At 39.8% G+C, this 58415-nt stretch overlaps 3 protein-coding genes across 4 annotated transcripts; 1 reads left to right on the top strand and 2 right to left on the bottom strand.

The window, feature by feature from the left end:
• Positions 1-14903: 14903 nt before the first annotated feature.
• gnat2 (guanine nucleotide binding protein (G protein), alpha transducing activity polypeptide 2) lies at positions 14904-19597 on the top strand. Of its 2 annotated transcripts, XM_034144828.1 has the most exons (7): positions 14907-16077; positions 16210-16367; positions 16502-16630; positions 17125-17254; positions 17345-17498; positions 17953-18164; positions 18796-19597. In XM_034144828.1, the coding sequence occupies exons 1-6, from the start codon at positions 15898-15900 to the stop codon at positions 18141-18143; spliced, it is 942 nt and encodes a 313-aa protein (XP_034000719.1). In that variant the 5' UTR covers positions 14907-15897; the 3' UTR covers positions 18144-18164; positions 18796-19597. The 2 variants fall into 2 exon arrangements, with proteins under 2 accessions (XP_034000718.1, XP_034000719.1); XM_034144827.1 differs by having other exon boundaries at positions 14904-16077; positions 17953-19597.
• A 1368-nt stretch (positions 19598-20965) lies between these two features.
• gnai3 (guanine nucleotide binding protein (G protein), alpha inhibiting activity polypeptide 3) lies at positions 20966-37166 on the bottom strand. Its single transcript, XM_034144826.1, has 10 exons — positions 36993-37166; positions 36574-36905; positions 31121-31163; positions 29504-29645; positions 29254-29411; positions 27208-27336; positions 25902-26031; positions 24697-24850; positions 23509-23716; positions 20966-21975 (listed from the first exon to the last, which is right to left on the bottom strand). Exons 2-9 carry the CDS (start codon positions 36689-36691, stop codon positions 23526-23528), a joined length of 1065 nt encoding a protein of 354 aa, XP_034000717.1. The 5' UTR covers positions 36692-36905; positions 36993-37166; the 3' UTR covers positions 20966-21975; positions 23509-23525.
• Positions 37167-39355: 2189 nt separating this feature from the next.
• On the bottom strand, positions 39356-45722 carry gpr61 (G protein-coupled receptor 61). The gene is made up of 2 exons (XM_034145428.1): positions 45517-45722; positions 39356-43445 (listed from the first exon to the last, which is right to left on the bottom strand). Exon 2 carries the CDS (start codon positions 43198-43200, stop codon positions 41782-41784), a length of 1419 nt encoding a protein of 472 aa, XP_034001319.1. The 5' UTR covers positions 43201-43445; positions 45517-45722; the 3' UTR covers positions 39356-41781.
• Positions 45723-58415: the final 12693 nt, after the last annotated feature.

Below are 58415 nucleotides of genomic sequence, written 5' to 3'. Positions count from 1 at the left end.
AATACCACAGAATGATTGGAACCTCATGTCTATTCAGTCCTGTATTAATCACAGGAAACATCCTCCTGGATAAAACAACAAAGACAATGAAAAACATGGAACAGTTATTTGAAATGTAAAACAAGACACTGGCAGCATACTGATGGATAATAATGCGGGTAATAAACAGGCTGGCCCCTGATTGGATCACTGCAGCAGAGGGGTCTGCACTGTGGAGCCAGCGCCCTCTTCTGGTACTGATGAGGAAATCACTGCAGCACAGCTCCATCCTGCAGTCTGTAGACCTGAGGGTGAAGCTGCCCAGTGACATCATTAAACAGCTGGGACATGTTTTCATCACCACGTTTAGTACTTCTATATGGATGATTATAAAAGAGCTTGAGCTGTGGTTTCTGAAGGGAACCATTTTGTCAGACAAACCTATTAAAGGACTTGGTGTCTTCTCTATTATTAGAAATCACAATGGAAAAGCTACCATATGTTGTACAAGAGGTTTGACCTGTCTCCCTAGTAGGTCTGTTTCCTATCCAGGAAGCAGAACTATTCAATATCCCCTTGCTTGTTTTGGGTTATTTTGTTTGAAAATGTACAGTCAGACTATTACATAAAAAGTCAAAGTTAAATTCTTGCTTTGTGTAATCAAATCGAATCAAATCAAATCAAGTTTTATTTATAAAGCACATTTAAAAGCGATTTTTGGTCGAGCCAAAGTGCTGTACATGTAATAAAAACACATTACTACAATCACAATAAAAGACAATAAATTACAACAGATATATAAAAAACACAGGGAAAAGTCAGGAGTCATGCTCCGCTCTGACTAGAAGGCCAGGGAGAAGAAGTGTGTCTTAAGAGTAGATTTAAAAACCCCTAGGGTCTGGGCCGACCTCACATGGAGGGCCAGAGTGTTCCAGAGCCTCGGGCCAGCTGCTGCGAAGGCTCGGTGCCCTCGGGTTTTGAGCCTGGTCTTGGGCACTATCAGCAGCAGCTGGTCAGCAGACCTTAAAGCTCTGGTTGGGGTGTAGCGATGGAGGAGTTCAGCTATATAGGCCGGAGCCAGCCCATTTAGTGCTTTCAAAACAAATAAAAGGAGTTTAAAATCAATTCGGAACCGAACTGGAAGCCAGTGCAGTGAGGCCAGAATTGGGGTGATGTGGTCACGCTTTTTGTGGCCAGTCAGCAAAATGTCATCTCATACCATTTTTGTATGAATTAGAAACGAGTCGTGTTTTTTTTGCAGCTGACATAAAATGTGTTGATCCAGATGTTATCATTGTCTTTAATGTTTAACCATCTTTTCTTTCTTTTTTTAAGATGGTGAACATTAAACATCAAGGTGTCAAATTAAAAAGGGCAATACTAATATACAGTAATACTGTATATTGACAAGTGGATGCACCAGTCTTATGTTTGTTAAAATGAGGATTATGGTCCGTGAGAGTTGAGGAATCCAGATATTTGGGTGTTTTGTAGACGAGGTGAAGCTGATGAGAAGACAGGTGTTTCTTTAATGTGAAAACATCTCCTCCTCAGAGGACATTTAGAGAGCAGACAAAGATGGATGGCTGTGTGAAAAGGTTTCATGCAGTGACTGTCAGTGATAGACCATTTAACCCTGTGCATCGCCTTTAAAAGGTTGCTCTGATTTACTTTAGGGAAAACATAGTATGCGTTAAGAAAACAGATATACAATTATATAATAACATATTTCACTCTCAGTTCTCATCACAACTACCGAATATTAATTTCACTGAATTGTAACCCATTGAAACCAGTTTGTTTACACATTGCTGCTAGTGTTTTGATTGAAAAACAAATACATTTAACTGTTTTCTGTATAATAAATACGTAATGCTTTTTTTCACAGTCCATGAAATGTCAATAATTAGCAATAACATTGATGGTGATGCACTAACTGCGTTTTTTATTACATAGCAGCAGCAACCAAGTTTTGTGGAAACCAGAGTCATATCAGGCATAGGGCAAACATCAAAAATGGCTTAATCTGGTGTAAAATAAACACTATTAAAAGACTGCTGATCTATTTGTAATGATTTATGCTTTAATGGCTATGAAATCAATGTTGTGGTTGTCCTTTTTTTTGTGGCTACAATTGATTATGTGTTTATTGAGCTGAGGTTAAAATTCCCAAATAGCAGAAAACATTACGAGAGGAGTAAATGTATTATAGGCGCTTTCACACCAAGTACTTTGCCGTACTTAGTTCCCAGTACTTAGTTCATCAGAACTCTTTAGTTCTCATGAACTAAAAAGCAGATCGCGTTCACACCGGAATAAGTCCCTGAGGGAGGATTAGGCAAATGAAGCCGCTGACGTCACTTCTTCTTCTCCTGCTTTGGGTTTACTGGCAGGCCGCAAACAACTTCACGGCGTATACTGCCACCCGAAGTCCCCGGCCGGAAGTCCCCGGAGTTGGAGCTGAAGCCTTCCGAGTAAATCGCCAGAAGCGCCGACACCTCCTCATCATCTCCACCGCTCCCATGTTTTTTTTTGTGTTGCCATAAGTTAGTCTCTCTCTGTTGGTGCGCTGGGCTAATGCTAATGCTAATAATGCTAATGCCAGCAAATACAATGGCGGCTTCACAAAACTTTTCCGAGTTTTACGGGGCGTGGTTTGCAATCCGCCCAGCCAATCGGAAATTGGAACTTTTTTGTCCCAGGAAAGTCCCTGCTCTCTAGCAGGGACTAAAAAGGGGTGAAAAGGTTCGCAAAAAAAAGTTCTAGTTCCAGATCTTTTTGGTGTGAACGCAAAATCCCAGGAACTATCGGAACTATTCCTGGGAAAAGTACTCCGGTGTGAAAGCGCCTAATGTCTATATCCATGAACCAAATAATCTTCACTCTTGTGCACTCTGACTTCTCGTTAATCTGTCTGGGGGGTTAATCCCTCTTCAGCTGCAGGAAAATATACGTTGACCTTGGACACACGCTCACAGCTTGCTCCAAAGGCAAAGGTATTTATACATGCAGCCAATCACAAGAATACAGAACTTTTTCACAGCAGACCTTTGACTTGTCATAGTAAGGAAAATATAATAATGTGCACCAAGTGAGCCAGCATGTACAACACCAGCCCCTGCCAAATGGCTGGAATGCAGATATCATTGATTTTAATAAACACAGCTGAGCTTCCCCGTCTTCAGAAGGACAATCTCTGAAGTAAAAAGAGGTCTGTTAGGAGGAAAACTGTTTATGTGTAACGATTGACGGAGGACGTATTGTCCCTTGATCTTTCATTCCCAAATGTCATTATCTTTCTTACATTTACAATCTTTCACTCAGAGATGCAGTCAAACAAAAACTACAAACATAAAGGAGGTCAAAAATAAATAAATGTATGTGTATAATGCGTATCAGAGAACTAAATTCTTTAAAACGCTCAAAATCAATAGTTTTTTGCTATAAATGAGCATTGATGATCATTGTTTTATTTATTTACAATTGTTCAAGATGAGATACTTTATTGATCCCAAATTGACAATGTATTTACCATGAAATACTGCTCAAAACTAATTCTGCATGATTACCAAAAAAAAGAGTGGCCAATTAATCTTTGTAATGCATCATTGAAAGTTATAGAAGAATATGAATTAAAATGCTTTTCTGTTTAAACACAATGCAAAGCAATACATTCGGAAAATATAAAGGAAAAAAAATACATTGTTGTATTTTTTCAAACCTGAGTGGAAATAGGCATGCTTCATCACATCCGTTGTAATTGGTCAGCTATATGATGGAGTTACACGCGTTTTGTGAAAGAGGATTAACTGCGAGTATCACAACATTTTCCCACAGCACTGTGTCTCCAAGCTCCCACTACACGTCGTCAGAGGAAGTACACTTGATTTGACGACTTGTAGAAAAGCTTGCAGAGTAAAACCACATAAGCTCATCAGTGGTTGGGAACCTACTTCCAAGGAGTCGAGTATTTACAACGTTACATCACCACCATTCACACATTTAGGAAAGTAAAGCGGATTCATCTGTCATTCATCTGCCATTCATCTGCCAAACACAAGTCACCTATTTGATCCATCATGGGCATGATTGAATTTCACCAACGTTTTGGAGGAATATCATTTATCTAACAGAAACTTTGATCATCTATCTGCTTAGTTATATGCCTATTCAAATGTTTATCAAAAGGGGCTAAATAGTGCAACACCTCAGAAGTCTCAAGCAGGAGAAGCAGCTCTTTCTTGTGTTTTTATGAAATATCAGGTTTGAAGGTCACTTTGATTGTAAGAAGTAAATGTAAGTGTTTTACTGCAAATGTACATCAAGTATAAGCAAGCCTCCAGGTTGACCTACTTTGACAAATGAATGTGACAGAAAGCTTTATACATCTTTATCCTATCTGCACCGTGATGTTTAGTGGTACTGTACTCTACGTTGCTAAAAACATATATCCTACATGTTCAGTTTCCCTGCACCCATTCCCCAAACCATGATGTGTTAAGCCCCTTCCTCTTGGATGATCTAGGGCTCTGTGGGTAATCTTGTCAACAGATCAGAGATGCTCGGACTGAGCACAAAGTGGGGCTGCGCCATCCACCTCCTAATGGGATTGGCCGCCATCACTAGATGTGCTGCTGCGATTAGCCTGCTTTGAAGCGTTCGGGGATTTAGGCCTGAAAAACCCTGCCCCGGGCAATTAGCACTACATGCTTAGGCAGAATGACGTGAGTTTATGCTCGATATCTCTGCACAGAACTGGTGACAAGTGAGGCAGGGAAATTGGGTTTTTCTTTCTTGATGTATGAATTGAACAATATGTGCGCCTAAAGATTCTCCGTCTGAGATCGGGGTTGTTTTTAAAGGCTGGTTGGGCTGTTCAAATATTCCAACTGATTCTGGACTGAAATGATACACAAGCATATTTTAACGCACTAAAAAGAGGAGACAAAGATTGTATGAGGACAATCTCTTAAAGCCAATTTGTAACTTTGCAATATGATTGTTTTCACCTTCAGTAACGTTTCACACTTTTCCTTGTTCAGGGATCCCAGTCAGTCCTTTACCTGAGCCTATTTGACCCTTACGTCACTTTACTGGCTCCCTGACTGTCCGACCAAAGTTAGACTTAAACATGTTCGACACACATTTATAAAAACATAAATTTGAAAAATATATTGTAGGGCCATACCTATACAAAACATGTCTGTGAAGTTCTTTGCTTAAAATACCAAACAGATCACCCATTGTAGCCAGGCTGATTCTGCTTTAAATGGAACGGCTGCTGCTAGCCACGCCCCTTTGTAGCGTCACGCAGCTTTCCCCTGCTTGAGAGATTTCTACCGGGAGAAGCTCAGCTAAACGCTGCGGTGATTAAATGCCATATTATGCTCCCAACCACTTCAAGCTTTATTTCTCAAACAGTATGGAGATCAAACCTCTCTAGCAGGGTTTACCACAAGGACATTACGTTACACATAGGGTGTTTCTCAATGTCGAGGACTAGAGATGTCCCGATCCGATCACGTGATCGGGGATCGGAGCCGATCACGTGATTTTCAAAAGATCGGAATCGGGAGAAAAAAATCGGGGATCGGGAATCTTTTTTTTTTTTTTTTTTTATAACATTTTTTTTTTAATTTAATGTTACAAAACAAAAATGACCATGTTCACGTCTTGAAGTCATCCTGAGGCCTTAGTTTTGGTTTAAAATTACACAACATCATGTATGTGTTGCTTCTTTTGGGCTTGTTTTCATAGACCTGGTTGCTTATTTCTCTCAAATCTGGCAACAGAGTGGGCAGGGCGCAGTGTCTAATAGTAGCAGTAAGCTAACAAGAGGCTACGTTCAGCTGGTGACTCGGGAGTCGGGACAGAGAAAATGTCAGGAGTTTGGAAGTATTATAAAATTGAAAGCGAAGGCAGTGTAACAGCCAGATGCAATGTTTGCAAGGCGGAGGTTCCGCGTGGTGGAAAGAACAGAGCTACGTTCAACACGACCAATCTAATACGCCAACTGAGAAACAAACACCAACAACAACACGACGAGTACACAGCGGCCACTCAGGTAACGGCACTGAAACAACCGACACTTTCAGAGACTTTTAAAAGGAAAGAGAAACTGCCCCAGAACAGTGAAAAGGCCAAGATAGCTGAATTCATCGCGTTGGATGACCAGCCGTTATCTGTTACCTTTTTTTTCTCTTAATGCATTGCATAAAGATCGGATCGGGAAAAATCGGTATCGGCAGATTGTCAAAATCAAATGATCGGAATCGGATCGGGAGCAAAAAAAGGTGATCGGGACATCCCTATCGAGGACGCTTCCTTGGTAGGACATGTCCCTCCAAGTCAGGTCCTTCAGAGTCAGGCAAGAATCCTTCCTTTCATTCAGAGAACGAAGAATGGAACAGGCTAGCAAGTGTGCAGGTGTGCGTCATATGAGAGGCCCCGCCTTACATTTTCCTCCAAAGATTTTGGAAATTGGTCCGTGCGCAAAGCATTGTGGGGATCTTAAGACACTGGTGCATCCTCGAAATTTCCCGCAACGAAGGATTCAGTCCTCGGTAGAATTCCAAGGATCAAAGAGCACATGTTCAATGTGAAAAGTGACAGTAGATATAGATTAGTTGCAATTTGGTGCTATATATATATATATATTATATATAAAATAAAAATAATAATAAATTAAAACAATTTAAACACCTTGAATTTCAGGGGGGGCGCGGGGCTCCGTTGGCGGGGCGCAGCGCCCCTCCAAGACAATGGTAGGGGAAACACTGATATATATAACAACTTTACTCTAAGTGCCTCCTGCAGACATCCTGCTGAATAAACAGACACAGAGCTGCGACTGTATACGGAGACGATAGGTTGGGACGTGTCACGTGTGCCGGAGACGAGCCGGAAATACTTTTTCCCATTGTCTAACATTGGGAAAGAGATATCTGTAAATCGTTGGATAATTTTTTTAAACTAAATAAACTACCCAGTATGAACGTTTGTATAGCCCTTATTAAAAACATTCGGTCCTCAAGTTGTAAAATGTGCTAATAACGTTATTCTGAGAGTTATTTTCCTCGGCATTATGAACGCGGATCTAACCCACGGGACCGCGCCGCCCGGCACGTTCATGTGACGTGTTCAGTACTACATGAGTTTTACCTTTACCCATGCATGCACAATAAGAACTATTTATATGATAATAGCCGCGTTCACACCAAGTACTTTGCCGTACTCAGTGCCGGCACTCAGTGCCCCGGCACTTATTACCCCAGGGCACTTAGTACAGATCGCGTTCACACCGGAATAAATTCCCTGAGGGAAGATTACGCAAATGAGCCGCTGACGTCACTTCGTCTTCTTCTGCTTTGGGTTTACTGGCAGGCCGCAAACAACTTCACGGAGTCCCCGGCCGGAAGTCCCCAGAGTTGGGTTCAGTAGACGCTGCTGGGACTCCCAGCAGCGTCTACTGAAGCCTTCCGAGTAAATCGCCAGAACGCCGACACCTCCTCATCTCCACCGCTCCCATGTTTTATTTTGTGTTGCCATAAATTAGTCTCTCTGCGTTTGTGTGCTGGGCGAATGCTATTGCTAATAATGCTAATGCGAGGATAATAAAATGGCGGCTCTACAAAACATTTCAGAGTTTTACGGGGCATGGTTCGCAATTCGCCCAGCCAATCAGAACTGGGGCACTTTTTTCCCCCAGGAAAGTACCATCTCTCAGCAGGCACTAAAAATGGTAAAAGTTCCCGGGATTAAGTGCTCTTTTTGGTGTGAACGCGACATAAGGGGTACTAACGGAACTAAACGCGAAAAGTACGGTGAAAAGTGTGAACGCGGCTTATATGAATACTTTCGTATTTTTTGTTATTCTTAATGCTTGTCATTCACACGTTAATAAAATAAAATAAGTACCGATACATGGCAGAACAATTGTGTCGATGTTCGGCTTAATAAGCCTTGTTCAACATAATTTATTTAGCTAATATTACAGCGGGCTGCAGGAGAACCAAGTCCGCATTTCGCTGCATTCCTTGATCTCCAGTTATAACGCCGGACTCCGCCGCCGGGACGCCGGCCGGAGCTAGCCCCCTGCGGCTCCGTTAGCTCCGGCGGCGGACTCCGGCGGCCACCACTGGGATAATTGGGTCCCCTTTTAACATTTGCTCCCGTTTAGCATTATGGGCGTCATAGCCATAGAATATGAAGGTCTTACCCAAGGCTGAATCATAAACTAAACTGTATATATATTAGGGCTGCACGATATTGAAAAAAACTGAATTTCTTTCCCCCCTGCGATATATATTGCTTTATGAAAAAATACAGGAATGAAGAAAATACTTTTTCTTTTGTCCGCAAACCATCCTTTCTTTAACTTTAATGCTATACAATTGGTATTTTTCTAACTATATTTAACCGGATGAAGGATTTTAGTCACGGACGTCTGGATCTTAAGTTATCAGAGCAACAAGCTGAGCTAGCTCAGTTAGCAGCGTCGAACTGCCTTGGAGAAACACATGAAACTACTTTATTCAGTGTTTTTACCTTTAATCACCGGGTCCGTTTGCTTTGGAGATTTGATTATGATTGGTGGTTTGCTGTGCATGCACAGCCTGCATGTCACTCACTCAAGTACCCCTGACATGAGAGCAGCGCAAGTTTTCCTTTTGTAGCAAGCAGCAAAAGAATTGTAACATGACGTGTTTGAGTTAATTTGCCTACTTAATATCGCATGTCCTAAAAAAATTAATTAAATAAAAAAAGAAAAGATGTGAATATCGCGCATGCGCATATCGCGATTATCGTCACGACACCATATATCGTGCAGCCCTAATATATATATATATATATGTATAAAGGGTTACGTCCTTGGCTGGCTAATAAGCTATATAACAAGTTAAGCTAACAAGCACACAAACACCTGCTAACGGGGTTAACATGTATAATATTATAATTTTACTCACCGAAAATAGTTGAGAGTAGACGTCTTGGAAGTTCTGTTAGTACATTCAAGCGCACAGCACGACATTTTAATTGTCTGGTATTTGTAACAATATTCCCTAAAAGGCACAATCACCACGAACACGGCTAAAGGGTCAAGTACAGTAACTACAACTAGCTAACGTTGTAGCCTAGCAGAGTGGACAAGTTGCTGTTAGCTGACAGTGAGGCATCAAAGTGACCACGCCCTAATTTATGCAAAAACGTTAAGACCTAATACAACTAAAAGGGTTGCGTTATAAAACAATTCACTCACCAATCCATAGTCATGAAGGTGGAATCGAACTATATCCAGAATAAGTTGTATTGCATCCAGGGGTAGAAACATGTTTATTTCTGCTGTAAAGTTGGGCATTTTAACATGGGGGTCTATGGAAATTCCTCCTTTCTGCAGCCTGCTTCTACCGGCCACTAGATGAACTGCAGTTTGAGGCACTTCCTTTTTTTAAATTTTTTAGAGATGTGGGTACGGTGGAAAAGAGAGAGGGTTTTGTTTTCTGACACTTTGTGAGTTCCCTGACACACCGGGGACACATATTTATGTAAAAGACATAAAGAAGTGCATTTTACATAATAGGTCCCCTTAATTAATAACAAACAGAGATTTCTCTCTCAACATTGTTGTAGTCACATAAACCCAGGTTTAATCTCCATATGGTGAGATAGCTGTAAAATACTTTTATATCAAATCACATGTTGCTGATTCATATGCAAGTTTATGCAGAATCATGTCAAAGAGAAATGAAGAGCCGCAATGTATCTACCAAGTTTTGACAGATTATCCACACAATATTACTTGAACAAAAACAACTTTAAACACACGTTCAAAAGTTCCTTCTGAACTAAAGCAAAGTTGTGAAAATGATTTGTAAAGTTCTGCCAGTCTAAATATTCATATTTCGTTCATTCACATTGTTGAATAAATGTGTTGCTTTCCACACTTTAAATTAGCTGATTTTACATGTTAACTTGACTAAGGTTTTCCCTTACATTGGAAGTGATTAAGGAAGAGATCATTTCAGTGACCAATAAACCCATTTAATGTTCTGCACATCATGTTTTAAGATACATCCTTCATATCACACAATCAATCCAAATGTATTTATATGCAGATGGAAATGAGCTTTTAGCTATAATCATAGCATCTCTTCTCTTTATGAGATTAGTGTATTTTTATGCATGGTCCTTGTTCAACAAAGACATATAATAATAAAAAAGGCTATTAATATAGCCCAATATCACACATTTGTCTCAGGGGCTTCACAGTTTGTACAGAAGACGACACCCTCTGTGCTTAGACCCTCACATCACACAAGGACAAAATGGAACATCGAGGAGAGCAACAGAGGAGGGATCCCTCTCCCAGTATGGACAGAGTGCAATAGTTGTCATGTGTATCCATTTCAAAGATAATACATTTACAACATAAAAGCGTCAGTACATCAATAATAATCACCTCTACTTTCTCCATTTCAGAAGTTTTAAACATTCATTAACCAAAAGATGAGTTTATGGTATGATCAAACCTCCAAATTCAACGTCCAAAGTTTATATGGTAAAATAAAACGTACAGAGCTTAACTAAAAAGCTGGAGACACCAACGTTTTCAATCCAAACTAAGCAACACTCTTATCCCGTTGTTTCTGATGCACTTTGTCAGGAAAACTATACAATAGTTTCTGTTTTCTGACCTAATTAACAACCTTAGATCTCAGTGTAATTCCTCTAACACACAGAGCGGGGACAGCCCTGAACACCAGCCCCATGACCTCCACAGATCAATGCCACAGCGCTCACACGCTTAATGTGCTTAATGCACGTAACATCCCAACCTCCTGTCTTAAAGAAATCTGCTCTGCCTCGAAGAAAACATGAAAATGTATGAGATAGTTTAAATAATGTTGGATCGGGAAACATATTAAGGTCATGATGTCGCTGAGACCTCACTGAAGCATCTCAGTGACAATGGCAGTTGCTTTATTTAGCCATCACCCCACCACCTGGGATTTAAACGTCTTAACTATAAGAAGTTTATGAAAGGTTAATGCCTCATTGCTTCGTCCATGTGACTGACACTGAAGCCAAGAGTCCAGCAGGAGGTACAGTATAGATCAAGAGAGCAAAGTATGCACGCTGACTGCAAACCAAATAGACAATGTCTTAACCATACAAAATATATATACACAGAACATATATCGTCAGGCAGATGACGCTTTATGATCTAGGATGACAGGAAAAACAATTGATGTACTATAAAAAACAGAACAATTTAGTGTACTTCCTTTGTATTTATATATCAAGTGTCAAATAATCTACAAGCATTTGGTGTATAGACAAACAATTCAATGAGATCCATGACTGTCACTGAGCCCAGGAATATATGTAAGTATTTTCTTCTTTTCTTTACATCATTCACTACTGCCCTTATTACACTAATTGGATTGGCTAACCAATCAGGAAGAGGCAACTCCTAAGTAAGAGGTTTAAGCCAAAGGAATTAAAGGGTGGATTTCGGTTGGCAAGAGCTTCTGAATTTACTTGAACCTTGACTAGGTACTGATCTACTCACAGAAAGAGGCCAACGAAGTCAGGAAGGACTCAAGCACCTCCCTCCCAAGATCCTTCCGCTCCAAAATCGTCTTTCAGCACGATTAGTGTTGCAACCTGATTCTCTGCTCGACAGCTCCAGAGTAACCGTCAAAATTTCTATCCTTGAGGATCTTGAGTTTCTGGAGGAAGAAAGCATGGGTGCAGGAGCAAGCGCCGAGGACCAAAAGTCCAAGGATTTGGAAAAGCAACTCCAACAAGATGCTGACAAGGACGCTAAAACGGTCAAGCTATTACTGCTTGGTAAGTGGAATTATGAATGGTCTTGATGTATCAAGTTGTCTTTGTTGTCCCAAACAGCAGGCGATGCCAAGCGACAGAAATGACGCATTTTCACTTTAAAAGATTCAGGAATCAACAAACTTCAATTTTTATTTTTCAACTTTAACAAAGGTTTCTGTGGAAGTTGAAGTCTTCAGAGTAGAACAGGGCTCCTGAAGTCAGCAATTAATCAAAACAGGTGATCAATTCAATGAAAATACATGACTGAGAACATGTTTTGGTCAGCTTTCATTAACCCCTGAGAGTTGGTTTTCAAGTTTCAGGATGAGAGTTAATTCATGAGCAGATCATTTAATCCATAATATTGTATTCATACGTAACATTGAATGCTTCAATCTGAGTTCAATGGCTAATTTTCTGCGTATTCTTCAAAATTGGACGCGAGCCATCTGACACAGCTGTTACACACTGCTTAGTTAGATGTAAGATATGCTCAGAGGATTTACAGGCTTGTTTCTGGATCAAACCTTACATTAGTTTATTAGAAAGGGGGAAGACTGTTTAAGCTTGTGCAAAACTAAGAGGGCATTAGCGGCAACAGCAAAGAGGGATAAGAGAGATACGTTTGCAGGTTGAGAAGTTAACAAAGGGATGTGAGATGAAGAAAAAATTATTTGCAGAATAAGAAAATCAGATTTGAAAGCAGATTTGAAAGAATATTGAACATCAAGCACTAGTAATACACTTTTATTATATGTGTATTCCTATAATATAATCACTGCAGAGGTTGAAGTTAGTTCGGCTGTCTTAAATTGTGTTTTTTTGCTGAACCTAAAATCTATTCATTTCATTTCATTTCAAACCTTTATTTAACCAGATTGGTCCCATTGAGATCATAGATCTCTTTTTCAAGGGAGACCTGCAGCATATAGGTTCCACATGAAACATAAAACAATAAAGGACATCATATATTATATTTACAGGATACATTTACATAGTTATAGACATTTACAAGTACCCATAGTATCAACGAGCATTTCATTTAGCCTAGCTTTAAAAACATGCAGAGGAATGAGATTGCTCAGTTTCAATTCTTGCTGAAGATTGTTCCAAGCAAGTGGAGCTGCGCACATAAAAGCTGTCTTACCTAAGACAGTCCTTGCTCTTGGCACATCTAACAACACTACATCATGCGATCTCAGACAATAGCTGCTTGCAACTCTCTGTGTTATCAGAGAGCAGATATAATACGGGAGTTTACCCAACAAAGCTTTATAAATAAACGTGTACCAATGACTGAGCCTCCGTACAGTAAGTGATGGCAAACCTGCCTTGCCATACAGGGTACAGTGGTGTGTAAGTGCTTTACAATTTGTGACAAATCTCAGTGCGCTGTGATAGGCGGCATCTAACTTGTTCAGGCAATTAAGGTATTAAATGCATAAGCAATGAAATCATAATTTAAAATATTCAACAAAACCAATGAATTTGAAAGAGTCGCTGCAAATTGCTAGCAGGTTTTCTTGGCAGTGTCTTACAGTAAATACTGACTTTTCACCTCTAATGGAAGGACATGGTGTTTAAAACATCATAGCCTTTAGTCTAAATGAATCACAGCCCAGCAGCAATATGTCAATCCGCTTAGCTAACTGGTTTAGTGCAGATCCACCTGGAGACGTCTTTGTTGATCCTTCAACTCGCACAGAAATAACTAAATGTGTCTTATTACCTTGTTGTTATATTATAACAGCAATATTTGCATGGGAATGGGAAGAATATAGGACTACATCAAAATACTGATTATTGCTGATTTGATGTAACAATACAAATACAAAAATGGAAGCAAGAAGGTTGCTCTAAAATGAAGTCAGATGAAAAAGAATAGTATAGTATATAGTATAACATGATCTTTGAAGAGCATGGACCTCTGTGCTGCTGCCAATGTACATTAAAAATCAAGTATTTAATGCAGAGTTCATGTCTCACAACATTGCATTATTTTTTGAAAGTGTACTGGGTTGTAAACACTGTTAAAACTACCTGCACTAGATCCACAGAGGAGTCAGCATCACAGGTCAGACGGTAAGAAGTGAGGAGGTAGGATAAGAAGAGTGCCATCTTGTGGGCTGTGAGAGGAGTGAGAAAGAGTTGTCTTAATTTAAACAAAACCTAAGTTTAAAAAATGTTTCCAAAGAAGACACATGCAGTCCTTTATTGTTCCCTGACTGCATTATCAAATATGTTCCCTACAGTTTGTAGATTGCTGAAAACCAAATGTCTTTTTGTTGATTAAAGTAAAAACATCTATAGTATTTCTGCAGAATAAACATGGACAAAGAGCTCCCTTTTAAAGTCAGATTTAGTGTCAAAGTAAAGCCTAAGGGAACATTCGTTAATGAGCACGAGGTGAAAGAATGACTCACACATAAAGATAAAGACACTCTTCATTAAATCATCACAGCTCATGCAAATCAGTCTTGATAACGTATCAGTGCCATCTTTACCAGCTCATCACAAGCAAGGGGAAACCTACAAGTTCCTCCCTGAGCGGGCGAGGTCACACGGGTGTCTTTAAATGCTCAGGCAGTACATCTAAGGATGGAGCTTAACGTGGCTCCAGTGAGAGCAGGACAGCCGGCTTTGCTCTGTGATAAACTCCTCTTGGCTGAGCTTACAATGCTGCAGAGAGCTTGATCTACCTGCATGTTTTTTTTACCAAAACAATGCAACTGTGGCTTAAATTGCACATTACTGCACAGTCCACTAGTGCATTGATCCATGATACAAAGTATCCACAATATTAATTTGATCCAGAGAAGCTGTTCCCAGAAAAGCAAACATAATTCTCCTCCTGTCTGGATTGCCTCCATATAGAGTTGCATTTCTTAAAGTTTAGAGGTGTCTGCTTACACACTCAGTGGCATTTATCGCTGCATGATGGCCTCAATGTACAAAAACCTCCTGATAATCTGACATCAATTACTTCCATAGGACATAATTAGACTACATTATGCAGCTCAGCGAGACCAGAAAGCCAAGAGCTTTGTTGCTGTGCTGTGAGGAGATTATGCTTTTCGTTAGCCGCCACTTCAGTGTCTCTTTTAAACCATCACAACTTCAGGCTTACCATTCTTTGACAGACACAAATAGCAAATATTAAAAGGTGTGACAGATAACACTGTCTGATGTTGTCAAGATCATTTTTTTCTGAAAAAACAAGAGAAAACAAGCTCTTTTTGTAAAGCTGTACTTTTGACAATAACGCTCACACATATCTATTTACATAAAGATAGACAAGAGTACATTAACACAAAGACAGCGATTAGTGAAACTGTTGACAATGGATTCTCTTGAATAGCACTGGCATGATTTCCATAAACATATGTAACTTAAAGGTAACTCTAGCACTAGTACAAAGCCAGTTTCATTGAGTAGTCTTAATGTTCAGAGAATCATTGTGAAACAAGCCAAACAGATTTGGGTCACAGCATTTTGTTATTTTTGCCCAGACTGCCCCTTAAAATGTACTGCATCATCGAGGCTAATTCTTCTTCTGTTTATTGCGTGCAGTGTGTTTCTACTCAGTGGCATGTGAAGAGAACATTTTTTGTGTTTTTTTGCTTACACTGTTCTTATCTTCCAGGTGCTGGTGAGTCAGGAAAAAGCACCATTGTGAAACAGATGAAGTAAGTATTAAAATAAGGGATACCTGATTTGGTTTTGTGTCATCCACACCATGTCAGAGACAAGCTACGGGAGTCTTTTTTTAAATCTCATCAGTCAGGCATGCAGTCAAGCCTTTTAACAAAAGGTCGACAGGGCAAACATCCGCTTGCTCTGATTTGTCAGCACTTGTTTTGTGCGCTACACTGTGGCAGTAAGAGCTGAGTGAGGTCAGAAACACACCACAGGGGGGCGCTGTGAGCACCAGCTCCAGTGGGTTGTTTCTATGTCGTGTTAACTTCCCTTTTTACATGTGTGGAAAAAACTAAAACATATACTTTCAAGATCCTAGTTGTTCCATTTCAATGGAGGTTTCCCCAAACAGCCTTTATATAAACATGTCTATATATCTGGGAAATAGAAATGACCACCCATAAACTAAATCACTTTTCTGTGTACAGGATTCTGCATCAAGGTGGTTACTCAAAAGAGGAACAACTGGAGTTCAGGGGAGTCGTCTATGGAAACATCCTGCAGTCTGCTCTGGCTATCATCAGAGGCATGGAGATGCTGACCATTGATTTTGGCTCTGCCGCTGCACAGGTCTCATATGACACTAAAACGATGTAGACCAGACATGATTAACTTGTAGAGTCCATTTTTCTGACGTACAATAAATAGTTCTGTAGTACTGTTGCTGATGGATCGTGGTACTGTGTGCATTTAAACCAACAGGAGAATGCACAGAAGCTGCAGAACTTGTCCGACTCCATTGAAGAGGGCACAATGCCTCCTGAGCTGAGTGATGTCATCCAGAAACTGTGGAAAGACACTGGTGTGCAGGCCGCCTACGATCGCGCTGCTGAGTTCCAGCTGAACGACTCCGCTGGCTAGTGAGTCCACGTTTGCTACTGGGATAGATACAGTAGAGAGGTTTCATGTAAAACTAGAGAGGCAGCTGGCTTAGTGTTTATAGATAGAGATGTTTTTAAATCTGAAGTCTGATTGCTATTTCGTTTGTTCTCAGCTACCTCAATGAAATGGAGAGAATCGCCAAAACAGACTACCTCCCCTCTGAGCAGGACGTTCTGCGATCTCGAGTCAAAACCACTGGTATCATTGAAGAACAGTTCGCCTGCAAAGAGCTGCACTTCAGGTGAGTCACAATCAGGCCTTATACAAAGCATGACACCACCAAGAACTGACTGAACATTACAGCAGTGGTTCTCAACCAGGGGTACTTCAAACCCAGGGGTACATTGTATTAGCTAAAGAATAAATGTACATATTAAGAACAAGTCAACTTTAACACCTGAACACATGGGGCAGGCATGCAAGTGTGTCCAAAAACTAGTTGGCGAAGTTTAATAGTAATGACTAAACAGTTCATATGATTAGCTAAAAGTAATGAAGAAAATGGTCGGTTTTACTCAAAGCAGTAGTATGATTCTAACCAACCAAAATATATAGAGTTCAATTGTATGAACACATTTAATATATTCACTTTTACATAAATTCTGCCCTACATTTGAAACACACATTGTGGTTTGATGAAGGGAGTTCATTTGACAGGGCAATAGGGTTAGGGAACCATTGCCTCAAAGCAGCATGACATCCAGGGCTGACATTGTGTTTCTGTGTGGTGAACAGGATGTTCGATGTGGGTGGCCAGAGGTCAGAGAGGAAGAAGTGGATCCATTGTTTCGAGGGTGTGACCTGCATCATCTTCTGCGGAGCTCTCAGTGCATACGACATGGTGCTGGTAGAGGACGACGAAGTGGTGAGTCAAAACTCCGCCACCCTATCGTAAAGCACGAGGCGACACACGTCAGCTGGTAAACTCATCCTGTTCTTCTCTGACCTTTTTCAGAACCGCATGCACGAGTCCCTCCATCTATTCAACAGTATCTGCAACCACAGATTCTTTGCACTGACCTCCATCGTGCTTTTCCTCAACAAGAAGGATCTCTTTGAGGATAAGATCAAGAAAGTCCACCTGAGCATCTGCTTCCCAGACTATGATGGTAAGAAGTTTTGAAGCTGCCACACTCTGTGCTGCTATGAGAGGACTACGTTTGACAGCGAGATGCTAAAATAAGCTATTATCTGTCAGACATGCAGTGAGAGGGGATCACACTCGGCTAACAAGTCATGCTTAAGCTTGGATTTACATGAGACTGTAACAGGAACATGTCTGAAAAGAAAATGTGTAAATGGACCTAAAATGCATAGAAACACAACTTGCTATTAATTTGACTTGTGACTCAAACTGCTCAAATAAAAGGAAGACTGAAATGATCAAATGAGGAGTCTTGAGAAACTGCAGAGAGCTTTAATAAAATTATGTGATGCAAGTAATTATATTAAACTTACATAATTTGAGCTGACCAACACAGTGATGCAGAATGATGCATTGATTTTTATATACAATAAACTCATAAATCCTCTACCATTTTCACACCCTGCTTTTTGTTTTAGGTTGCAACTCATACGACGACGCCGCCAACTACATCAAGTTGCAGTTCATGGAACTGAACATGAAGAAGGGAGTGAAGGAAATCTACTCCCACTTGACCTGTGCCACAGACACAAAGAACGTGCAGATTGTGTTCAACGCTGTGACAGACATCATCATCAAAGAAAACCTTAAACAGTGCGGTCTCTTCTAAGCAGCTCCAGAGTGAAAAGAGGTGCGTGGCCACCACATTACAACACTGCGGGGGTCTTTGTTGAGTAATAGGGTCCATAAGAGGCAGACCCCTGACAATTCAATTTGACCCTCGTATAGCAAATCATATCTGGCAGTCCTGTGTTGCCAAGCAACTACTTCTGACCATTACATGAGCAAACAAAAGGAAAATTATTTTGTGATGAGACACAGTTCACTTTTCGATATAGAAACACAGTGAAGCTTTAAACCCAAAGATTATGTTGCTATGGATATTACAAAATGTAAACCTTTAAACAGGGTTTCTAAAGCTTAAGGCAGGTGAACACCACTTTTACGTTCAAATTTGCATTCAAAACAACCGGACCTTATTGGTAGAGGCATTTGTGGATTATTAGTTAAATAAATAGATGTTACTAATTGTTTTTGAGATATTATATAGAGCAACGTAAGAGAAAACAGCTCATTAATACCTTGTTGCCATGTTTACGTTTTTTTTTCTTTTCTTTTAAAACCAAGATATTTTGAATTCACTGCCTTTAAGAGTTTTCAAGGATCCTAGGGGAACATGTTTAGAAAAAAGATGCAAGAGATTTTACACTTGATTTTAAGTGATAAAAAATTGCTTTACTTGTTTTCTCTCTGTTTTGCAGAACTTCCTTTCCTACTTTATCCCGTCACTTATTGGCATTAACTGAGTTGTGTACTGCTGGAGAGCAGAGGGTCCTCAGTTGGTCGTCTTCAGGTCATCACTCCCAGGCCAAGTCCCGCTTCTTGACTGATCCTCGCATATCACCACCTCCAGCAGTACATCCCTGAAACACAATGCACGCCCAACTATCGAGTCACCATATTGTTGTTGTTGACAAACCGCTTTCTACAAGATCTTCTTAAGTACAGTATTTGTCACGCACCAGAAGCTGCTGGTTTGAAGGGATGAAGATGAAATAGTTGCTCATTTGGTCGTTGCTTTCCTTTGACTACCGTGTTGTGAGTTATATTTACTATTAAAACCGAGCTCTGTAAAAATAAATAAAACACTAAAATCGGGGGAAATATTAATATTGTGAATAGCAACATTGCAACCTTGTTTTTGTTTTGAGTACAGTAGTCTCTGTGGTCTTGATATTTAAACTGTAAAAAAGTTGCTGAGAAAACATCTCAGATATTCCCAGTGCTTGCAGTATATCCAGATTACATCCAAATTGTACATGTATCTAATCTAAATAGTGTTAAATGTATTCAATTCACTTTACATTTCGATGTGATAAATAAATACATTTCAGAAGGTCAAACACGGTAGAGAAACTTTGTACATAAGAGTAGGTAATTCCATATATTTTGAAAGTGAAACACTAGAGAGATGATGCTTTATTATGAAAAGGGATTGAAATCTACTCAGTTTGTCCTTTCTTATTAAATGTAGAGGCACGAAATAAAGATGCATTAACTTCACGTGTGTCTCTGTTTCTTTGCTGCAGAATCACACAGTTGATCACTTAACTATTTATATTGAAGTAGAGAAAAACAGGGACACAGTTGCTTTTATACAAGTTCACTGTTCGAGTCCGATCGAAAATGGCACATCTAGAAGTGCATTAACAATAAACCTATTGACAGAGCCGAATAAAGGAAAGCGGTAATTAATCTGCTGAAATGTACTGTTACTTTCATGTTGCATTAATCACGTCATTAATAAAGTATGATTGACTGTTTTTTTAAAGATACAATAAACAAGTTAGGATAATGAGGACTTAAAGGTGAGTTGAAGTGTGTGAAACAGCTGGAGCCCTCTGCTCCAGCATACAGATGTGTCTGACGTCTAAAAATAGTCTTTCCAGTTTGCATGACCTTCTTCCCTGCATGGTTTAGGAGAACTAGCCTTTAATAATCTCACAGTGGATAACAACTAAAGGGTGTTGCCTGTGGTACAATTATGGAGTTGATTTTGTCTTTAAAACAGAAGGAAGTGAAACAACTCAGTGCTATTATTTAATGTGTGAAAATGTACCAATGCAACTGAAGCAATGTAGATAAAGCTAAATTTAAGAAATATTTCCTACCAGGACTTCTCTGTGCAGGAAGTGACTTTCGTAATCCAAACTGTCCTATGCTACAGAAACAGACTTCCTCAGTATTATGGGATGGCTCAAGCCAAAAATAACAAATACAAGCTCTGGCTTTTTCAAACTTCTCACTTTGTATGTTAAATGTGTTTATATATATGACCGAAATGCACTTATCAACATTGGGGAAGGAAACGTGGTGATTGGATTAAGTACACAGACTTTGAGACGATCTCCACCCACGGCTCCTTCCGACCACCCAGCCAGTCAGTAGGCCTGCCGGACCGAACACCACCGACCAGGGACGAGTAAGACAACACATATCCAGTTGCCCTGTTCTGTTAAGAGATTAAATTGACTAAATCCCCCACAATAGCATCACATTTTTGTAATGAAGAAGGCCATAACACACTATCATGCATTCACCATTTTGTTAGCCTTTTAGCTGTGAACTATGCGAGTGAAGTTCTGTTGAATCTGCATTCGACTGGACGGTGCAGGGCGGCGGGATAGTTGGTGTCTACAATGGTCAGGCTTTTGAGATGCTTGGCCTCCAATACAGAAGGAGAGGAAAGAGAGCCGGGAGCAATGCTAAGCTAACCCGGTGACAGGACAGAGCGATGCACTCCGCTGAGACGAGGCGGCTGTGAGTTTACATCAAAGATGCTTGGTGCTCAAAGGCCAAAGATCATGGACCATGTTTTACCCATGTTGTCATTTTAAAGATGCTGGAGATATTATTCGCACAGATAATATCTACGATTGGTTTGTTTGTTTATTATCCTCCGCACAACAAAAAAACTGAATTTTCAGGAATTCACTTGCAGCTGTTTTTGTTCTGTTCTGTCATGTGTTTCATATGCAACATAATGAACTAAGCTACAACTGCATTTCATTGTGGAACCATGTGCTGCATTTTGACAATGAATAATCCTTGAATATATCATCACTAACTAAACAAAAAAATTCCATATTGACCTTAGTGATAAAAGTAGGTCATATTATACCCCCTTTGAAAAGAACACAGGGAAATCAAGATCTCCCTTTACAAATTGATTTGCAGTGATGTGTACAAAAATATTTTGTTCAATACAATGTTGTCAAGTGAAAAATGATTAACTATTAACTATGTAGACAGCCGTGTTGCTACTTTGTTCATTACACTCTTGCTAACTAATCCCAGACCCAAAAGGTTACGTTATATACATGAAAACTGCCCGAACAAAACGCTTCTCAATGCATAATTTAACGCATTCACACATCCAAAAGTTGAAATACTACATAATTGCAACCCAAAAATTAAAATATACTATATGCAAATATTCAATAAAAGTAATGTATTACAGAATTAAGATTTGCAACAGAAAAAAAGTGAACAGAATGTACATCAGCTGTGAAACTGTGAAATGGATCTGATAAACAGGCAGTCTGTTTTGGTCCATGTACATATAGTCAAACTATAAATGCGTCAGAGACATCAGAGGAGCTTTACCTGTCAGCCCCAGACTGATGCAAAGGTCTTGTATATGACAGGACTTCACAAATCTCACAGCGATAATTTCACAAGCCTCCACCACTTTCACTTCCTCCCAGTGCCTCTGCATCATAACATCTATTGAGTAATGGTGGTATCAAGTCCCCAAATTGCGGAATTTAGGTCCTGCATGCAGCATGGCACCAGCTTAGTCCTTAGAAACACCTACTTTCTAATTCTCCTTCTGCAGACAAGACATACCAGCCCAGAAGTCCCAATTCTGCTCCTGACACCTGCAAGGAAAAGGAAAAAACATAAAATATGAAATAAATAATAAATATAAATACAATGCTTCAGAACATGTCATTTACAATTTCATGCATAAGCTGCTCTATTTTTTATTACAAGCCAGCTTTGGGTCTTAACAAACCATTAAAATAATGGTTTGTTGAAAAACTCCTACACAGATTATCATATTGTCATATATTCTACCTGTTCAAAGTTTATTATAATCCTTTTTTTAATTAACTTTTAAAACAATGTTACTCAATTAGTGATGGTGTTGTACTGTTTCTTATATCGTTTTGATAAGGATATCTAGCTTTAAGGATACATGGTGGAGTGCTAAATCTTAAAATATCCAAAAAGGCAGTCCTGTTAAAAACCACATTCAAACTATAACAGATTAAACAAAAAGTTAAATAAATGACTACACCTCTTAGAAAGTAAATCATCATCGTTGCGAAGGTAAAATGTATGTCTGAGAGCTGTTGTATTTGATACAGGTTTGCCTAATAAATGCGTGAATGAGTGAAATACTTACTTCTCAAACGTGAAAATATTTGTATCATTCTGAGCTGTAATTTTAACTTCAAACCTAAATCCACAGTTCGCATGGTAACAGATGCTAATGTATTGACGGTAACACTTAGCATGCCAGGTATTTAAAATGTAGCTTGTTAGCATAACGTTACAAGCAAAAACGTTTATCTTAAATGTGTACTTTTTCTCTATTTCTTTAGTAAAACGAGTTAGCTGAATTTAGTAATGGGGAGCAAAGACTCCTAACTTCTGTCTAAGTGCATTTTGTTTCTTTACATTACCATTAGGCCTACTGCTTTCTACTGGGGACATCTTCACACTGATAAACATGCAACATGTAGCTTCTCATGGGTGATACCAAACGCCATCATAACACAGGGGTGTGTGGAAGGGAACACTTGTTTTTTAGCGATTTAAAAGTTCAGAGAGTAGATATATTGTTCTGTATTTCTCATAATTCAGATAAGTGTAGAAATCGATTTTGTTCAATGTTTTTGTGGATTTGTGAATATTTTAATTATCTAGCAGTCTATAATCCTATCGCAGGGTCCATGCTATTTCCAGATCATTGAACAATATCACACAGCCTTCATCAGTGGATGGAGTTGATTATTTGATTTGATGGTTTTTTGTTTGACCCATAGTTTGTTCAGTTCAAATTAATTATACAGGTTTTGGGTAAATTGAACTCACTTTATGACACAACGCCTTGGATTTCCAAGTGCCAGTGTCAATGTTTTTTGTATGTATCCTAACATAAAATTGACACATTTTAGCGACATTCTATAAAAACTCAGGTGAACAAAGTAACAAGATTATAGGATTATATTGGCTAATTTGAATTGTATTCATCTAATTGTCATTGTCTCTGGACCAGACACATGAGTGAAATCACAGAAACTGTCTTTGCAGTGATGCAACAACCTAACATGGTAAACTGTTATTGCCACATCTCTGCAGCGCTGTGCAGGAGCTGTAGTGCAGGTGAAGGTCAGTGTGCTGACCTGCAGCGCCTGAAGCTTTAGTAAAGCCCGATCTCCCTCAGGTTGATCTTGATGATGACGTCGGTGATGGCGTCAAACACAAACTGAACATTCTTGGTGTCTGTGGCACAGGTGAAGTGAGTGTAGATCTCCTTGGTGCCCTTTCGTTTGTTAAGGTCTTCAAACTGGGCCTGGATATAACATGAAGTCTCATCGTATGAATTCCCAGCTGCAGTAAAAAAAAAAAAGGTCATTCATAAAAAGAACGTGGTTATAATTAACATTTAAAAAATCCTGTCAGCTCTTTTTCTTTTTTACAATGTAGGTTAAACACATGGCATTAATCTATGACCAGTTGAAGCTGTAATTTAATGCCAGTGTTCTAACTAACTTTTGTAATTTTCTTTTGAGGCAGGTTTTTGTACATTTGTTTTATGGATGATCTTTCAAGGTCATTTTATTCTGCTAGCGGCTGTTCAATTATGTATGTGACTGCTGTGCAGAAACACCTTTAGGAATGCTTAGTTTGAAGAAGTTAAAAATGATGAACCATGACACCAAATCATGTGTTGCAGATCTATAAATAGATATAACTGTCCAAATCAATTATGGACATCAGTATGACTGTGGTTAATAAACCTGGCAAGCAGAATGAGCTGCAGTAAATTATTCAGTTAAACTAAAAAAGCTTGTGGCTGATGACGTTCACATGTGTCACTTGTTCAAGCATTTACATAATAAAGAGATATTGTTTATTTAAAGCCTATTCAACAAAAAGATTCTCTCGCTGCAACAGCTAAATCATATAGTATCATTTCAAGATATGAGATCCAACTATTCTCTTATCTTAGCATGGTAATTGCCAGGAAGTAAATGCTCAAATGCACAAGAGTAGGGCTGTGAATGATGACAATATATATCATCAAATCCCTTTTAGGCTAGGTCACCTAAAACTGTTTATTTGGCACTAAAGTTCCTGAAATAGACTATTTATTTCTTAAACTACAACAAAACTTGCTATGTCAATATATATTCTATTCGAGATATAAAAGGACAATTTCATAGAAGATGTTGGCTATATCACCCAGCTGTTCAACAGATAGATACATACATATTTGCTCTGATCAAAACATTCAAATAACCACTACACACCAGCGGATAATATCACGTCACACTTCAAGAAAAGGTTTATACATCGCTTCGTCTCACCAGAGTATTCGGGCCAGCAAATAGTGAGCGGACTACGGCTGATCTTCTCTTCAAACAAGTCCTTCTTGTTGAGGAAGAGGATGATGGAGGTGAGGGTGAACCACTTGTTGTTGCAGATGGAGTCAAAAAGCTTCATGCTCTCATGCATCCGGTTCTGAGGATAGAGCAGATGATGATTTATTTTCACAGAACACACAAGTGTTGATTATAAAATAATAAGGGTTGTATCAATGTCAGATCTTTTCAACATGATTATCACCAAAATATTTTATAATAAGTGTATTGTGGTGATATATATAGAAAATGACACATAGTGTCTGTAACCATGACCACAGCAAGGCATACGAATTGTGATTTGATGATAATTGTTTAAACAATGGTATCATATGAGTATTATTATTTTGTAAACATTATTTTTGAGTTTTTTGCCTTTGTGCAGTTCAGCTGAAGATAATCATAAAGGGCCAGAGAGGGAATGACATGCTAAAAGGGCCTGGGGTTGAATTTCAACATGCTCCGTTGCAGTAAGGACTCACCCTAGAACAGTTGATGTGTACCAATCATGTGATTTTAAATTTAAAAGTTATTGTCAACACTGAGATATCGTCATAATAACCCTAAAATGAATGATGATTGATTTTGATTGAACTGCTTTAGTTTCAGGGTGATGGGGGGCTTAACAGTGCCAGTCAGAGCCTGTTTGGCATGATGTCTACTCAACCTGAACCAAGGGCTCTGTGTGGCACATAAAAAACAATTCCACATGTACCAGAGCCTCTTTATAAAAACATATTTTACATGGCTTTTAGTGGCTGAGTCCAAATGAAAAGGGTACTAATGTGTCTTTGCCAGCACTTACAAGCTATAAAAGCTGGTTCACTGTCACACTGTCATTACTTTATAGCACATTTGAAAAGAGCAGAGCCATCATTAATGCTTTTATTAGTAACACCTCTTGTGATGTTATGTCATTTCATAGACCTGTGGGCATGCAGCACAAAGGATTATGCAAAAGAATATCTCTTATTTCTTAGATCATGATTATGGACTATATTGTCTCAGATGTTTTCAGTTTAAATTATGTCTCCAATGAGTTTAATGTTTACTGTGCTGTATCACAAATTACCTGTGTAGGTACATTAACGTTTTCTACATCTTTTTTCTAGTATATGTGTTAAGATGCAAACAGTGTATCCTTTACTAACCATCTCCTCATCCTCAGCCAAGACAAGGTCATAGTCACTGAGTGCTACGCAGAAAATGATAGATGTGACACCCTCAAAACAATGGATCCACTTCTTCCTCTCTGAGCGCTGACCACCGACATCAAACATCCTGCAGACAAAGACACAGAGACTGCATGAATACATGTACACTGAATGCATGCTCATTTTGCTTCTAATGTCATTTCCCCCCAGTGTTTCATGAAGATGAGTGTCCTCGTAAATCCAGGGCAAGAGCACAAACACACACAATCACACACACATGCACACACACATGCCTTTGTCTCCACCTGAGGCCCTGAGAGACACACTGAATCAGTACTGAGCTAACTGATGCAGAATTGTATGCTTCCACATCAATTCAGGGATTACACATTTCCAGATCCTGCAATGTTTTTTTATGAGGTTACAGAGGCAGGCCAGGGAGGCTATTACGGTTAATGTTACACCAATATTTGTAAGTACAGGAGCTGGATAATAACATAATGTAAAAGGACTGGAGAGATGTAATCACATTTACTGCTTCATAGGTGGGTCGTATTAGGCTGAATACCAGTCAGCAACTAATGGGTGTTATAAAAGACAGTTATAAAATCAACACGTATGTAACGTCCCAAAAAAACAAGCCAAATAATCTGCGATCAGGTTAATGTAAAATATTATTTATACTATGAGGGAACACAGACAGCTGGATGGATATGAACACAGTACAGTATAAAGGTGAGATATTGCATTAAACTTAAAGCATGTGAAACCAAGATTTTGTTACTTAAACCAACTTTGTATGTGAGTGTGATGATAAAACTGTCAAACTGTCAGTGAACTCTTCAAAGAAAACTTTTTATTATTAATCTCAAAGTTATTTTAAATGTTTCTCTATTTTCTCTGTATTTCTCTATTTTTTTCTATTTTGCTCTATCTGTACCATTACAGTATGTTGAGTATGTTTCTGCAATTTGTATATGTTTGAATAATTTCTTAATCACGGTAAAAAAAATAACTTGCATTTAAAGAGGTAAAACTATATACAAAAAAAAAATACCTCAAGACTGGACAAAAGTCCAAAGAAATTAATTAAAAATGTTCTAACTGAATTTAGTTATTAAATCATTTCTGACCAAATGATAATCTCTCAGCGCCCTGGGTTGGTGATCACTGCATTAAGATATTAAAGGACATTTAAATGCTGACGGCTACAGAAAACCAGCTCCGACTCTGACTGCTTGTAAAGCCTAATGAGTTGTGTAAATGGTACAAGCAGTCCATCATGAGTTACAGGTATACTTACTTGAAGTAGAGATCTTTGAAGGTGAAGTGAGTTTCCACGATGCCAGTGGTCTTCACACGTGTACGCAGCACATCCTGCTGAGTCGGGACGTAGTTCGGCTGACAGATCCTGTCCAGGTCATTCAGGTAGCTGGGAGACAGAAAACATGTGAGCAAATACACATATCACCGGACACTTTTTACTTTAGTAGAATCTGCAGTACAGGCAGCTCACAATATGTGCTTTATAAAAACAGTTTTTCACTTTATTTTAACCCAACATGGTTTAGCCAGACAAAGTATGCTTCTTAAATGCAAGAGAACGTTTTTTTCCAACCTATATAAGCCACAGTGAATATCTTATACATAATTTTACACTGCATTTCACAAGAGACTGTGCTCAGACATGTTATGCTATTTGGCAGCCATGTTTTAATGGAAAATCGCAGTTTTTTTCCAGAGAAAATGGACACAATTATGTTTTTCATTTATTATTTATTATTTGTTTTCCTTTTATAATTTATTGTATTTTTTAATGTTATTATTAGATTTGTTTTATGTGCAACCAAGAGTTTTTTATATTGATTCAGTTATTTTTTTCCTGAACAGTGCAGTCATACTATAATAGAGATGCATGGGATGTATTTGAGAAGACCTTAAGCAAAGAAGAAAAAGGACAATGTATTGCAAAGCGGACACTTGTGTCTGGTGAAGTGGAGGACTTGCTGTGCAGACAGACATCCGAGGACTCCACAGAATGATACTAAATATGGGCTCATATTTTGCTGCGTGATAAACACTGGCTCCTTGTGGGTTGAGTTAAAACAGACTAACTGCTCTGGTTCCTCTTGTGGACAATGTGCAACAAGCTCGGCTGTTTTCAAAACATAGTGAGTGTCCTTGAGTTTCTTTTTCTTTCAGGGAGATAAACCTTACGGTAGCAGAAAAACCAGAGGTTTACTGGACTATATTTAGCTCAAACTACTTTGTTTGCATTTTTCCTAAACTTCATCAGGCGGTTGTATCTAGTAGTTGACTATCATAATAATGTTATATAAAATAACAGTTTTCCCGTAGTCAGTTTCCCCTCCATGTTTCTCCTTTTTCAGGAATGCAATCAGAAGTACAACAAGCTGACACAAGAGTGTGAAGAACAAGACACATCTTGCCTCCCGTTGTGTTCCAGTGGTAATGTAACAGACATGAAGGAAAAAAACAACTCTGACTCAAACTATACCAGTGAAGAGGGGATCAACATAACAAGAAATGTCAGTTTCTTTGGTAAGAAGATGAATGACGCAATTTCAAACTTCCCTATTAGTCCTCACCTCAGAAAAGGAACAGAAAGGGTGTTGATTATTTCCCCTGGATTGACAGAATGATTCATTGACTACCTTTCTGCTGTATGAAAAAGAAAATAAACTCATGATGGATTGTTTAACTTTGACAAAAAAATAAAATATGGGCTCAATTAGTAGAGCCTTGTACTGGGGCGAGGTCTCCAAGCGGAGGACCTGGGTTGCCCAAAAGAATCTTTAAAATAAATTAAAGAATGAAAGCCAAATCTAATCATTTTTCTACAGACTTCTTCCCTTGAAGTCAGAGCTTTAAGGTCTGCTGACCAGCTGCTGCTGGTAGTGCCCAAGACCAGGCTAAAAACCCGAGGGCACCGAGCCTTCTCAGCAGCTGACCCCAGGCTCTGGAACACTCTGCCCCTCCATGTGAGGTCGGCCCAGACCCTAGGGGTTTTTAAATCTAAACTAAAAACACACTTCTTCTCTCTGGCTTTCTAGTTAGAGCGGAGCACGACTCCTGACTTTTCCGTGTGTTTTATTTTTATTTAGTTTTTAAGATATATCTGTTGTAATTTATTGTCGTTTATTGTGATTTGTAGTAATGTGTTTTTATTACATGTACAGCACTTTGGCTCGACCAAAAATCGCTTTTAAATGTGCTATATGAATAAAACCTGATTTGATTTGATTTGATTTGATTTGACTTGAATGGCAGTGCAGTCTTCTCTATTTTAAATCATTTAACAAGCTTGTAGTTAGTAAGTAGTCCTCACTATGCAGCAGAGTCGTTGAGCTGATACTCTCGTGATCGATCGAAGCACGCCTGAACTCCCACGTCGCCCCACAGCCTCTGGATCACAGTGGTCAACTCGGACGGTAACACGCCTTCCTCCGCAGAGTTCGCCAGGACAAACAGCTGGCGGGCATCGTCCTGGCAAAAAAAATGACAATGTAATTTTGTTCCTGTAGTGATTCAAATCATAAATGAGGAGGTGGCTCTTTAAAAGTCTTGTTTAAACGTACCGCTCGTGCAGCATCTCCGAACTCAATCTTTAAGCGACCCATGGCGCGGATGATGGCCATGATGGACTGGATGGTGTTGCTGTACACGACCACTTTGTACTGCTTGCACTCCTCTTCTGAGTAGCCATCTTCGTGAATGATTCTGACACAGAGACAAAATGAAAGTGTGTTTTTAGAGTCCAGATAAATATTACTCAGTGTGAACAATGGATTTAACAAATGTGGGACGATTACAGTATTGAAACATTTCATGCCACACTGTCATTAGTGCTGGAATTTGAGCTTCTGTGAACATGCAGCATGGCTAATGTGGGAACTGGGGGAGTCTATTCACGTCCTGCCAGGGTACGGCTGGCCTCTGTGGCCATTGTTTAACATGTTATGCAAAAGGGGCTTCCTACAATGCCTAAGCAGAATGAAATGAGGGTCCCCATTAAGTTACACAGTGTTTTTTTAACAAAGATGAACCCTGTTTGGGACCAATACTCTCCCAAACATTACTAACCTCTGACAACAAGGCTGCAGCTAAAAGTGGGAGTGAGGTATTTCGTCAACGCAATACAAGAATAGCGTCAGAGTTTTTTAGCAGTATGTTGGTGTTTGATGTAAGCTTTCTAAAGGTTCAACTAGTTACATTTAAGTCCTTTTAAAGGTCCCACGTCATGACCATTTCTACTGATCATAATTCCATTGTTGAGGTATACTAGAATAGATTTATATTGTGCAATGTTCCAAAATCACATTGGTTTTTTCATACAGCATCTCTGTATAGTATGTGTATTCACTCTCTGTCCTAAATGGCTTGTTGGAGCTCCTGCCCCCCCCTCCCTGTGAGCCCACTGTGCTCTGATTAGTCAGTTCGCCCACTTTGTTCTGATGAGTCCACCACCGTTACAGCGGAACATCAGCGATTATGTGTTACAATGGCGTTAGCAACCAGAAAATGACACCAACAATGATAAACAGATGAGAATGCTGCGTGGGGTCTGGGTGCCGTGTTGGCGGGACGTTGCGGGGCTCGCTGCTGGAGCAGACAGTGTGAGCTGGCTTGCTGCGTGGGGTCTGCGGGATGGCGGGACACGAAAAGAAAATCTCCAACGAGGCGTTCTGGGGCAGCATACACGTTTTTTCTGTGTTAGAGTTTTACTCGCTACAGGGTGTACTTTGAGGGTTTGTGACTTTGCAGACCGTTTACATGCATAACAAGCTACATAACACACAAGGGGACGGGTAATAACCGGAAAAGAATGACATGGGACCTTTAAGAGCACATAGAATACATTTGATACTTAATTTTTTGTGTAATACTGGCAAAAGTATGAATTAAAATATGTTTGATTAAAAATGTGTTGAAATGTTTTAACAATATTATAGTTAATTACAGCAAACTTAAGAAGCCTTAGGAAAACATTGATTCCCATTGTGGTTCTGTTCAAAACAACAAGAAGTTTGACATCCTCAGGGTTATTTGCAGTTAAGACAACAGTAAAGCTTATATTTTAAGACCTTTTATAGGCCTTCCTTTCAGACAATTGAATTTAAGACTTGTTGAGACTTTAACCGTGGAAACCCTGCATATAACGTCATGTTGAGTGTTATAAGGAATCTGTAACTTACTTCATCTGCTTGACTAGTGTGCTTTTTCCAGATTCCCCAGCACCTGAAAGAGAGGGACAGTAATTAGAGCAGCCAAATTAATATCTGACAGATTCAGTATTACATGAACGACGGATCAAACTAGCTTTTTATACCGCTTGCACTTAATCTGAACTCATTTAATAATGCATCATCACACGGTGTGCAGTACGGTATATTTGCGTAAAAATTCTAAGAAAAGGCAGCCTTGTGATTCATTTTAAATGAAGACACTTAAGGGGGGCCTGAGGGAACGTATATAGTCACATGGAGGTATCATATGCTAACTGCTTACCATAACATCTGTATATGACAGCCTTAAGCTTGAACACACTGAGCATCATAGGAAATAGAGAGGTCTTTTTAGGAACTGAGAGATTTCACAACATTGTCCATCTGTGGCAAGTGGCACAGATGATATCAACACCTCACAAAGCATGCGTTACAATGAAGTTCATTGTAATAATGGTGAGAGGGAAAATAATTTCTCATTTACAGTATTTCAACAACAATCAGTCAACAGGAAACAGTTGTCTCGCTCCTGGCTCGGACAGTGTTTTTCCACTGGAGAGACAATCCTAGATATCATGCTGCTATGGGCGTTAGAGAGCAGAGCGGTCATAAAAACGTCACATGTGATTAAAGACTCCATATGCAATCTAAAAACAAAAAACGCCAACTCCTCCCTGTCCCATCTGTGGGGTTTATCTTACTTGTGTACTCCCCAAAATCAGCATCATCCCCCATCAACCAGCAAAGAATGACTGCATTGACATTTTATATAACTAAATATGAGCACAGACATTTAAGGATTCAATTGGAATTGTTGTAATCATTTTACAGACATTCTTCTTTTTATGACCTTCCCCTTTAAAGGAAGCAAAGATATTGAAATGTCATCTTAGCCCTTCTGAGAAGACAACCTTCAGGAGTCACTAAAGCAGTGAGAAAATATATGTGTTAAATGGAATAACGCAGTATATATAGGGCAGCAACTTATAACTATTTTCGATATGAGTACCAACTGAATACTGTTTTTCTCTATTACTACTGGTACATGAAATGTGAAAACTGCCTGGATATTTTCTAAAGATCTAGGGAATACTTTCAAATTGTTTGTGTTGTCCAGAACCCTAAAAAAAAGCCGTCTGTCATATAATCCGATGTGGTGTTTTTACCTTTCCGTGTGTTCATTATTGAGCTTTAGAGGTGCTGATGGGCAGATTTAGTTTATATTACATTTGGACAGACAAGCTACTGACTTCTATGGGAAACATTTGATCCATTGTTGATTGGCCAAATATAGTAGATTACAAAATAAGTTTATATTATGTAACGTGTACACAGCATGACACATACAGTGACATTTATATTCTGCATTTCACAACATGAAATAGCTGCTCCACACTTATCTTTCTCAGGGTAGGCCTGGACCCAGGAACCCTAACCCCTAGCCTAGACCATGTGGGACAAAGATGAGATTCGGACAGCACATACCTGTTTAAAAAAAATACCAAATACCTTTTCAATACGTGATTTAGAAAGTCACAGCTAAGATTTTAACTTTTGTGTCAGTGGAAGCTGCAATCTGTGCCTCAGGTTGACTCACTCTGAAATCAGACAGAGCTGGAGTTTGACTAAAGAGGCATAAAAACATGTGTGCACATGAACGATTAGATGTCAAGCTTGCACAACCAGTGAGACATTATTTGCATGAACATCTGGAGGGAGTTTACACTGGAAGTAGAGCCTTCTTATGTTTAATATAACCGCAGTTATTATCAGACATTTCCAGGGACAGGAATTTAAATATGAATACCTGCTTCTTCTTTTTTTAATCAGCAAATTAGTCAGAATGAGATTTTTTATTTTTTATTAAGTAGATGCATTGTCATTATTATATTGTCTGTCATTTAGGAATACTTTGCAGATGTATTTTATCAAGAAGGCCAGCAGTAGAGTGATATGTTCCGATGGCCAGTCGACAAGAATTAAATCCACAAATTCTTTGGTTAAGCTGTCACCAGCAAAATAGATTTATGCCCGCTCACACAGCCGGGAGAGGGAGGACAAATTGTGCTGATTCCTTTCAGTCACCAATTCTCTCATTCATGGCATTTTTGGGCTGATCGTCAACCGTGGCGTCCTGCCAGTTCCACCAACTTCACACAGAGATTCACTGAGCCGTGCAGGAGTCAGTCTCCAAACCAAGCCTCATTTAGCAAGAATCTGAAATGCAGATTTTTTTATGAATTACTGTTCGTGGTCAAATAGGAGACCATTTCCATTGGAGGGGAGGCTCTGCAGCTTTGTGGTTTGTACAAAGAGCAGCAGCAGAACTCCTCTTTGTTTCCCCCTATAACTCTCTTGTTCCAGCACAGACATGGGAGTGGAGGGCACTGCCTGGGGAAATCACTAAACCCCTCAACGCTGTGGTCAGAAAATGAGTGTGTCCATAGTACAATGAGACTGCATTGTACTGTTGCACCACCACACCTATCTGCCCAGTTGTTCCTCAAAGATCAGCTAGTTGCTTCATCTCAACAACCACATCTATGGGACTTTGACTTCCTCACAACACTCAGGTCTACCTAACACAACTTCCTCACACAACAAAACAATGCAGATCAGACTGTAATCTATCAAATCTATCTATCTTTCGGGCATATCTTCTAGATCGAGGTGTAAGAAAAATCCCTGCAAACGTAAAGGGAAATAAACTGCCTTTGTTTAGAGAATAATGTCACTATCAGTAATGTCATCCAGAACAAACACTATAAGGGAAACGGCAGGACAACACCTCAAGAGTACATATGTATTCATCTGATTTACAATGACACTTCATATTACAGTTTTTTCTCTAATCGAACACATTGTACAAATCTCAGATACAATCTTTAATCTCTGTAGCTAGTTGATTCTTCTTAGAAAGTCTAGCTTTGGGGTAATAACCACCAACCACTGCGAGGAAAAAAGCGTGTGATGAGAAGATTTTAAGTAAGTAATACAATGATGCAACTCTGTGGGTATCAACTACAACGTCATTGCAGAGCCTTCAGGAAGTCCTGCAGCATGAATAAATGTAGTGATGATTTAATTCCTTTGACTAATTTAATAGCTGCATCTAAATCAGATTCATCCATTTAATCAAATACTCAGTGCTCTCATTTATTCTGCCTACAGTACATGAGATAATGTTACGGGAAGTATAAAAAAACATCTCAGTAAATTACAGAATTGCAGAGCTTCCTCATATTTTTTTTTTACATATATTTTACTCTTGCACAACATTTTCTGAAAAGGTTCAACCAAAAGGTCGAGGGCATCGCATCTGTATAATCAGCTAGGAAGTGCACACTTGGTACCCTGAAGACAACACAGGGGTGATACTGCACCTTCAAACATTAGTTCCCTTTTGTTCTTAACGGCAGGTTCAGCTGAAACGTGCTTTACTATTTATTTTGGGGTTTTATTTCAAGCCATTCCAATAAGTCAAATAACTGGAAGTCGGGACACTGGAAAAGGTCTAATTTTGAGTAGCCTTCACATTGATAAAGGAATAAATAAATAAAAATTGCTGCTGAAAATGTTTTATTCTTTCTTACGTTTTTGTGAAATACTAGATACTTTTACTTCTCAGGGCCTCTTAGGTAATCAAATAAGACACATCTGAGATAGGAAATCACCCGACTTAGAACATGAACCGCATGATGAGGGGTCAAGCGAGACACTGCTTCATTTTGATGAGTCTCAAACTACAACGCTTGAAGAGCAAGAAAGAAAGATGGACCTTTATTGATCCCCCAGCGGGGAAATTCAATTTCAGTTCAGAAAGGATAGGATCTGTAGGATAGTGAGAAAGTCCCTGCTCTGGGCCACATGGCATAAAAAGGTTGCTACTGTATACTGGGGGCATTTAACCCCTCTGGCACTTCTATGCAAACCCACATTGTCAGTATCGCCAAGTGTGTGTCAGTATGTAAGCAGCAGGTAGTTAAATACAGTCAGTGGTCAGTAGAGGCATAAGGGAGCGCTGAAATAGTTACCAAAAGTCACAACACTGAACCTGTTAAATATTTGAACCAATACCATGTTGTATCGTAGTGAGTCTGTCTGATATTCACTGTAACACACAATGCTTTACCTAAGTCAAAAGCAAAATGAGGATTTCATAAAAAACTACTTACAGTAAAAGAAAAACCTCTCTCAATCATCATGTGTGCTGTCTGTATCTGCAGAGACCCTGCTGACCTATGCGTTCTTGTCTCGCTGTGTTTTGGGATGTTTCTGCCTGTTTCTCAGCCCCTCGCCCTCGGCCTCTTCTCCCCTGGGCTCTGTGCTGCCCTGAGACTGTAATCAGTGTCGTCTGAGTATAAAGCTTTGGTAGCTCTGCTAAATTCTTCTGTCTGGACACAAAAGCTATGCCCCTTAGCTAGCCAGACTGAATATGGCTGAACTTGTTAAGCCGAAGAGGAGGGGCCGACTTTCCATGTTGTGTTTACAAAAAGCAACCTACAAATCCTACTCGCACAGATTGAGGCGAGTTAAGTCATTCATAAGTCAATCAATAGAAAATGAATAGGCGATCATTTCAAATTTTCAATCGTTTTATGGCAACAATGTCCAACATAACTGAATCCCGGCCTTGAAATTGTGAGGATGTTATGTTTTAATTATATGACAGGTAATTGAATGATATGAGGACAAATGCTTTTTTTATTTCCTGACATTTGATGGACCAAATGATTAAGGCTGGTCAAGTTATTGTCAGATTAGTAGAGAATAATCAGCTGCAGCCTTACAATCAATCATACAGGCTGTATCATGATGAGATACAGCAAGAAACAGCATGTCAAAGCATGTCGGTTATCTGTTGGATACTCCTCACCTTGAACATGTGACCATAGGGAGGCTCAGACTATTTCATAAGTGGTTTATGGAAAAAGCTGAGAAATATTTGTGTATTATTAGCTTTAACAATTTCCAAATCAAACTATTTCAATTCAAAACAACCACATCAATTGATATTCATACTGGCAAGTATAACACAAACACAAGCTTTTGCTCCCATTCTTTAGTGTTCAAGCTTAATCTCCAGGTCAGCATTTACCTGCAGCTTGGCTACCTTGCTTGGCCTTCAACGTGCTTTTTGACAAGTGACAACACTTGGTCAACAAATAGTGCACTCTGGGCACATTTCAACAAGTGATCAAAAACATTTCTGAGGCAGCTGAGGACGTGTAGTTTTCCTCTCCACAAACATCTGGTTTACTTCTACAAGTTCTTTCAGTGGAGGCATGATGAGACACAGCTGCATTAAACCAACAGAAGGAGGAGGAGTGTTTGCAGTCATAAACTGAACACTGCATTAAAAAAGTGACAATGAAAAGTTATTAAACAGATTTCATGCATTTATACAATAACACAGTTCATACCGAGCAGAAGCAGCTTCACTTCTTTGGCTGACTTCTCTCTGTCGTCCCGCAGGTTTTTATCAATCATTTTACTCCTCTCCACCGCAGCTTTGTCCTCGGCGCTGATCGTGCAGCCCATGTTCACTCTCACAAAACTTCTTTAGCGTTGGATTGTGCTTTAGCCGCTCATGAGTTGAAGGGAGACGCCTTGAAACGAGCCCTCTGGTCGGTGCGAGCTGAAGTTTCCCAGCCGGGCAGCAGAAGTGCAGAGGGGGAAAAGAGGCGTTGGCACCGGAGGCTCTTCAGCGAAACTAACCGTCTGATGCTGCTGAGCTCACACTGCCACACACACTCTGGACAGGGAGCAAATACCCGGGTTTAGGCGGAAAAACTCACCAAATAGATGTTTTAAAATATTTGTATCCAAAGTTAGAACTCACAGAAGAAAATAGAAATTAGATCATAAGAAAGCAAAAACACTTAAAAAATGAATGTGTAGGAAAAACGACACATATAATCCACCGATTTTTAACTAAAAATCTCTACTGTTCCCCTCAAAATCTGGTGCTGCTGCGCAGTCGCGCGTTGATCCAGTTGTTCCAGCTGCTGACTAAAAGAAACAGCACTGAAAAAGGAACATTGATGCGCCCCAAGTGGCTGATGGGAAATGTAGTCGCTTCTCAACTGCCAGTATGTGAATTCACCCTGTGTAGCTTAAATATTGATCAAACCTCGAAACAAATCGAAATGTTTCTAACATGCCTCCGTGAAGGAGGTATTGTGTTATTTAAAACAAGCTGATGACACACCTGCAGGTTTGTTCATGACAGTTTACACTCATTTACAGCCAGAGGAGTGGAGCAGAAGTTTTGTGTGGTGTGAGAGAGCCCCCAGTGGATCTACAGTGGATTACAGGTGTGGATGCAGTGTTAAACCACAACAGACACCATCGACAGACTTCTCCGGTCATGATGTCAGGATCACATTTTTCTTAATTTATAAAGCACTTTTTTTGTCAACAAAAGGCTATTGGACTTTATGTGATATCCCGCTCACTGGTGTTTAAATGTTAGACTGTGAAATCTTCTGCAAGTTAAAAGGGGTATCATACCAAATGTTCTTACTCAGTTTTAAAGTCTGCAGTCAGGACGGTTAGCTCATATCCAGCCCTCACTCCTAACTGCAGGGTTTCACTTAGAGAGCGTCAATAAATGACTGTTAGCATGACACAAAACTAATGTGAGTTTCAATACCACTGTGGCTAACTCGCCCAAATGATTAAAAGTGATGCAAAAAAAGTAACTAATGTGTCTTTTGTGGCACTCATTTTTAAATAATAGATTGAGTTTACAAATTCGTTTTTTAGAAGATAATTTCAGTTTTTTCCATACATGTAGCTCCCATGTTATTTAACCTAGTCACTCAAATCAATGCAGCATTGTATGACTACACTGGATGAGCAGCACACACCTATTTTTGGTTAATTAAAGTCTAAAACACTCTATTATAAATTCATATTTTATTGACAATTCAGCAGTTAAACATTGGACATTTTCAATACAAATATTCATAACAAACACATGTGGACTAAAAAAATAATTGAATTCCCCTTAAGACCCCAGACCTCACTGTTGAAACCGAATATCATCATTTTTATTATTTTATATTTAAATACAAAAATTACTCTTTATCTCTGCTCCAGTCTTTTCCAGCCAAACAAACCAAGATATCAATGTACTTAGTTTAATCTCTGATCCAATGAGTGGTCTCAATTATCTTTATACCTTAAGTAAATTGTATATATATATATATTACAAAATATATTAGTGATATTTTATACAAGACGCCAGACTCATCCTCTGAATGAATGCGCTGTGCACCCAGGGGCCCCCGAGGGGGACATGATGGTGGTAGCGGACGTGTTGTGGCCCATCACAAAGGTCAGGCTGTTTGAACTGTTTCCCTGCGCTGTGGGGGCGCCCTCCACTGCTCGACATAAAAGCTATGAGTCACTCTGTCCGATGGGGAGCAGCAGAGGAGAGGGAGAGGAAATTAGGATAATCAGAACAGAAGAGCACGGTGGAATCTGTCTGAAAAGTTACAAAAACGACAGGCTGACACCGAATATGTATCCTGCATTAATTTGCAACATCAACTTAATAATCAATCATCTTGTATCCTTTCATATTACCTCAAACTCTGAATCTGCCTTATTCACTAGATTTAAGATTTAAATCAGTAATGATTCACCAATTAGTGCACCTATTGAAAATGGTGACGTCCCCTATGTTTAAGCATTTAGTGCACAAGTTGGGGTGTACATCACATAATATAGGACATGAAATTGTGGGATAAAGTGGACAGTGTGTTTGTGTGTGTTGGTTCATGACAAGTAAGCTAATGTCCCCCTCACTGCTGAGCTATAGCTTCCTGCCTACCTCTAAATGTCACTCCTCTTTCATCCTGTTCTGAGTACTTCATTTCACCTCTGTGACACTGCTCCCCCCCCCCCCCCCCCCCCACACACACACACACACACACACACACACACACACAACCACACACACACACACACACACACACACACAACCACAGATGCAGGCAGCTAGAGCGTGGAACAGAAAAAGATGATTGACAGGATTGATCGTGTGACACATGTGATTATTCGTCAAAACATTTCTTGTAACTACCACAGCAACTTAAACTTGTGCTGTTTTCTTGTATCATTTCAACTGATACTGTAGGTAACCAAAACACAGGGAAACAGACTGTAATGATAATGAATCCAAACAGTCTTTTCAGCTCGGGTACAAAAGACACATTATTTATTTACGATGAACAAAACAGTTTCTGACTAATGTCAGTGAATATTCCTGAAGCTGGGAATATTATCTGACATTCACCTTCAGAGCAGCTTATTTCCATGTCCTCATAATCAACAGATGGTAGCAGAAATAGAGCTTAAAGTATTTAATCAGATTGGTCGGGGCAATTTTGCTGCTACGGTAACGAAAATCCAGCTGATTGAATGGTGGATTCAATCAGCATAAGGGGCTTTGTAATGACCCCAGACGATGAGAAATATCACCCAATTTATTACAACATTGTACGATAAAGAGGAGATGATTAATAATGTTCAATGAGTAAGATAATCTGAAGAGATAAGACTCTTGTTCCTGTACCCTCGTGGAATCAATCAAGATAGTTCTATGTCATTTTGTTGCATAAAATGGTATGTTTATTTATTTACATACACACTTTTGAACATTTAGAATTATGGCAGTGATTGAGCTCACTATTTTCTAGGGCCTCACATTACTGCACACAAAGGAAACATTTTGAAACAAGATGACATGATGACCCTATCTGAAAAACAGTGTGCAACAGCGTCATATTGCAGGAATATTAAGAACATTATGTCTCCTCCTGACAAAGGGGCCTTTTTTTGTTCTGACTCCCAGCAAAATATGAACCTCCTGTATGTCTTATGATCATGCCAACAGTCCGGTATGAGGCAGCCCAAAATAGATAAAGGCAGCAAAAAAGAGCAAGTATAAAAAGAGACAAGAAAGTGTTTAGTAAAAGATTTGTGCCGTGTAATTTCTTTGGAAGATTTGTCACTGCTCGTGTGACTTGTGCAAACTGTTTGTATTCCACCTGAGATCAGAGAAAGTATCACCACAGTCTTCCATTTGTTGCTGTATGAGGCCAAAGGCAAAGCTTGCCATGTGTAAGCACCGTCTCACCTGTGTGCTGTGTAGCCACAACAAGCATGGTTGTTTAGAGCACAAACACAGGCGCACTCACACGGCTCCCTTGTTTACCTGTAAACAGCAGAGACATCGGGGGGGGGGGGGGGGGGGTTCACAATGTCCAAAATAGTCCACAACCTGCTTATTTTTTTTCTTTTTTCTTACAGTTCAACTGTGGTTTGACAATGTTTTTGCAAAGCTTAAATCCTAACACCATTAGTGTCATACAAATTAAAGCAGTCACAATGTTTTTCTTTGAGTGGAGGAGGGTGAAATCACGAGTGTACCAATGTGAGAGGATTTTGGTGAGGAGGTGATAATCACAAGACTGCAAACAGATAAACATGATAACTATGTTCCTGGAAAATGCTTAATAATACGCTAGTGTGTCAGCCTGTTTATTATAAATAACACCAGCAGCACCAGCTGTGAAATGATCCTGTTTAACACAATGAATATTTCAAAGGAATAGACCATTTTTAAAATGGTTCTGAATATTCATGCATTTCTACTGGGAAAACAACTACATTTTTACATGAAGTCCTTGGTGTTATGATGAGCAAGTGAAATAAAAACACTTGTAAACATATCCTCAACAAACCGGGCACGACAGCTACAATAACTCACAATATGTACTTTTCCCTCCTCTTTTCTCACGGTTTTTCTTTCAACAGACTCAAAAATATGTTTGAGATTAACTAGTTTCTATATATAGGTGAAGCAAAGTGGGTTTTATTGTTAGATCATTACTTATATGAATAATAAAACATCTGTTTGTTCATAGGGAACTGCTGTCTCGCTGAGCAAATATGAACGGATTGTCAAGGGGCTTTTTCAAGTCTTGGTAAGTAAGTAAAACAAGAAGAACATGAAAATGGAAGTAGAGCATTTTTGATGTAATCGCAGTGATGTTTTGTGACTTATTTCACACTTAACATTTTTGAACCTCACTTAAATGAGGAATAAATTAAGGAATGCATATCAAAAGTCACATTTCACTTTTTCACTTAAAATGTCATTAAATGGCTCTAAGAGTTTCCCAAGTGTGAAAATTGGTGTTTCCCCTGAAGTTTTGCACTCACAGAGTTTCAGCAATTCTTTTTTTCTGTGATGTTTGTCACACCACTGACCCGTGATTATCACAAGAGTTTAGTGTCCATCAGCTAACATCACATTGAAAACAGTCTGACACTGTACATACACACTTTTGAACATGTATGGCTCTGAAAACATGTAATGCTCTATGATACGAGCAAGATGGAACATATTCGTCTTCGTCTTTCTCCGAAATCTCGACACAACTTAAATTATTTTGAAAAAGACAACGTGTTTTGCAGTTCACTTGGTTGTTAGCTTAAAAGCACTGTTGTAGCATGAACAAAAGATGTATTAACTTAACACATTTTAGAAAATAAGAATAAAACTAAATATATTTATTGGATTATAGATGGCAAAAGAGACGGTACATGAGAGGCAGCTACAGCTCGGGCACAGTTTTGTAGCAGTTCTCTGATACATGTAGCTCATTGTTCAGCTGTTGCCGCTGTATGAACTCTGAGGTTTCCTCAAGGATCTGCCCTGGGATGTGGAAGTCAGCTGGCGTGTTCTGCTGAACAGCTGATTCCTGAAGGCCCTCAGTCTCTGGATCCTCTTGGCTGCCTCTGCTGTGCGAGTTGCAGGGCTCCAGATTGCATCCAGTGCCCTGAAGGAACTGCAAAAAGTTCTCCTCGATGGAGGCCTCGCGGCTGGGCAGCTGCTCCCCTTCGCTTGGCCCGGCCCGCTTGAAGAGGCAGGCCAGGTGGCGGCCCAGCTCCTCGCGAATTTGACGGTTAAGGAAGCCGTAGAAGAAGGGGTTGGAGGTGAAGCAAAAATAGCCTATCCATGTGACAACATCCTCCAGCTGGGCCAGTGAGGAGGGAGAGGTAGAGACCACCGCCGTGTAGAGATGGAAGTAGAAATATGGCAGCCAGCAGCAGAGGAACTGACCACCCACTGCCACCAAAACCACCGCAGCCTTCCCGCCGCTGAAGGTCCTCTGTGGGGTGGTGCGGGCGCCAGTTCCACCGAGGCTGGCTGCCATGGTGGAGTGGCTGCTGATTGACTCGGAGCGTTGTCGGGGCGTGTCCATCCAAGTGGGCAGGGGGCCGTGCTGCATGGCTGCTACCCTCGCCACCTTGAACATGTTGCAGTAGACCACCAGGATGATCAGCATAGGGCAAAGAAAATAGATGAACGTAAAGAAGACCATGAAAAGTAGCCGCGTGTGTCTGACTCCCGTCCAGTGAAGGGAGCAGTGTCTCTGACCCTGAATGAGGGTCGAAGGAGTACCCACACCCTGGTTCCCCTGAAGCAGCCATCCAACGAGAGGCAGCACCGACATAACAATGGCTTTAATCCAGATTAGCACTAACACTGTCACCACCAGCCCCAGTGTCATCTTCACCTCATGACGCATGGGGTGGACGATGTAGTAGTAGCGCTCCACGTTGATGGCACAGATGGTGAGGATGGCAGCACTCACTAGACACACACTCAGGCAGAGGTAGCTCCGACACAACGCCTCGTCCGCAAGGATTCGGTCTGACAGCATCCCCAGAGGCATCAACACCAGCGCTGCTAGCAGGTCCACCAGACACAGGTGGAACACAAAGGAAAACTTGCGTAGCTGCGGCGTTTTAGTGATCACAATCATCACAGCCAAGTTCCCCACCACCGCCAGCACATCGATGATGAGCATGGCACACAGCGCCAAGGACCGGTTCAGATCGAGCCCCCCTGGGAGGCTTGTGGCCGGCGAGGTCACGTTAGAGATATTTGGGTGCAGAGAGGCTGGAAGTATGGGGAGGCCCGAGAGAGAATGGTTCCAGGAGGGGCTCGGTGTGACAGGGTGCTCCATGAGAGGATGGGATAAGGAGGAAAGAGTCCGCTGAATTTCACGGGCCCATCACCCATCCTCCCCCGTCATAGGGTGTCACTGAGAAGCTCAAGCGGGAGTGTCTGTCATGGCAGCTGGAGCTGTAGACCTGAGCGCCGGAGACTTCAGCCTGGAGCTTTGCAGACGCTCTCAGTTTTCACTTATTTCCTGATTACTCTTAGTGAAGTTGTCCTTCTTTCTCCAACTTGACCTTCACACGGAGAGATCTGAAACAAAAGAGAAAGTTATTTTTAGAAGAAGTGTAAGGGAAGAGCCTGTGATGGTTTTCACAACATGCTCATGGTGGGTCCATGAAAAAAAACCATTACTAAGGAGATACTAGTTTGAAAACTGAGTCACTGATTTCCCCAAAGCATTGGTAGCATAAATATGGAGGTGATACTCACAAAATTCACAACTTCATAGAATTGGAAAACCTAAATAACTCTTTACCCAGACTACAAATACATAATGAAATTGAGGGGAGAAAATCTCTATAAACCATCAAACTAATCTGTTAATGCAAATACTCACATGACTTTAGTTGAGCCACCGATTAAAACACAAATCAAAGGAGGCTTAGATGAATCCTAAAGCAATCTAAGAATGTCTCACTTCTATAAAATTGCGGGAAAAAACCCAATTTAAATGCATTCCTTTGTAAAACTATAATTTATTTTATTTTACTGTGATCCTGGTAGTGATGTTGCTATATTGCTGTGAAGCCACAAGACACAGATGCAGTCTGCACTCACTTGTAGCCTGGGTCATAATTTACTACATATTTGACATCTGCATCCTCAGATGTGTGTTTTCAGAGCAGCCGGTGCCTCAGGGGGAAGTTAAAAGCGCAGAGTGGACCATATGTCCGACCTTAACGGAGTCTAGAGCAAACTGGATGAGTGAATACACTGTGAAACTCAGCATTACAGAGCTGCCTGCTGTCTGAAGTGATGGGAGACATCGATAAATACTTTTTTTATAACTACAATCATGACATGAGAAATATAAAATGTTAAGCTTCTTCTAAATGTCTTATGTATGCTATATAGAGTTTGAAAGACTGAATACACTTCTGATTAAAACGCTAATAGCTACATTTAATTGTGAAGTAAAATCCATGTAAATGGTGGCAGAGCAGCCTCAGCAGTGAATTCTTTTTGTGGCCAGTGTAGTAGTCATGTAGAGGCTCTGTGCTGTGTTTACTGTCATAACCTCACCTGGACACAACCCCACACACTGTAAAAGCCGTGGAACGGGCACTAGGGTTAGGGCTTTGGTACATTTCCATGTGCTGCACACCTGCATGTGCAAGTTTTCCATTTCATAAGTGTGACAGGATTCATCCCTGCAAGGCGCTTGTTGTTTTTGTGCCCGCGTACGCACATCGAACACAACAATCAGCTGGCAAACGTAGGCATACGTAGGTGGCCTTTGCTGAATAGGTCAAAGGGTCAGAGTCACCTTCAGCCCATTAAAATAACCAATAAACAACCACTCAGCTATGATCTATTAACAACTTTGAAGCAGCCCTCAAGTCTAATCAGCATCGATTGTTTTATTGCTCTCTGGTGTCCGGGGTCACTTTGGTGCCCTGAGGAGCACCAACATTGAAATTGTTGATGCAAAGGAAAATTATCACAACAACTCTGGGACGTGAAATGTTTTTGTCCATCAAAGGGTCTTTTATCACATGAAACCAAATTCAATTCAAAATTCCTTGAATTGCACAGAAATGTGGCTGTAACCTGTTTAGAGATCATTTTAAGAAGTCCAAACCACATAAACACCGCTATTTAAAAAATACGAGGAATTACTTGATGTCTCACATGCCTCACATGCAGCACATCCTCCTATTTAATGTAATCGAATCAATGAGGGAAGTACAATTAAGAGTCAAACTCTGCCTCCAAACAAACTCACACAAAGCTAGAATTCAAGGTTTCCGCAGAATCTCAGGCGGCCCACTGGAAACCATATGACCCAATAATATGCACATGACACAGTGTGTCTGCGAGCAGTTAACTAGCCTGTTGTTTTAGTGTCCCTTTCAGTCCTCGGCAGAATGTTGCCAGTGGAGTTTAAATAAAAATGGATCATTGCCATAAATCCTAAATCCTTTTACATGGATACACAAATATATTGGATTGTGTGATGAAATAAAACAATACCTCTAGTATGCTCTTGAGTCAGATTTTACTCTTGACCCACCTTTCCAACATCCTAACTTCAATACATTAAACACACACACACTCTGCTAACAGGGTAGGTGTGTGTGAGGATAAGTCGGTGACATACCTCAGTCTGAAGAGGGCTGCTTCCTCCTGTGCAGGTTAACAGTCTACTGAAGGAGAGCCGACCTGTTTCGCTTTCTCTCCATCACACACACACACCACGTCACAGACACAGAGAGAGAGAGACTGAGAGAGAGACAGAGAGAGAGAGAGGCGCTCCTGTGTCTCCTCCTCACCTGGCCCCTTTCATCTCGTCATCACCTCCCACCCAACCCAGCTGACCGCCCCCTCCCCATCCCTTCACACACACACACACACACACACACACACACACACACACACACACACACACACACACACACACACACACACACACACACACACACACACACACACACCTCCCACTGCTTTCCTCTAGCCAGGCCTGCGTTTCAGGTTAGAGGGACAGATGGTACTAAAACAATGAAGAGAAGGCTCCTGTCTTCCAGCCCGTGATGCACAAAGTGTGGACACAAACACAAACACACACACTTTCACACACACTTATACTGTCTCCGGCACGCGCCCAGGGCAACTGCAGAGCCGTGCGGAGCAGACAGGCAGGCGGCGGGTGGGCAGGCAGCACCCAGCCTCCCTGCTCTCCACTGGGTCTTAGTGCCTCACTGAGTCTGTGCTTCCTTCAGCTAATCTCCCCACAGGTCACATCAGGTTCCACCAACAGGCGCAGATGTTGCCAACAATAAGGGGAGAAAATCACCTTTCCCAGCATTTCTCTGATACTGTGTCTCCTTACGCACAGCTCACCAAGATCTCCCTACAAACACAATCCGGCAAAAGCTCTCTCACGAGGCTGGATTATTGATTAGCAGAGAGGAAAAGAATCCCAGTTGTTAATGTTAATGAGCTGAGATTAACATTTACAAAAGCCCGGCCCACACAACATACATATTACACATAGTGAACTATTTTCTGCCCTGAGGTAATGTTTACCACTCGAGTGTGAGTGGGATTCAACGGATTGTGCAATTCACATGTTAATCTCAACAATATCCTAACTCCCTTAGGGAATTTAAAAGAAAAAAGGAAAGAAATATTCACATGTGTGTATTCAGTTTGTTATTATGACTTCAGGTAAAACTACCGGCAAATGAGAAATAACAAATGTAAGGTCAGACAACCAACAGAAAAACCTTTTTTTAAATGCCTAAAGACAGCTGAAGCATTCAGTTGATTAACTGATTTGTTGAATGACAGAAAATGTATAAGAAAACATTGAGTTGTGGACTGTTAGTCAGACAAAACCAGATTGAATGTCACCATGTTCTTGGAATATTTTTTAGACTCAAAGATCAATACAAAAAAATAAATAATCCTTTACAGAAATACAAGTTGCAGCTCTTTACATTTTAGATATTCAATGGAAAGTATGATTCATTTCAATCAAAAAGTGCATCATACGTCAATACATTCACATATGGTGCAAAGTAAATAAATACACTATAGTATTACAACAACCCAATTGAACAAGAATTCCTGCAAAATTAAAATGAGTATGCCTAAGCTGCAGAGCTAATTACAACTACTTACAGTGTGAAACCTGTTGTTTGGCAACAACAATAATATCAGACAAAAAATATCTAATTTGTAATCATGTTTGGGTACTAGCCCCACTGTTAGACCAAAATAAGGGATTTAGGGTAACAGCTTTGACAGTAGATCTACTGTATGTTTTACATTTAAATGTTTTCATGTTTATGGTTATCTTGTTAGATTGATTATCTTATTTTGGGATTAAACTGTTGTAAGCAGGCTGGCTGACTGTTGCTGCCTCTGGCTCATGTCCTCTGTTGTTTTCTCTGAGGATCCTACTTTTTAGTAATGGTGCCAAATAAGATGATTTAATAACAATGTGCTTTGGACACAAGAAGTAACCTTTTGATGTATGGAGGTGGCTGTTGTATCTGTCAACTCTCATCATTGTTTCATGTTACTGTATTTTACGCTCTGTGTATATCCCCTGTTACCCAGCCTACAGTGCATGGGCTTTATTTTTAGGTTTCCTAGTCTCGATGGATACTCTGAAGATTGCCTATCCTCCCTCAGGATGTGCATGAAGGAACTGTCCTACACATCAATATGTGACATCTCTCTTTAATAAAGTGTATTTCCTCAGGGATTCATACATCAGTGGAAGTGCAGCTCCATAAAAACGCTGATTAGTTTACGAGTCATCGCTTGTTGTTTCTGATAAATCAATTGCTAATTTGGACACATTTTCTGTTATTGATCAGAGTGCTGTTCAACAAAGGTTACCCGAAATGAACCTGCTGTTGTTGTCTTTCGGGTGGGTTGTGCAGCAGGGACAGTGTGATGATCAGTCTGTGCTGCTGCTGTGAGGCTGCAGTCGTCCATATGATCTGTAGGAAGAAGGCCTTATGAGATATGCATTTCCCCCTGAAATGTGTTTTATTAGGCGAATGATTATAAACCAAATGCCCTGAGAGTACAAGATGTGATGATATAAAATACTAGTGAGGGGATTTAAATAAGGAAACGCAATATAGAGGAGTCTTTGTTTGCAAATGCTCCACTCTTCTGGTTCTGTGTATTCTGTGTATGTATGGGTGTGTGTGTGTGTGTGTGTGTGTGTGTGTGTTTGTCCTGTGACTGCGCTCGTGTCTAAGGTGTTGAATAATGATAAAAATAGCAGATACTTGCTCATGCCAGCAGCTCCAATCACAGGGAGGGAAATACAATGGTTTCCATGGCAACCCAGACTATCCCCCCCCCCTCCTTCCCTTAACCTGCACTCCCTCCACCCCCACGTTCATCCGGCCCCCCCCCCCCCACCACCCTCCAATTCACCAACAGCAGATAAGGCCTCAGAGCATAGACACTATCACCTGACTGACAGCCATTAGGAGAGTGTTCAATGTGTTGTGAGCATGTCGGTGATTATTCTCAGCTTTTTTTTAAATGATCCAAAACACAGGTGTTGTTCAATTTACTATTGATGTTGTTCATGAAGCCTTATCCAAGTTAGATCCTAAGAAACCGGCTGGCCCGGACAACGTAGAACCTTTCTTTTTAAAGATAGCTGCAGATGTTATTGCTCCACCTCTCACTTCTCTTTTTAACCTCTCCCTCAGCACAAATGCAATTCCAAAAATATGGAAGTCAGCTTATGTCCTGCCTTTACTGAAAGGAGGGGAGGCAGCTATTTTAAATAATTATAGGCCCATCTCTAAATTGTCAGTTCTGGCTAAGGTTCTTGAACGCCTAGTGAGTGAGCAGGTAAAGGAGTTTTTATGTACAAATGACATCCTGTCTAAACATCAGTCAGGTTTCAGAAAGCAACATAGCACCATCACTGCCACAATGAAAGTGGTGAATTATATTGCGAGTATTTTAGATAATAAGCAAAGTTGTGCAGCTCTATTTATTGACCTTTCCAAAGCGTTTGATACCGTCGATCATTGCATCTTAAAGCAGAGGCTAGTCAGTATTGGCATATCCAGCCATGCAGTGGGGTGGTGTGTGAACTACCTCTCTGAAAGGTCCCAATGTGTTCACTTTGATGGGCTGTCTTCTGAGTGGTTAAACATTACTAATGGTGTTCCCCAAGGTTCTGTTTTAGGTCCACTTTTATTCTCCATCTATATCAACAGTTTAGGTGAAAATGTCGATGGAGCATTCTTACATTTTTATGCGGACGATACCGTGATGTACTGTGTAGGTCCCTCCAGTAAGGAGGCTGTTGTTAAATTACAGGCTGTTTTTAACATTATTCAGACTCAGCTCTCTGAACTAAAGCTTCTTTTAAATGTTGATAAAACTAAAAATAATAAGGTAATGCTCTTTTCTAAAGTTAAAAAGACACCAGAGACTGCTTTGGATAACTACGCAATAATACTTGAAGTGGTTGCCTGTTATAAATACCTAGGTATCTGGCTTGATGATTGTCTCACTTTTAAACTTCAGGTCAATAACCTGCTTAAAAAGCTGAGGGTTAGACTAGGTTTCTTTTTCAGAAACAAGTCCTGTTTCTCATTTGAAGCCAGGAAAAGGCTCTGTGACCTTTTGACCTGTGCTGGACTATGGTGATCTGGTCTATATGAATGCACCTGCCCATTGCCTGCACAAGTTAGATGCCGCCTATCACAGTGCACTGAGATTTGTCACTAATTGTAAAGCACTTACACATCACTGTACACTGTATACCAAGGCAGGTTTGCCATCACTTACTGTACGGAGGCTCAGTCATTGGTACACGTTTATTTATAAAGCCATGTTGGGTAAACTCCTGTATTACATCTGTTCACTGATAACACAGAGAGTTGCAAGCAGCTATTGTCTGAGATCGCATGATGTAGTGTTGTCAGATGTGCCAAGAGCAAGGACTGTCTTAGGTAAGACAGCTTTTATGTGCGCAGCTCCACTTGCTTGGAACAATCTTCAGCAAGAATTGAAACTGAGCAATTTCATTCCTCTGCATGTTTTTAAAGCTAGGCTAAGTGAAATGCTTTTTGATACCATGGGTACTTGTAAATGTCGATAAGTATGTAAATGTAGCTTGTAAATATGTTGTATGATGTCCTTTATTGTTTTATGTTTGTTTTATGTTTCATGTGGAACCTATTTGCTGCAGGTCTCCCTTGAAAAAGAGATCTATGATCTCAAGGGACCAATCTGGTTAAATAAAGGTTTGAAATGAAATGAAATGAAGGTGGTCTGATTCAATGACAGCAGCTGATTTTATATTGTTTTTAAGTGTATTTTCACATCTCATCAGTAGGGGGAGCTCTCACATTTAACTTGTAACTGCATCACCTGCAACACCACACAATATCCTTCAAATCAGGCACATAGACATTCAAAAGCCACTGACCTTCAATTAAGTTCAGCTTTGTATATGGTTGCAACGCTGTGTCATAATCGTGGCCGTAAAATGTTTGTTTCACACTGACATTTGTTGGCCTCAATCAATCACACACACTGTGGGCAAAAGGTTCAACACTTAATGGTTCAATAGTCATGTCAATTTTTAAGATTAGACTAAATGTGGAGGAAAACAAGTATTTGTCGTTCATTGTGTTTTAGTCACTCAGACACAGACTCACTGTTCTAAGTGCGATAAAAGAGATCATGTTCAGACTGACGTCAAAAGCCCCAGGCGTGGCTTGATCTACAAAAGTCGTTTTGTATTATTTCCCAAAGAGTTTCACAAAGGACAAAGACAAACCAGCACCTGAGGGTTCACATTATTTTAAAGGAAAATGCCACAGTTTTTGTTTTTCATACACTGGTACTCAGACTTTTACATCGTCCTTTGTAGTCAATACATTTATAAAACATGTGGGAAGCCAGTATCTGACTAGAGTTAAATCAGCTTTGCTCCAGTTTTATCCTCCCACAGAACCCCAGAGAACACCATCCACCTGCAGGGTCACATCAGAGTGATTACTAAAACCCCATCATGCACCTCAGCAGACGGGGGAGGGCGCACACACGTATCTGAGCTAATTGAACCCTCAGAGCGACATTGAGCAACATATTTAAGATTAACTGCAATTTACAAATGATGCTGAACTTTATTGAAATATTGTAGCTGCAAGCTAAATAGTCTAAAGAAGAGTATTTCTGAGTTTGTTAAGTATTTTTAAATCTGCAGAGATATCAAATGAGATATCATCAAATGAGTATCTACACTAACTCCTTTAAAGTTATTAGAGCATGATAAAATATTTAATCTTGCCTGGTTTTAAAACAAATTGTGCAACACTGAGGAAACAACCATTGACCATTTTAGACATTAAATACCAATGAACACATTATTACAACGTGTGACACTAACTTTAATATCACAAGCACAATTTGGGGAAGCTTGCTGTTTTGCTGTTATGCCACATGTATTGTTGACATGTACTGTATATGTTTAGTGTTTATTTTTATTTTTGTTTTTGTTCTGTTATAACGCCTTGTGTGTAATGCTTTGGCAATGCTACAGTATGTGTAATATGTGGTCATGCCAATAAAGCCCCTCTGTATTGTATTGCTTGGAGTCCTGGGACAGCCAGAAAATAAAGTACCCACTAACATTTGCCATTTGATTTCCCAGACTAAAGCATGGGAGTCCAATCAGACACTATCTCTCTGTGTTGGCTGCAGGTTGGCACTGTCATCCTCTGCACACACTGAGTCACTGCTGAGCCGACGCTCCGGGCCACTGTCTGTCTGGGGATGCATAATAACACTGAACCTTAAAAAAGGAGCCAACACTGTAATGAAAATAAAACACTGAGGATATTATGGCCTCTTGCGGGCGTTTGAGTTGTGTCTGGTTGCTGATAGTAAAAAAAAATAATTCTTATCACCGCTATAATATGTTCTACCATATTTAGTTTTTCTTACAATGCCTTTTCAGTGATTCAAGTCAACTTTATCACACAAGCCCACAGATGCTCGATGACTGTTTTCAGTGTCACACTCTTTATTGTGAGAACATCATGACTCCCCCTTCAAGTTTTTTATTCACTTACCGAATGTGACTGGTTTCATGTCATTGAACTGATTCATGTTTGATTATTGTAAAAGTGTTCCTTTCAATTGAAACTATAAACTGAATGACTTTTTTCTTTTGCATTTTGATACTACTGAGAAAGAGCATCCAGTTGAATATGTAGCTGCTGCAGTGAGGCGAGATGTCCTTGTTGAGTCACAAAGGGACCAGAGGAGATTAACTGCTTTACACTGCGACACAACCTTCATCTGGGAGAAGGACAAACTCATGGAGGAGGCGACACAATGACATGAACACTATTAAAACACTATAATTAAATCCAAAACATCTCACCAGGCACAAGCATCCCCTTTGTTTTTTTGTGTGATTCCTCTCAATAATGATTCCTGATGCTGTAGTGTTTGGATTGCATTAAATAAAGTGCTTCTGTTATTTTGTCCATCCCCCTACAGTTAATAAGGTATATACATGTATGTATGTATGTATGTATGTATGTATGTTGATGCACGTGGGTATGTAGGCTATGCATATATAGGTGAATGTGTATATGTGTACATGTGTGTATGTATGTGTATGTATGTGTACATACATTTTTGTGTTTAGATATTTGTCATTTCAAACAACCACTGTCTATTTTTTCGTTTTTATTTTATTATACACATTTTGTTAGGTATTTCATTTGTCATTTTCGGGTCTCTAAAAATATATGATTTGCAAAACTGTACTTTTAATATAATGTGACCCCAAATAAATAAAGAATAAATTAGGTGAACCAAATAATATGATTTTTCTGCAATCAAATAAATACTTTCTTAACACACCTACAGTTTTTTTAAACATTACATTGCATGTCACTTGTTAGACGCTTTTATCCAAGGATACTTACATACACTCAGTATACTGTGGGCAATCTCCACATTTGGGGTGAATTGTCTCGCTCAAACACAACGACATGCTGACTGCAGTGGGACTCAAACTTGCTCTCCCCTGATCCGAAAATCAGCATACTATCCCACTGAGCCACAGCGTCCCTAAACTAGAGGGACAATCTTGCAATGTATCAAAAGTAAAATAAAATACCTAAAGTTGTAGTCTTACAGGAGGTTAAGTGCTGGTCCAGTTCCTGGTTAGACGTAACCCCTGGCTGAACCACAATTTATAGTTCATTGTTTGCAAAAATGCACAAATTATAATATTGTTACTCTTGGAGAGAGCCATGCCAGCTTTTTCACCCTGTTTCCAGTCTTAATGCTAAGCTCAACTGATTCTCAGTCTCCTCGTCAACTTGCTCTATCCCTTTGAAGCCTAACATGGTACATTACATTCTTCCCTTCTGTTGCAGTCCTTAATAGCACATTAACCTTAATTCATAATTTAACAGTTAAACCAGCAACAACAACTCCTCTGTGCCCGGTCAATTCAGTATTTCCGCAGCAACACTCACATACGATACAAAACAGAGCAAACTCAAAGGAGGTCTCACAGCCGCAGTTTCATGTTCATAGAAAAAGTGAACAGTTGATGAATGGCTGTATCATCAAGCAGAACCAAGGCAGAGGCCTTCACAGCCCCCCCGTCCCCTCCCCTCTTTAGGTTACACATACATTTCTTCCACACTGACAAGGACGCCATATTCACATTTACATTCTGCAATCTCTTTCCCCTCCTCGGTCACATTAAAAAGCCTGAACTCCGCAGAATAAGATGGAACATCAATAACCGCAAATATGAGCACTCGCAGCCTTTTGACAGAAGTGCATTTCCTGTCACTGAGCATCTGCACGGCCGAGCCCAGATGTCTCCTCACTTAGCCCACCTTTAACTTTTTGGTTTATCCATTTGGATGTAATGGAAGTGGGTTTAATCTGTTACTTTTTGTTTTTAAAGAGGATTATTCTCTTCCTGTATTCAGAGAAAATGTGTAGTTACATAAGAAATTAGATTATTCTTTAAAAAAAATGATATCTTAAATCCAATTTATTTTTACAAGATTATTTTATCATTTGTTGATACAGTAAGCACGGAAACACACATTATCTAAGTGGGCAGTGGTCCCAACAAATTCATTCCAGTCTGCCAACTTATGAAACAATAAATGATGGGAACAGAGAATAAGTACAGAGTGGATGTTTGCGTGTGGACTCTCGACCCTGCAGGTAAATATAAAGAGATGGGGAGGTTTAGGTCAGCAGGTGGATCTTTTTTTTTTTTTAGCCTTTATTTAACCAGGTGAAAAATCCCATTGAGATCAACAATCTCTTTTTCAAGGGAGACCTGCAGTACATTGGTTACACATAAAAACAACAAAACAAAAAGGACATCATACAACATAATTACAGGGGTATAAATTAGCAACCTATTCACAATGACAGATATCTAATAACATTTCATCCAGCCGCGCTTGAAAATGATGCAAGCGGACCAAAATGCTCTGTTTCAAAAAATATTGCATAGTGTTCCAAGCTAGAGGAGCAGTGCACATAAAAGCTTTAGTACCTAAAACAGTCCTAGCACTTGCATATCCTCAGGGGTAGAGGATGGACAACATTAGTTATCTTACGTTAGTATTGCAGCTGCCCTTACAAATGTCCTGCTGTTGCATCCAATTGGGACATACTACTTCACATATTAGGATATGCATGTTATTTATATAACACCCCTAAATCAGTGATTACAAAGAGAAACCATAAGAAAATAACATAATTAAAGTAAAAAAAACTGTGACAATTGTTGTTTGTTGATTTTTTCTTATACCAAAGGTTTAAACACATTCAAATTCTATGTGATGATTGTGCAAGATGAAAAGGGAATGAGCCAATGTCTGTTAAAGTCTTACACAGTGAATGCCTTTGAGTTGATGGCTGTCTGCACCCTGGCTGATACAGGTGATAATCCTCTCAGGGACCCTGAAACTCCAGACACAGCTCGCAGGACAAGCAGGGCTTTAAGTGCTTTTGATTTCACCCCGAGTTGTGATGGACAACTTACAGCACCAATATTTGGCCTTCCACCACCACCTTGCAATATTGGTTTACCAAGAGAGCCATCCAAGAATTCAAGTGCTGAAACTGTAAATACTGAGAGGTCCAGTTATGACTCCAACCCTCAGCAGCACCACACTGAACCTCCCTGCAACAACATGTCAGCGGCTGAACCAAGTCAAGTGAGAGAACGTCCTCACAGTGAAGCTGAAGCTGACAAGGAGTCCATTGACTCAGGGGATGCAGTCTCCAGCACTGAGAGCTCCAGTAATGACACGGACCAAATCCATCTGAGACTATCAGCGTCGAGTTTGAGCCAATAGACTCCTCCGCTGATGAGTCAGATATTGGTGCCGAGGAGCCTCTTCATGGTATTGAGGTCCGAACTGGCTTCAGGAGAGAAGACCACACTGCAGTCACCAACAATGAAGACTCTGGAACCATCCCCAACGAGGAAGACTCAGACGAATATGAAAATGGATGACGAAGGTTCTTGACTCCTGAGATCTGTGAAAGACCAGGGGTCGTCTGGAAGACGTCAACACGACAACAGGCAGGATGACCACAAGATCTCCAAATTCTTCAGCGAGGGAAAGGTGAAGAAAGTGAATTCCCTTTTCCGATGTTCAAAGGGATCCTCCTGTCCGCTTCGTGTACCGACGTCAGGGTTTACTCCGGGTGCTCCGGTTTCTTCCCAAATAAAAATAAAAAGTAAAAAGACAAAGATATACAAGTTATATTATTACAAGTTATATATAAGTGTATTTCTGCCACTTATGTGTCAGCCTTATGTCAACTAATCTTGATGTGGTGTTACTTAACTTTATAAACATGCAAAATGTTATGCAAATATGATTCATTATTTTTATTAAGAATATAGGAGAAATTAAGAATGCCTACAGTGTCTTTTAAAATAAGTCATTTAAAATTGGACTTCTCTGCTTCTTTGTCCGCAGTGGACAGTTGTAACGTTTTAATCACTTTTACTTTAGGTTCAGCAGAAAGGTGTAACAAACATAACTCAAAGCACTTCAGCAAGGTTCAGCATTATGTTCTTAATAGCTAGTGATAGTAGTAGAGTCTTGTTGAGTCCACTCATTTAAAATTGATGTTCAAATCCATTAAAAGTGAACTTATATTCAGCAAATATTATTGATTTGGGAGATATTAAGAGGAACAAAGCCATTTGTCCACATACACTTTTATCAGTTCTCATTAGCCGCAATTTACAAGACCGGAATAATCTGCAGAAATCCGGCACATGTAAAGGTCACCTATTATGTAAAATGCACTTTTTGATGTCTTTATACATAAATATGTGTCCCCGGTGTGTAAGGAGACTCACAAAGTGTCAGAAAATACAACCCTCTCTGTTTTCCTCCTTACCCACATCTCTAAAAACGGGGGTACAACGGAGCAAGATTTTCTGCAGTCATGAAGACATTACTAAAATGTGGGCTGGCTTTAATTCAAGTTGACATTATCAGTTAAGACAATAGTTCCCAAAATGTTTCCTTAAACATTTCTTGCAAATCCATCCACAAGTCGTTAACATATTTCAGTCACACAGATCAAACAGACCAAATGACACTGGCTAACATACTCAAATCTTAACATATAAATAAATCAAATATACATTAAAATGTGTATTTTGTTATAACTTGTTTTATCAAGGTAAGAATTGTAGCTTATGAAGCTAAATAAACATTTAATTTAAATGAATGTGGAGCTAAAGCGATGTCCAGACATTAACCAGTTCAAGAGGAAATACAGAGAAATTATTTTCTCGAGGTACAGGGATGGGGAAGGTGTTTGACTATGTGTATGTGTATATGTGTATATGTGTGACTATGTAAGTGTGTATATGTATATGTATATATGTGTATGTGTGTGTATGTACATATATGTATATATGTCAATCAACAGGTAAAGCAGATTAATAATAATAATAACAATAATAATTAATAATAATGATAATTATTGCAGATTATAGATTATAAATAAATCATTTAGGGACACTAGATGTGGGACTGTTTATGTTGCTAATGCTGTTGTTGTTGTAAATGTCATTTTTGTTTTGATATCTCTTACATGACTATGCACTGCAAAACATTTTTTTGTTTTGTAATTATTTATTTTACTTGTTCGAAATAAAATATATCAATCAATCAAATGTAATATGGTAATATGTTTATTAACGTCAGCTTAAAGGTCACACAGTGATGAGTGAAATAACGAGTTAGTGTGTTAATTTCACAATGGTTCACACTTCACACTGGTTCAACTGTCGATGAAAAAGCATTACTCACTCTAACTGTCCAAATGAACATTAGGTGACAGAAATAGTCATACATATTTATGAGAACATTGCAAATGCCAGAGGTCTGCAAAAGTGAAACACTGACTCAGCAACCTGCCATGTCTTTACGGTTTGTGGGCTTTTCTCTCAGTCACATCAAATCAAATGCAGTTGCATCAGCGCTGCTGTTGGCCTTTCCTTTAAAAACAGCTCCTATGAGACAACTGATATGAAACCACTATGTGAGGACTGCAGTCACACACCACTGCAGTACAGGAGCTATTACTCTCAGCCCTCAGCTTTTCTGTCCTCTGCCATCTTGCTTATGTCTTCTGTCCTCATTAGAGCCAGAGAGAGAGCTGAGTACTGCAGGCGGAGGGATGTTGTGAAAACCAAGACAGATGCTGCACAGTTAATAATGCAAGCCAGCTGTCAGCATTCAAAAGGGTGAGAAGCTGGAAATCAGCCAAGCAGCTCTCAAGCTCTCTGTGCACTCAGGCACAGTGGTTCAACAACCCATAACACATTTGGACTGTTCTGTCCCAGCAGCACCACGCTCAAGTTAAGAGTAGGCGAGCTTTTTTTAACCTGCTGACCTGAAAAATAGAAACACCCGGAAAAAAGCAATTGTTCACCATTTTCGGAAACATGTTAATTTGCCTTCTTGCCAATGGTTAGATAAGACAGATTGATGTCACGCTAATTTCTCTGTTACATATAGAGCTACAGCTGATAAGCTTAGCTCAGCACAAAGATAGGAGACAGTTAGCCAGATTTGGAGTTTGCCTTTTAATTGTCGACTTTTGTACCGGTCAAAAGAAGGAGTTACAAATAGTTTGTTAACATTTTGACAAAGGTGATTCCCTATATTATTTCGCTTCGCTAAGATAACTGCCGGCTGGCTGTTGTGTATATTTTATGGACAGACATGAGAGTGCCAACAGTGTAAATCTTTTCCTCAACTTATCGCTTCCTCAAGAAATGTGCTTGTTTGCAGAATGTTTAATCAGAAAAAAATCCAATCCTCTGAATCAATGAAAGACAATAAAATACAATCACTTTTTTCTCTCTACACTTGATGACAGTAATCTTCATGCTACAATTGGCTGCAGGTCAAATTGACGTGGAACAAGTGAAAAATGTCCACTCTGTAATCACATCTG

The sequence above is a fragment of the Trematomus bernacchii genome, unplaced genomic scaffold, assembly GCF_902827165.1.
Source record: "Trematomus bernacchii unplaced genomic scaffold, fTreBer1.1, whole genome shotgun sequence".
NCBI lineage: Eukaryota > Metazoa > Chordata > Actinopteri > Perciformes > Nototheniidae > Trematomus > Trematomus bernacchii.
Note: the sequence above shows the minus strand (reverse complement) of the source record. Positions and strands in the feature narration are given on the sequence as shown.

Excerpts from the sequence above, each read along its gene's own strand:
- gnat2 (XM_034144827.1), top strand. The coding sequence starts at position 15,898 with ATGACCACCCATAAACTAAATCACTTTTCTGTGTACAGGATTCTGCAT. Across the intron at positions 16,631-17,124 it reads TGCAAAGAGCTGCACTTCAG|GATGTTCGATGTGGGTGGCC; the intron begins GTGAGTCACAAT and ends TGTGGTGAACAG. Across the intron at positions 17,255-17,344 it reads TGGTAGAGGACGACGAAGTG|AACCGCATGCACGAGTCCCT; the intron begins GTGAGTCAAAAC and ends GACCTTTTTCAG.
- gnai3 (XM_034144826.1), bottom strand. The coding sequence starts at position 36,691 with ATGGGCTGCACGATCAGCGCCGAGGACAAAGCTGCGGTGGAGAGGAGT. Across the intron at positions 31,164-36,573 it reads AGTGAAGCTGCTTCTGCTCG|GTGCTGGGGAATCTGGAAAA; the intron begins GTATGAACTGTG and ends CCTCTCTTTCAG. Across the intron at positions 26,032-27,207 it reads TTCAAAGATCTCTACTTCAA|GATGTTTGATGTCGGTGGTC; the intron begins GTAAGTATACCT and ends CTTTGTCTGCAG.
- gpr61 (XM_034145428.1), bottom strand. The coding sequence starts at position 43,200 with ATGGAGCACCCTGTCACACCGAGCCCCTCCTGGAACCATTCTCTCTCG.